Source organism: Apodemus sylvaticus, chromosome 7 (genome assembly GCF_947179515.1).
Source record: "Apodemus sylvaticus chromosome 7, mApoSyl1.1, whole genome shotgun sequence".
Taxonomy (NCBI): domain Eukaryota; kingdom Metazoa; phylum Chordata; class Mammalia; order Rodentia; family Muridae; genus Apodemus; species Apodemus sylvaticus.
Genome location: NC_067478.1, coordinates 9814300 through 9885971, shown reverse-complemented (window position 1 = coordinate 9885971; position 71672 = coordinate 9814300). Strand labels below are relative to the sequence as shown.

Genomic DNA, 71672 nt, shown 5'->3' with positions numbered 1-71672 from the left:
CATCCAGGACCTGGGGACCCAGGTTCTCCGGACCGATGTCACCAGCCTTGCCCTGCCCTGCTCTGCCCTGCCCTGGCCGGCCTCATGCGACCCGACCCTGCCCTGCCCCGCCCCGCCCAGCATCTTCCTGCCTCTTCTCTGCACCCTCCCCTAGGCGCCCAGCATCTTCGCTGCCCCGCGGGCGCGGGCCCCAGACTCACCATGGCCGCGAGCGCGCCCACAGCCTGAAGTCACACCGCGCCGGCGACGCCCGTTGTCCTGGTGACGCCAGCTCGGCGCCCCGCCCCGGCCTCAAGGTGGGCTCGGAGACGGCCATTGGCCCGCATCGGCCACGTGACCCGCAGGCGCGCCCTTCGGCCCGCCCACCTCTCCGAGGGCCCTGGGGCTCCACACCTGGCCCCTTCTCATCACCACAGCATCACCGGACGTCCTTGCAACCGACAGGTGTCCCAGATATGCACTGGCCTGAGCAAGATACCTTTGTGGAGTCTCTCTATTAAAAAACAAACAAACAAACAAACAAGGGGCTGGAGAGATGGCTCAGCGGTTAAGAGCACTGACTGCTCCTCCAGAAGTCCTGGGTTCAATTCCCAGCAACCACATGGTGGCTCACAACCATCTGTAACTGGATCTGGTACCCTCTTCTGGAGTGTCTAAAGAGAAGGACAGTGTACTCATATACATAAAATAGATAATCCTTTAAATATCAAACAAACAACAACAAAACCCTAAGTTGTTGGAGCTGGGATGTGACTTAGTTGGTAGCCTGTTCGCCTAGGGTGAATGAAGCCCTGGGTTCCATCCCCAGTGCCACGGAAACCTAGCATGATGGTGCACACCTGTGACCTCAGCACGGGGAGGTGAAACCTGGAGGACCAGAAAGGTCATCCTCAGCTACCTAGCAAGCTCGAAATCAGCCTGGGCTATAAAAGACCTTGTCTTGAAAAAAAACCAAAAACAAATACCAATCACCCAAGATGGCACTCAATTGATGAGTCCATTTTACATGACCCAGTGAATATGATCACAGCAAATACCAGCACCTGAAATGGTCATGGCTGGTGTTCTAATCTATTTGCTTGCATGCTTCCAATCGAATGTGTACTGAAGCATGCATTTATTCTATAAGCTACTTCCTTCGATTAAAAATTATTACCATTAAGCTGGTGCAAAGTGGCTAAGGTGGAATCCCAAGTACTTGGGAGACTGAGGCAGGAGGATTCCCTTGAGTCAGGAATTCAAATCAAGACTGACTAATCTAGAGAGACCCCACGTCAAACACATAAACACATTTACGTGTGTAGTCTTTGTAGAGCGTTCACTGATGGAGCTGAATCAGCATAGCTTCTAATTTAGTAAATCAAATGGCAATTTGTTGTTGTTGTTTTTTAATGTGGTTTAATAACATTTGGATACTCAGATCCAGCCTGTCAACCTGACAGAGAAGAAATACTTAGTATGGTAATGAGGCTCAGCTGGAAGAACGTTTGCCTAGCGTGCAGGAGACCTGGGTCTACAACACTGCAGAAACCTTGTCTGGTTGATGTCTCAGTTAGGGTTTTACTGCTGTGAACAGGCACCATGACCAAGGCAACTCTTATAAAGGCAAACACTTAACTAGAGCTGGCTTACAGGTTCAGAGGTTCAGTCCATTATCATCATGGCAGGAAGCACGGCAGCATCCAGGCAGGAGCAGAGAGTTCTATATCTTGACCCAAAGTCAGCAGAATAAGATCATATCTTCCAGCCTCAAGATCTGAGTCAAAGACATGCTGTTTTCCTACCTCAAGATCTGGATCAAAGGCCAGGCAAAGGTAGCACATGCCTTTAATCCCAGCACTTGGGAGGCAGAGGCAGGCAGATTTTGATGCCAGCCGGGTCTACAGAGTGAGTTCCAGGACAACCAGGGCTATATAGGAAATATCTGTCTCGAAAACAAAGAAACAAAAAGGATTCAGATCACAGGTGTGATCTCAGCCAGGTGGTGGTGGCGCACGCCTGTAATCCTAGCACTCTGGGAGGTAGAGGCAGGTGGATTTCTGAGTTCGAGGCCAGCCTGGTCTATAGAGTGAGTTCCAGGACAGACAGGGCTACACAGAGAAACCCTGTCTTGAAAAAACCAAGTCCAAAAAAACAAAACAAAACAAAACAAAACAAAAAAACAGGTGTGATCTCTCCATTTCTGGATTAAGATTCATTCCAGATATAGTCAGATTGACGGCCAAGAACAGCCCTCGCAAATGCTTGTGAACAATAGGCTGGAGAGCCAGAGGTTCAAGGTTATCCTTGCTACACAGGAAGTCTAAAGCCCGTGTAGGCTCCATGAGATCCTGTCTTAAAAATAACTAACTAGGGCTGGAGAGATGGCTCAGCGGGTAAGAGCACCGACTGCTCTTCCAGAGGTCCTGAGTTCAAATGCTCTTCTGGTGTGTCTGAAGACAGCTACAATGTACTTACTCAGGACCTTCCGAAGAGCAGTCGGTGCTTTTAATCGCTGAGCCATCTCTCCAGCCCAGATTTCTACTTATAAATGATCCAGTCTGTGGTATTTTGTCCCAGCAGCAAGAGCAAACTAGCACACTGTCCACCTGTCTCCCCTCTGGTCTGCCCCCAATGGTAGGGTTTCAGTGGCTTCTCTGGCATTTAGGACATACGTGCAAACCCATCCAATGGTCTCCGGACAGTTGCTCACCCCTCGCTATAATAGAAGACCCCAGTGAAATCACCTTAAGGAAGGAGGGGCTGTATTGGCTGACAGTTTGAGGGTACCATTCATCTCAACAGGGAAGGCGTGGCAGCAGGAGCATGGGGCACATTGTCACCTCGCACCCACAGTGGGGAAGCAGTGGGGTGTCTGACCCTCAGTTTGCTCTTTCAGTCAGGGACCCCAGTTTATGTGTGGTCACTCGAATTTAGGATGAATCTTCCCACCTCAAGTAACCTAATCCAGAAACCCCCTCTAGAGCCAGTCAAACGGATGACCAGTATTAGCTATCACAATCAATAAACCCTTACCTGTGGGGGGCGGGGGTGGGGACGGAGCTCACACATTCCACTGATGGCAACTGCTGTTTCCATGAGCTGTAACAGAGGCTTCAGAGCTGCTAAAGCTAAAGTCAAGGATGTTCACCCGACTGAGCTGCAAACGTCTGTAGACGTGGGACGGGTAAACGCAGTGGCAAGGCTTGGCCGCCGGGTCCGTTTGTCGTCGACTCTACTCTGTGTCTCCCTCTTCCAGTCACCTTGGATTGCAGGAACAGCATGTCTGGTAGACAACCGTCCTGTAATCCTGGTGCACAAAGGCCCCACGGGAGAAGGTAAGTCACCTGACCGCTGGTTTAAGCGCTCTTTAATCATGTGTGGCTTTGCTTCCTATAGAATCTTGAACAAGATCTCTGCAGTCTGCTGAGGACAACGTTGAAGATGTCTTTCTGTTTGCTCTGCTTGGGGTGAGTGTCTGGGCCTGAGTGGTTGAGACCTTCCAGAGTCAGGCCTCTGGCACAGGACCCAATAACACCCTACCCTAGCTCACATTATTTCCTAAGGAGTCTTAAACCTGCTAACCTCTAGTAACCAGCCTCTGCTTGCCTACCTTATACAGTCTCTAACTATGTAGCCCAGGCTGGCTTTGAACTCATGGTAACTCTTCCAACTCAGTTCCCCGATATACCCGGCTCACTGCTTATATCTTGACACATGCAGCTAAAGGCCCTAATGGTTGATAGTCTGTGGACTTTCTGGATGTCCATCCTGGCCCTTCCTGATCTGAGGGGATAATTTGTGAGCTTAATGTGGACTTGGGGGTTGGAGGGATGGCTCAACAAAGAGCACTGAAGTCAGTGAAGAGCATTGACTGCTCTTCCCCAGGTCCTGAGTTCGATTCCCAGCACCCACATGGTGGCTCACAACCATCGGTAATGGGATCTGACGCCCTCTTTTGGTGTGTCTGAAGACAGCTGTAGTGTACTCATGTACATGCTAGGAGGAATTCTCATGGAGGTTTGAGACCATGCAGAATATCAAATTCTTTTTTTTGTTTGTCTTTTATTTATTTATTTATTTATTTATTTATTTATTTTTATTTTCTATATCATTTGTTTACATTCTAAAAGCTTTCCCCTTTCCCAGTCCCCCCCATATGTCCCATAAGTCCTCTTCTCTCCATCCATTCTCCTATCATTCCCCCTCCCTTTTCTCTGTCCTGGTACTCCCCTACAATGCTGGATCAAGCCTTTCCAGAATTAGGGCCCTCTTCTTCCTTCTTCATGGGAATCATTTGATATGTTAATTGTATCTTCAGTGTTCAGAGCTTCAGGGCTAATTAATATCCACTTATCAATGATTGCATTTCATGTGTATTCTTTTGTGATTGCGTTACCTCGCTTAGGATGATATTTTCCAGTTCCATCCATTTGCCTAAAAAATTCATGAATTCATTGTTTTTAATTGCTGAATAGTACACCATTGTATATATGTACCACATTTTCTGTATCCATTCCTCCACTGAGGGATATATGGGTTCTTTCCAGCTTCTGGCTATTATAAATAAGGCTGCTACCATCAGATTCTATGTATAGTGTGTTTTGTTTTGTTTTGTTTTGTTTTGTTTCTTTTTGATTTGGTTTTTTCAAGACAGGGTTTCTCTGTATAGCCCTGGCTGTCGTGGAACTCACTCTGTAGACCAGGCTGGCCTCGAACTCAGAAATCCTCCTGCCTCTGCCTCCCAGAGTGCTGAGATTACAGGCGTGCGCCACCATAGCCCGGCTGTGTAGTGTTTTTTAACACTGATTTACTTAGTGGGGGTGTGTCAGTGCCACGGTGCAGGTGTGTGTGAAGCTCAGAGGACATCTTATGTCAGTCAGTTCTCTTCTTCCCCTTTCTGAGGTAGGAGCTCTCTTCTTTCTGCTGCTCTGTAGATCTCAGACTTACTATCTGTCTTAGTCAGTGTCCTATTGCCGTGAAGAGCAATGACCATGACCATGACCATGACCGTGACAACTCTTTGTTGTTTTGTTTTATGTGGTTTTGGTTTTTGATACAGGATTTTTCTGTGTAGCTCTGGCTGTCCTGGAATTCTGTTGACCAGGCTGGCTTCAAACGCAGAGAACTGTCTGCCTCTGCATCTGAGTGCTGGGATTAAAGGGGTAGGCTACCATCATCTGGCTGACCTCGGCAACTCCTATAAGAGAAAACATTTCATTGGGGCTGGCTTATACTTTCAGAAGTTTAATTCACGATCTCATGGCAGGGAACATGGTGGCAGACAGACGTGGTGGCAGGCAGACGTGGTGGCAGGCAGACGTGGTGCTGGAGGAGGAACTAAAAGTTCTACAACCTGATTGGCAGGCAGCAGGAAGAGAGAGGCATTGGGATTGGCTTGAGCTTTTGAAACCTCAAAGCCTACCCCTATTGTCACACTTCCTCCGACAAGGCCACACCCCCTAGTCCTTCTCAAGTAGTTCCACTCTCAGATGACTAAGCATCCAAATATATAAGACTATGGGAACCATTCTTACTCACACCACCACAGTAGGCCAAATGATTCTGTGCCATCTGTCTTTGGCTTGTGTCCTGCTATAGGAATGCTGGGATTGCAGACACAAGCCCCTGCATCTGTCCTTACATGGCTTCCAGGGCCCAGCCTCATGTCACCAGACTTGTCAACCCTGGTGAAATTATTTTTTAATCAATAGCGTTTCTTTTTCAGAATATACATGGTATCAAGGCTTATAGCAACCATTGGACCAGGTGCAGGTTAGAGACTTCCCCAATTTTTAGTGTGTTTGTGTGTGTATTCAAATGAAGTGTATGTGGGCATGCATGGCACAGTGCTTAGGAAGAATTCAGAGGACAATTTTGTGGAGTTGGTCCTTTCCTTCCACCATTTTGTTGGCTTCAGACATCAGAGGTTTGCACGGCCTCAAAAGAGCTGTTTGGGAAGGATTAGGGGGCGTGGTCTTGTTGGAGGAGGTATATCACTGGGGTGGGCTTTGAGGTTTAGAAAGACCATGCCAATCCCAGTTAGCTCTCTCTGCCTTATTTGTGGGTCAGGATGGAAGCACTCAGCTATGGCTTCAGGGCTGTGTCTGTTTGTCTGTCTGTCTGCCTGTCTGCCTGTCTGCCTGTCTGTCGCTGTGCTCCCACTATGATAGTCATGGACACTAACCCTCTGGAACTGTAAACACCTATAAACTCTTCTATAAGTTGCCTTGGTCGTGGTGTCTTACCACAGCAATAGAAAAGAAACTAAGGACTGGAGAGATGGCTCAGCAGTTAAGAGCCCTGACTGCTCTTCCAAAGGTCCTGAGTTCAAATCCCAGCAACCACATGGTGGCTCACAACCATCTGTAATAAAATCTGACACCCTCTGCTGGAGTGTGTAAAGACAGCTACAGTGTACTTACAGATAATAAATAATTAAATCTTTAAAAAAAAAAAGGAAAAGAAAAGAAAAGCAAAGAAAAGAAAAGAAAAGAAAAGAAACCAAGACACATACATTCTTAAAGTATCCCAGACTGGCTACATATTATGGCTTTTTTCCACATCATTTTAAGTTATAGACCTTGCATTTCTTAAGAATTGTGTCTTATTTTTGCTTAGAGAACCCATGAATATACATGAAGTCAACCACATTCTTCTCAAGATTCCATCAAAGAATAATTTTTGTACATACATAAAAGAGCAAGATGTTAGGGGGTTGGGGCTGGAGACATGGCTCAGGGGTTAGGAGTGCTTACAGCTCTTACAGAGGTCCTGGGTTCAGCTCCCAGAGCCACATCAGGTAGCTCATAGCCACTTTAAACTCTAGTTCCAGCGTACTCAGCACTCTCTGGCCTCCAAGAGCTACTACATGTATGTGGTACTTGTCAATTCATGCAGATGCATGTTGGCAGGAGCAGATGCATATATATATATATATATATATATATATATATATATCACAGATATACATATACATGTATGTATATATGGATATAGATATATGATATAGATATAAATGTAGATATAGATGATTTAGATATAGATGATATAGATATAGATGATTTAGATATGGATATAGATGATATAGATAATATATATAGATATGGATGATTTAGATATAGATAATATATATAGATATAGATGATTTAGATATGGATATAGATGATTTAGACATAGATATAGATGATTTGGATATAGATACTGATATATAGATAGATAAATTGATATAGAGGTAGGACAATCAGGAGTTCAAGGCCTCTTATGACTACATATGGAATTCAAGGACAGTCTGAGCTATTGAGTGAGACCCTGTCTCAAACCAAACAAGAGTGAGGTACTGTGTTCACATTTGCGATGCTAGCACTTGGGAGGCTGAGGGAAGAGGGTTGCTCCAAGTCTGAGACCAGCCTGGGCTACAGAGTGAGACTCTGCCTCAAAAAAATAAAGGTGGGGGCCACGGAGAGGGCCTGCTGACATCAGCCGGTCTCTTCTTTGATGACCTCTGAGCTTGGGCGTGTTCCTCTGTTTCGCTTCACAGCCTTTTCCTCCTAATTTCCACAACAGATGACTTCCTAAACAAACTATACTCACTCAACCCAAAAATAACCTCCCTGCCACACACGTCTGGCGTTGGGTAGCAGGGTGGGGTGGGGAGCAGGCTCTAGGTGCTCCCTCTGCATTAGCTGTCCTTCCCGGGGTTTCACAGAATCAGTACAGCAGCCGCTGCAGAGGCAACACGAGATTCTCTGTCTGCAGTGCAAGCGCGGATGCTGGATGACTACACAGTTTGTGTGGGAGGCTCTGATCCGCCCACACACTAGCTTGGATAGGAAGGAGCATGGTGAAGGGCTGATGGTTACCTGGCTGGTGGCTTGGTGGTTGGCACTTGGTGGGTTCCTGATTTGTCGACAACAAGAAGGTCCCAAGGAGTGGGCAGGGAGAAAAACCGCTAGGAGACAGCCTGAAGACTGGGCTGACTCCCGGATACAGGCCCTGCGGCGGAAGCAGCAGAAGCCGGGGCACTGTACTGAGAATCCTCAGAACCCGCAAAGCGCAGCACTCCTACGGTGAGATGGGAGACCCCTGAACTCTGTGGCCGGGTAGCCTGGGCTATGCAAAGGAGAACAGTAGGACACGCTGCCTCAAAGCAGGGGAGGGCAAGGACTGACACCTGATGTCATCCTCTGACCTGTGGCGCACACACCTGGGCACTCACACAAATATGCATACATAAACATATACACAGAAACACACATTATATACACATAATACACAAATAAAGAAGTCAAAAGACCGGGTCTCAAGTAGTCCAGGCTGTCCTTGAACTCACAGGACGTAGCTGAGGATGGCCTTGAAGTTCTGACTCTGCTTTTTTAATTTTTTTTTATTTCTTTCTTTTTCTTTCTTTCTTTCTTCCTTTTTTTTTTTTTTGTTTGTTTTTTTGTTTGGAGTTACAGGTTGAATGATAACCGAGACGGTTGCTGGGAACCATACTTGGGTCCTCTGAAAGAGCAGGACATCACGCCCTTAACCCCTGAATCCTTTCCCCATCTCTTTCTGTTTATCCCATTTGGCTTTGGGTCTTTTAGATCTGTGAGACTGTGTCTTTCAGCAACCGAAGAAAATTCTCAGTGATAAATCTTCATGCCCGTTCTTCCTCACCCTCCCTCACTTAGATTCAATAAATTTCTTTGTTTTTTCCAATCATATGTCTAAAACATTCCATTAACATTAAATTAAAATATATAAACCTATCCTGTTTTCTGACATAGGGTCTTGGGTAGCCCTGGCTGGCCTTGAACTCTGTAAGGACTTGAAGATGACCTTGAAATCCGATCTTCCTACGAGCTGGAGTCACCAGTTTACAAGCCTAAGGCACTATGACCAATTTAGTCTTTTAAAAATTTTACACACCAACTCATAATGATATAGGCTTCCGATATTGCATCTTTTACAAGATAAATGAATTAATCTTAACTTGCATAATTAAGAACTTGAATGAGTCAGCATTATAAGTGGGGCAAAGACATTTGGGGATTGGAGCAGAGGCCTTTGGGGGCAGACAGTATCGTTTCTCCAGACAGCTTCTAACATCTGGAGATTTTTTTTTCTTAATTATTTTGAGTGGTTTGTTTGGTGTTTTGTCTTTTGGGACAGGGTGTCATCAGAGTCCCCTCGGGCCTATAGTTTATCATCCTCTCATCTCAGCTGCAAGAATTGTGATTGTCTCTCCTAAGCCCTATTTTCTATACTTCTAAATGGGAATAATTTGTATGCATGAATGTTTATGGGGAGAGGGGACGGTACGTGTGTGTGTGTGTGTGTGTGTGTGTGAGAGAGAGAGAGAGAGAGAGAGAGAGAGAGAGAGATGCCTGAGTGGAGGCCAGAGGACAGCCTTGAGTGTCATTAATGGGTTTATTTTGGTTTTGAGATATGTCTCTCCTTGGCCCAGAATTTGCCTAGTGAGTAAGTTGGCTGTTTGGCCAGTGAGCCTCAAGGAGCTATTTGTCTTGATTTCTCTAGCCCTAGGCCCAGGTTAAAGATTTATTTATTTCAGGTATGTGAGCACACTGTAGCTGTCTTGAAGACACAACAGAAGATGACATCAGATCCCATTACGGATGTTTATGAGCCACCATGTGGTTGCTGGGAATTGAACTCAAGACCTTTGGAAGAGCAGTCAGTGCTCTTAACCACTGAGCCATCTCTCCAGCCCTAAGTCCAGGTTTATTTATGTACTTATTTATTTTACTACATGTGCATGTGTGGGTACGTGTGAGTGCAGGCGTCCTGGACGCCAGAGGTGTTGGAGCCCCTGGAGCTGGAGTACAGGAGCCTCTGAGCTGCCTGGCATGGGTGCTGGGAACCATACTTGGGTTTTTTGGGACAGCAGTCCAGTGCTAACTTCTGAACCATCCCTCCAGGCCCAGGCCCACTTTTTATGCGGATGCTGGCACCAGACTCAGTCTTCATGTTTCCCCAGTAACCACTTGCCAACTAAGCCATCCCCCAGCTCGGGGGGGGGGGGGGGGGAGGAGGGGGGGGAGTTACTTTAAATTCTCTGTTGATACTATTCCCCCTATAGCACTGCAAACGCCCTCTTACTGGCCCGCTTCCCCCAGTGTTCTGTCCACACCAGCACTAAGTAGTCTCGATTGTGGTGTTCTCTGCAGCAGGGAGCTTTCCCACCGATAATGGGGTCCTTCCTGCCACCCCTTCCTCTCTGCTCCCAGTGGCACACGCTGCACATTTGTGTGGGATGTGGAGTTAGAATTTGTTTTGTTTGTGGGGTTTTTTTCCGTGCAAATGAAGATAAAGTTCCAAAGCTGTCCACGCAGCGACACGGCAACGCTTTCAGTTGCTCATTCGCACTGGCAGAGCCTGGCAGGGCCTGGCAGGGCAGCCTTAAGTCAGTCCACAGGAGAGGATGTAGCGTTGAATCACAACGGTACGAAAACCAGTGGGCTTCGAATCCTTCTCCCAAGGCTATTCCCACCTCTTCCAATAAACAAATACCAGCTTGGCCACCTTTTTAATGGGCAGCATGGAAGTAAACCGGAGGTGGGGGGCGATGCAGGGGGTAACAGACGCCAGGCGTGCCTAGCCTAGCGGTCTGAGAGGTAGCCAATACCGGCGATTTCCTCTGCAGGGCTGGATCAGGCTTTGGTCAAGCGCCCGGAGGGGTCCACAGAGCCTGTGGCTTTACCCGGTGCTCTGCGGCCCTTCCTAGATTCCAACCACGACTCAACCCTAAAGCTGGGCTGCCAATCAGATTGCACCATGTGAGCCTTCCATCTTCTGCCACGTGTGTCCGGCGTGCACGCACGCACGCACGTACGCACCAAGTCCCAAGCCCCTTGTTCCCGGCCAGAGGCCTTCCCGATGTCTAGGTTCATTGCTGGTCCTACCAGCTCTCTGCAGATCACAGTAAAGGGAAAACAGAAGATTTCTCTTGCTTCCAGGGCCTGACAGGTTAAAGTCAGTTTTACATCACTGTTGTTCAGAAGTTTCCTCTGAGTGAAAATCTCCCTCCAGGAGGGATGAGGAGGAGGCGCAGCAGCCTCAGTGAGTAGACAGAGCTCAAGGGTCTGGGAGAAAAGAACAGAAACTTGGACTTTTTTGTTTTATTTTATTTTTTTCAACATACAGTTTTACTCTGTAGCCCAGGATGTCCCAAAACTCACTCTGTAGATCAGGTTAGCCTCAAACTTGACGCTGCCTTCCAATGCACCGATTACTTGGCTAAATGTGGACTATTATTGAGGATCCCTCCCCAGCACTGTAAACATGGAATCAACCACCTGGCAAGGAGACTCTGAGTAGCAGACAGCAGAGGTGAGAGCGGCCGTTTGGACTGCTGTGTGTTTGCAGCTGTGCAGAGCCCTGGCATACCCTTCCCCCAGCCTTGAGCGGACTAATCAGATCTTGTTTGCCGCAGTTGCCTAGCCCACCCCGGGGTGGAGTCTTCCAACGAGGTGGAAGTCTCCTGTTTACCACATCCACAGTATTCCTGCAAAAACAGGACTTCCGGCTGAAGCTTGAAACAAGAACCCAGCTGAACCTAAGGATGGGCCTTTACCTATATAAACGCAGAACTGACAATTAAACTTTGAGCCTTGAGCAGAACTTTTGCCTTGGCTCCATTTTCTCTCACCCCCCGCCCCAGCCTCCCTTTCAGGGAAACCCAGTTTGCTCGTGGCTGCTGGACTGTTACAGGTGGCGCCCCGCAGGGATGCTGTCTTAGGTGGAGCTCCACAGAAAACAAAAGAAAAGTGAAAGTATCCAAGAAGCGCCTTAAGCAACATACAGACAGAAACAGTTGCAGTAAAAAGGTCCATTCAGAGGGATACAGGCTTGGTTGAGAGGTGCTGGCCCTACACCGACTTCACCTAGGTGTGGCACCGTAATGGAGCAGGGGAATTGTCTGCAGCCAAGAGCTGCATCAGGGGAGAGGAGTAGGGGTTAAAAGAAAATAAAGAGTAAAAAACAAAAAAAACAACAAAAATAAAACATTTATGTTGTCCTTAATTCCCAGAAGTAGGAATGGGACCATTGTGCTTTTCCTTCTTTGGCAGAATTCCCAGCAGAAGAAGGAGATGGAAGAGTTAGACCTTGAACGAGAGAGAGAGAGACAGAGAGAGACAGAGAGACAGAGAGAGACCGAGAATAGGTTTCAGAAAAGCAGTTCCCTGTCAGGGACATTTTAACAAAAGAGAAGGAAAACAGATATAAGCCGTCTCAGAGCTCTCCTAGAGACAGGAGGAGGTCGGGAGACATCCTGCCTTCTCTGTCTCCTACTAGAGGAATGCTTGGTCCTGGGTCCCTTACGTTGGATATCTGGGTCCCTTATGGACCTCTAATTCTCTATTTTCTGTCTTTGGCGTGCCAATCTGTCCATGTCTGTCAAAACTGACTGTTTTATGTTAAGTCTGTGTTTTCCATTTTGTGGTTTGATTGAATGTTCTATGTTTCATGTTGAAAAAAAATGGTAAAAACTTTTATCTGCTGGTTGTTCATTCTTTGACTTAGTTTTAACTCGTTTCAAAAAAGGAGAAAACAAAGAAAGAATAGATAGGCAGGTAGATAGACAGACAGACAGACAGTCTCAATCGGCCTTTGGAGCCCGGCACCTGTAGGTAGGAGTCTGGCACAGCTGAGGGGCCCTGCCAGGAGCTTCTCTGTACAATTAGATCTTAAAGGGACCAGAAGGTTCTCGGCTTCTATGGTATGGGAGATGGTGGCTGTTTTTCCTTCAGAAATCTCTGTGACTGTGATTATTGGGTTCAGCAGGTAGCAAGGAGCTCCTCTCTTGAAATTACAGTTAGAAAAAGTAAAAATTTTGTTTGCGCTAAATTTATAAGATTCGTGTAGCCGCTTCATTTTCTTTCTGACTGGTCTTAAAGGTTTAAATATGTCCTGCATGTCTTAGTTATAAAATATTGGCTTATAATTTATTGGGTATGATTGAAAAAGTATAACATTGGTTAAAAAAAAGGTTAGCTTAAAACTGGTAACTCAAGGTTGGAGTCACTTTAAACAACAACATGTGACATGAACTGTCCCAGGAAAACAGGATACTTCTAAATTGGCATAATAGTTTATGTAATTCTTATCCTAGAAATTAGATTTATAAGGGTTAAGTTTCAAAACAATGTCTCTTTAGTGGGGTATTAAAAGTTGCACTGTTGTGCATTCATACATAAGAACTGGTAGCAAAATTTGGTAACGTGTGCCGGGCAGTGGTGGTGCATGCCGTTAATCCCAGCACTTGGGAGGCAGAGGCAGGCAGATTTCTGAGTTCAAGGCCAGCCTGGTCTACAGAGTGAGTTCCAGGACAGCCAGGGCTATACAGAGAAACTCTGTATCGAAAACAAAAAACAACAACAACAACAACAAAAACAAATTGGTAACGTGAAAATAGTGCTTTTGGTATTGATTTTTAAAGAGAATGGATTGTTTCAAATTGGGTTTTGTTTTCCAAGGTTGTGGTTATGCTCTAGTCTTGCAAAGGGAACTTAATTATGGCTGAACTGCAGTGTTCCACTGACTGCAGTTTGTAGTTTGATCCTAGCCTCATGATTCCTAACTCACCCATAGTTTCTAATTAGGATGATTTCAAGAGTGAAAAAAGTTAAAACCGGCTGTGGCCAGTATGGGCCCACCTGCTGCCCCCTTCACACAAGCTTTATTGGATACTGTGATGGAAACAAATTTAACTCAAGACTGGAAAACTATATGTAAGGCTACTTTTCCAGGAGGAGATTATTTACTTTGGAGTTCTGAATGGCGTGAAGCTAGTAAAAGAACTGCTATGATGAAGGATCAGGCAGGTAATGCTCAGTGGGATGTTAATACACTGTTAGGAGAAGGTCAGTATGAAGGTAATGCTAATCAGATTGGCTGTCTGCAGGTGTGCATGCACAGACAGCAATGGCTGCTCGGCATGCAATCTGGCTGGACGGTTACCAACTGAAGGGGATCTCAGAGGACACGTATCTGGTATCAAGCAAGACCCGATGAGCCACTTCAGGGATTTGTGGATAGACTATTAAAAGCAGCTGGTAGAATTTTTGGAGACGCTCAGGCAGGAGTTCCTTTTGTTACACAATTGGCTTATGAGAATGCTAATGCAGCAGTTGTGCCACTATTAGGCCATACAAGCAAGGACAGACTTATCTGGATGCATTGGTCTTTGTGCAGAAAGTGGACCTTCATACAATCAGGGTCTAGCTACAGTCCTAAGGAAGTGGTGACTAGACAAATGCTAAGGCAGGGATTTTCACCTGGTCAAGGGCTGGGAAAAGGTGGACAAGGCATCAAGACATTTAAAAGGCCTAAGTCTCACTCTACGTTGCCTAATCCTTTTTTATTCCAAAATGTATTATTGTTGTTGTTCGTGTGTGTGTGTGTGTGTGTGTGAGTGAGAGAGAGAGAGAGAGAGAGAGAGAGAGAGAGAGAGAGAGAGAGTTGAAGTGTCCTCGGGTCAGAAGGAGGTGTTGGGATTTACAGGCAGTTGGGAGCAACCTGAATGCAGGCCTGGGAATTGAACTTGGGTCCTGTTCAAGAGCAGCGCATGCTCTTAAGCACTGAGCTAGCCAGGCGGTGGTGGTGCACGCCTGTAATCCCAGCACTCTGGGAGGCAGAGGCAGGCAGATTCTGGAGTTTGAGGCCAGCCTGGTCTGCAGAATGAGCTCCAGGACAGCCAGGGCTATACAGAGAAAACCTGTCTCAAAAATAACCAAATCCAAAAAACCAAACCAAAACAAAACAAAACAAAAAAAGCACCGAGCTGCCTCTCCAGAGCCACTTCTATACTTAGACAGGTATACCTATTTTGTTATTTTTAGATGATTAAGCTAATTGTTATTGATTTGTTATCTTGGTAGTAAGTGGCTTTAGCCTCTTGTATATGATGTTAAAAAATAGAAACATATTCTGTTTCATATACAAAAAACAATAAGCTGAGGTTCCAAATGAATTCACACATGTTTCAAACATACAAGTTGATCCAGACATGGTAACACACACCTAAACTTTTAGCATTTAATAAGGTAGGACAGAGATTGCCACAAATTCTGGGTCAGCCTGGGCTACATCATTAGTTCAAGGCAAGCCTTGACTATACAGCAATTTAGAGCGGACATGGCTTCCATAGCTAGATCCTGTTTTAAAACAAAATAAGTCAAAGCTGCCAAGGATTGAATGTGGTTGTGTACAACTATAATCCTAGTAAGAGAGTCTAGGATTTGTCATGAGTTTGAGACCAGCCTTGGGTACATAGCCAATACAAGCCGGCCACCGCTACACATCATGGTCCTATGTTAAAAAACCAGAAAAATAGGAACTAATGCTGAACAACAGTGATCTGTGGACTATATAAAGTAGGTGCTCACCTTCAGATTGCCCTATTCTTTTGAGCTATTTCTTTTTTTTATTTATATATTTATATGCATATTGAATACATGGTTGCTGTCCTCAGACACACCAAAAGAGGGCATCAGATCCCATTACAGATGGGTGTGAGCTACCGTGTGGTTGCTGGGAATTGAACTCGGGACCTCTGGAAGAGCAGTGAGTGAGCCATCTGCTAAGCCATCTCTCCAGCCCTGAGCTATTTCTTGATGTTTTTGTATGCAGTTACCCATGTAGGCCAGAAGAGGGCATGAGATTCCAGTGATTGTGAGTGCTGTGAGTGCTGGAAACCAAACTCAGGTCCTCTGCAGGTGCAGCCAGTGCCCTTACCCACAGAGGAGCCATCTCTCTAGCTCTCCTTTGAACTATTTAATGCAGGAAATTCTTGAGCTCCTCTGACCTTCAGTACATCCTGCGGTTTTTGGTTGTACTATTCTTGGTTTTTTTTACTTTTTTCCCCACTTTAGGTGTTTGTTTTTGTCGTGCCAGGACTGCAAAACCTTCACATGCTAAGCGAGGCCCCACCACTAAGCTTCAGGGCCATTTCTCAGGGTGTGGAGAGGTGGAAGACTCGCTGTGTAACCCAGGCAGCCTTGACCTTTCTGCCTTACTAGTTTTCATTGCAAACACAGTTCTGGTTCAGAAACTGACACTATGCCAGGCGTGGTGGCACACGCCTTTAATCCCAGCACTTGGGAGGCAGAGGCAGGTGGATTTCTGAGTTTGAGGCCAGCCTGGTCTACAGAGTGAGTTCCAGGACAGCCAAGCTACACAGAGAAACCCTGTCTCGAAAAAACCAAAAACCAACCAACCAAACAAACAAAACAACGCCCCCAAAAAAAACAAAAACAAAAACAAAATACACAACATGCTTCAGGCTAGGGCTTCTGTGCTGGGGAGGGCTTCCATGTCCCTCAAGGTTACTCTTCTGTTTTGAAATTCCTCGCATCCGAACCGCTGATGCAAACCTTAGTCCTCTTCCTGATAAGCATCTTTGCCCGTCCAGAAGGCCTCCTGAGACAAGGCCAAGATAACCTCGAGTCACCTCCCTCTCTAGGATGTCACTGGTTTGGGTCCAGGCTCTGACAGATTTAACAGTGTAAGATGGTGAGATGGCTCAGTGGTTAAGAGCACCGACGGCTCTTCCAAAGGTCTTGAGTTCAAATCCCAGCAACCACATGGAGGCTCACAACCATCTATAATGAGATCTAACGCCCTCTTCTGGTGTGTCTAACGACAGCTACAATGTTCTTAATTATAATAATAATAAATTAATTTAAAAAACCAACCATCCCCCCTCAAAAAAAAAACAAAAAAAAAAAATCAAACAAACAAAAACAGCATGAGATGGTAGTTACCACTGCTGTGGTAAAAGCACAAGAGAGAAAGGCTTGCTTTGGCTCTCTGCTCTGGAGATTTCCGTCTACCTAGGCAGTGAGGGCAGGCTAGCCCACTGCATAGCGGAATGCAGGCGTATGTCATAGCAAACCAGGAAGCAGAGGGCAGGGAGAAACCAGGGGCAGGTGTGACCTGTCCCTAAACAGATCCTCCCAGCTGCTCCCTACCTCCCAAAGGTCCAGAGCGTCCCAAAATAGGCCCTGGGGACAAGCATTCGAAATATGAGTCTGGGTGTAGAAGGGAGGGGATATTTCAGATTCGAACTGTAACGTGGGGTTCGCGAGGTTCCAATCTGTCCAATAGGAGGCGCTCTAGATTCAGGAAAGAGCTGTATGTGAGGGAAGAGACCCGTGCCCCCAACAGGGGTAAGGAGCATCTCCTTAGAAGTCACCCCCGCCTTCACTAGGCTTTGTGCAGCAGAACCAGAAACAGCACACAAAGAAATGATTGATCCTCGATAAGTTGGTGGCGTGCATTCAGTCCTGGCCGATCTTGAAGATCTTGAAGATATCAACCACATCTTATCAAAGGAATGAGAAGGACGCTGTGCCAGTGATGGAGGTGGACTCCAGGGTGGCTCTGTTCACCTAACACGTGTCCTGGGTTCAAGTTCAGCACTTGGCCAGCCAACGGGGGTGGGGGCATGGGAACAGGGGACTGGAAGGGAGAGGTGGAGGATTGAAGGAAGGAAAAAAATAAAGGCAGGAAAAACCCCTTTGCTGAGGCTTCACTATAAAGCCTGAATCAGCACAGACCTCGGATGAACGGTTTTGACCCTGCGGAGCTTTAGAGGAGGGTTGGCTGCGCTCCATATAAGGTCAACCATTCCTAGAAACAAAGATTTGGGCACAAAGACTGGCAAACACGTGTACCCACGGGCACAATGAGACCACTAATCCAGGGACTATCTGGGGTCAGTCTTGGATAGCTGTCGCTGTTACTGACCTTACAGAGGGGTCGACTCAGGTTTTTTTTTTTTAAGATTTATTTATTTTATGTATGTGAGTACACTGTAGCTGTACAGATGGTTGTGAGCCATCATGTGATTGCTGGGAATTGAACTCCGGACCTCTGCTTGCTGTGGCCAAAAGATTTATTATTATAAATAAGTACACTGTAGCTATCTTCAGACACACCAGAAGAGGGCATCAGATCTCATTACAGATAAGGTTGTGAGCCACCATGTGGTTGCTGGGAATTGAACTCAGGACCTCTAGAAGAGCAGTCGGTGCTCTTAACCACTGAGCCCTAGTTTAGTTGTTTCTCAAAGCAAGGATATGTCTCACTGGCTAACTTGTGGTTCTCTAAAGTCCTGCTGCTGCTGCTGCTGCTGTATATGTGAAGGATCAGAATAGGAGCCACAGACATCAGATCCCTTGAATTGGGATGTGGACTTAAAAGGTGAGAACTGAGCTCTGGTCCCCTGCAAAAGCCACACACACTTTTAACCGCCAAGCCATCTCTCCAGCCCGCAGGATCCTGCTTTTAAACAAACAAAACCTCTACCTAGGCGAGATTATGATGTGTGTTAGCGGAAAGCGACGACGAAGGTCCAGAAATGTGAAAGGAGGCACCAAGGAACCCGCGCATAAATCACAAAAGCCAGAATTAACCACGGGCTTTAAATACGCGATTTTACCAGCGCTGTCCCTCTCGGGACCATCTGCATTTCAACCAGAAAGGAAGAAGACGACAGGATGCCATCTGGAGCCTGCAGGGGCTTCCTGGGAGAGCAGGGACTTCCCAGGGTCCCTGAAATGCCAGCACAGAAGCAGCCGGGGACAAACCCACCCAGAAATAAGACTCCGGAGTGCGCCAGGCCTTCTCCTTGGCAGCCCTGAACTGCCTTCCTTCCAAGCCTAGGCTTCCTTAAGGGTCCCGGGTTTTGTTTTTTGGTTTTTTAGCACCGCTCTCTCAGGACTCATCCCTGCCCCGTGCTCTAAGGGGCGCACTAACGCTGTGTGTAAACAAGTCTCCTGCCATCCGCGGCCTGCAGGCTCCCGGCTTCTCCCTGGACGGTGTCTTTTCGTTATTTTTTAAAAGAGGCGGGGGGGGGGCACATTGAGGGTTGGGAGGCGGGGAGCAGTCTTGGCAGTGACTTGGGTCCAGCTGCAAATCGGCTTCAGACCCCGGAGCAACTTGAAAGAAGCTCAGTGCCCACAATGGTTCTTCAGTGCAGCCTGTGTTTACCCGGGACCCAGCCCACAGCCTCCGGGGCCTCCGAGGCAGCCCGCGAGTAAATGCCACATTGTGCTCTGGGTTTTTCTAGTGCCTTCGGTGGCTGCAGGCTGGTAGCAAGATGATTTGTAGGGCTGCCGCACATCAAACGGGTTTGAAATTCTATATTGGCTGCTATAATGCCGTTGTGCACGCACGGGGCGTCCTTCCACTTAGCGAAGCCTGAGGAGTGTGCAAGATGTGCCCCGTACTGCGGTAGCCACAGAGGCGGGGAAAACTCCACTACAGGGCTGTCGTCCTCTAGAACAGATCTGGGGAGACAGTTCAGTTGGTAAAGTGCCAGGCAGGTCGGAAGGACCTGAGTTCAGGTTCTTGTCACCCATGTGAAAAGCCGGCCGTGGGGACACCATGCAAGCAATTCCAGTTCTGGGGAGGTAGAAACGGGAGGATCCCGGGGTTGGCTGGCCAGCCTGTCTAGCTAACTGGTGGGCTATGGTTCAATGAGAGACCCCGTCTCAAAATATAAGGTGGACAACTACTGAGAAAGACACTGGATTCACAGATATGTGTATATATATGTGTGTGTGTTGTTTGCATTTGTATGTTGTCCTGTGTGCCCACATGTATGCATGTGGATGCTGGGTGTCTCCCTCCAGGGTCTCTCACTGAGCCTCGAGTGCACTGGTTCAGCCAGGCCAGCTGGCCAGTGAACTCCGGAGATCTTCCTGTCTCTGTACCCAGGGATGAGATTAGAGATGGCACCACCCCCGGCTTTTTACGTAGCGCCCAACTCCTCATGGTTGCCCATCTTTCGGTCCAAGACCTCAGCCACAGAATACTGCTACCCACTGTTAGCCACGGAATACTGCTACCCGCAGTAAGGATGGCGCTTTAGGTAACCTAACCTCACGATTCTCTCTTCCAGAGATTTGTTTTCAAGGTGAATCTAGATCGTATGATGTGAGCAATGGATTCAGCCATTAATTTCACACTGGAATTTTACTCATCTACAAAGAATGGAATGATGGTCCTGGAGAGAGAGCCAGAGCCACTTGATGTGCTCTTTTAGAGAAACTGAGTTTGGTTCCCAACGCTCAAATCCCGCAGCTCAGAACCACCCGTGACTACAGCTCCAGAGGACCTGCTGCCCTCTTGTGGCCTCCTTGGGCAACTGCATGCATGTGGAACACAAAAATAAATATTTTTTCCTTTGGATTTGGTTTTTTCTCGAGACAGGGTTTCTCTGTGTAGCCCTGGCTGTCATGGAAATCACTCTGTAGACCAGGCTGGCCTCGAACTCAGAAATGCTCCTGCCTCTGCCTCCCAGAGTGCTGGGATTACAGGCGTGCGCCACAACCGCCTAGCTTTTTTTTTAATTTTTAAAAAAGATTTATTTATTATATGTAAGTACACTGTAGCTGCATGTATAAATATGTGTTGAGAAATATTCTTCAGTGTTGTGGAAATTCAGATACCCCATAAGAGGGCGTGAGATCTCTTTATGAATGGTTGTAAACTCAGGGGATTTGAACTCAGGACCTGCGGAAGAGCAGTCAGTGCTCTTAACTGCTGAGCCATCTCTCCAGCCCCCCAAATAAATATTTTAATAAACAAATCTGATGGTGCTGTGTGCCAGAAGATAGATCAAACCAGAGACCGTCACATTAAACGCAGTAAGCCAGGTTTAGACAAATCCTCATTTGTGGGTCATAGAATTCTTTATAGCTGTGTAAAACCATATCTACACATCTATATTTAAACATGCATATATGATATGAAGGGGGAGGGGAGGGGCAGGGAGGAGTAACAAGGGAGGCAGAAGGGAGAAGATAAGGAAAGGCCAGGAGTGAGGAGATGGTCAAAGGACCTGACAGGCCAGAGAGGGAGCTGATGTGTGACCCCTGAGGCCATGCGCAAGGGGAATGAAAGAAAAACGATGTCCTCCTTCCTGTGACTTAGACAAAAGCAAGCAATCCAGGAAGGATGTGCTCTCCGTCCTCAAGAGCATCCGGAGCAGCGAGCCAGGTGAGACAAGATGGATCTGTGGCCTAATCGTCCTATCCGGAGCCAAGTTACTGAACTCCACAGCTGCCGGGCGGGCGAGGTGTGAGACGGGGTCACCTGTGAGGCAGAGGGCTTAGTTACCAGGAGGGCTGCTCGGTGGAGGCGATGCAGACGCTGAGTTCTGAAATGGCGGAGTGTACAACCAGAAGGATTGTGGGAGAGAAATCATCTTCAGTGTTGTGGAAGTTACCTCCCTTGTTTAGCAAACCTTCACCAACGCGTACACATCAGGCACCAGGATAGGAGCAGTGTAGACCGTCCGAACGACAGGGAGATTGTAAGACCCCATCCCCACGGTGTGGGAAGTGACCTGTAAGCATAGTCACGGTGGCCCAGCTGCACAGGCACAAGGTGGCCCTGGTGGCTTCTTTCTATAGACACTGAGGCGAACAGGCTGTCTGTCCTTCCTGTGATTTAGTTACCTTTCTCTCCTCCCTCTTGCCCTTTCTCTTTCCCTTCCTCCCTGTTTAAATTTTTTTTAATTTACTTTTGTTTGTATTTCTGCACATGTGTGAGTATGATAACCCCGTGTGTTTGGGTGATCACGGGGGTCAGGAAAGAACATCCGCTTTCCCGGGGCTGGAATTATAGGCAGTTGTGAGCTGCCCAACCTGGGTGCTGAGCACTGAACTCTGGAAGAGCTGCAGGCACGCGAGCTGCGGGGTGGGCGTCTCTCCAGCCCCCTCTCCCCTTCTGTTGCACTGCGGATTGAAAGCGAGCTCTCCTGAAACCGTAGGCAGGCCAGGCGCTCCGCCACGGAATCACTCAGTTCTGCCCGCCTCTCTTTCATGCTTGACTTTGAGATAGTCTTACTAATTCCTGTAAGCCGGCCTCGAACTCATAATTCTCCTGATTTACCAGTGCCTGAGTTGTTGGATTACAGCCACGCACCGCTATGCCCAGTTCAAAGCACAGTCTTCTGAATGTAAACAATGGGACGGCTTCCTTCCACAGCAAGGTCTAGACATCCCTCCTCCTGTGATCCCAAAGTGTGGTTCTACCAAAGCCACTCTTGGGAAGCAACCAGGGGTGAGGGTCACAGGCCGGAGCATAGGCGGCCTTAGCTGGGCCGCACTGGAGGGTCTGCACTCTGCTGATGGCTCTTCTACAAGAGGAGTGGGTGGCGCTCCTTCCGGCATCCTTCCCCACCCACCTCCTCTAGCCCCGCCCAGAAATCCTGGATTGTGCGCAGTTAAAGCAGAACTGCACGCTGCTGGTTGGGCGGGGTGGCTGGACACTCGAGTGAGGGTCCCGGGTCCCACGACACTCCGTGTCCTCTCCTTCCAGGAGGGAAGGACGACAAACCCAGCTGGGATCTTGGGGGATCCGGCCCGGGTGATCCTGAGGATGGCGGTGGTTTCCGCTCTGAGGATGACAGTATGACAGGGTCTGATCACATTTTAGTCCTCATCGGTGGGTGTAACATCTGGGGGTGTTTATCCTTGCTGGGCACATGCAGAGTTATGGCGGGAAGCCAAGGGGAACCTAAAACGGAGGAAGCATTTGATGATGAGATTGAGGACAGGAGCCAGGAAAGGAGAAAACGCAGGGAGATGGTAAGCAATACAAAACAAAACCACTAAACAAACCACAACAATTAAAAAAAAAAAAGGTAAATTCGGAGCCAGGGGAATCCATGGCTTGGCGGGTAAGAAAGCCTGATGTTCTAGCTTGGTGTCACTTTATACAAACCCAATGTCATGTCGGAAGAGGGCATCTCGACTGAGGAACTGCGTCCATCACACTGGCCGGTAGCCATGTTTGTGGGGCATTTTTTTATTGTTAATTGATAGAGGAGGGCCCAGCCCATTGTGGGCAGTGCCATCCCTAGGCCGGGGCATGGGCTGTATAGGAAAGCAAGCGGAGGAGCTTCGGGATGCAGGATGCAGAAGCCTTTAAGAGCGCTGGCTTGGTTAGCTTCTGTTCTCCACACCCACAAGGAAGCTCACGCCCATCTATGACTCCATTCCCAGGGAATCTGTCGCCCTCTTCTGGCAATTTTGGGCACTGCACACAGGCCGGCAAAACACGCGTATAAGGAAAATGAAAGAAAGCAAAATTTAAAAGAAAAAGAAGAAATGTAAGTGGATGTGAGCCTGGGAGCAAGGCAGCAAGCAGTGTCGTCCCCCCAGGATGTGTGCTGCAGACTCCAGCCCTGAGCTCCTGCCCTGGCTTCCCCACGTGCGGACTTCCACCTTTCCACCAGGAGCTGCTAAAGGTCGTGGTGTTTATCACAACAAAAGCAAAGCAAACAGCCAAGACCTGGATTCAGCCCGAAGATTCCACCAACCAGCCTCTAAAGTTGTCTCTCGCGTTCACTGTGAGCCTCCCCACCCCCCCCCATGAAATATTAATAGCAGCAAGGAGGAGAATAAAATAAATTAAAACAAAAAAATGAAGCCAGGCTGTAGTGGAGCACACCTTTAATCCCAGCACTCAAGAGGCAGAGGCAGGAGGATCGCTGTGAGTTTGAGGCCAACCTGTTTTGCAAACCCAGTCTGGTTCTCCGCGCAGGTAGGCTTGGTGACCTCGTCCGCACGCCCACGCTTTCTTTCTGGGTGTGAGGTGGGGGTCAAGGCCCTGGGCCTTCCGCCTTGCTTGGCACCAGCTTCTGGCCTGTGTCTTTCTGACCTGCCTCTTGGGAGGGGTGGCTTTTGGTGCTGGGGGTGGGGGAGGGGAGCAGGGATGGGTGGGGTGGGGGGTCGGGGGTGTGAGGCTCTGAGGATGGCAGGGCACTAAATAGCCTGTAGCTCATTAGGTGGAGGCCTCACACTGTGCTGACCACCTGCAGCCAGCCCTCAGCTACTGACTGTGGTAAGTGAGGACAGGCCGTTAGAGGCAGGCTTTGTGGTAATGGGAGGGTGGGGTGATGCCTGGTAGCACTGACAGGGAGTGGTTGGCTTGTTTGAATAATGTCCCAGGCTGGCAGAAAACTGAAGCTTGCTTCTCCGGGATAAACAGGAACTCTGCTGCTCTCCCCGAGAGGGCGAGGGCGGGTATTTGGCTGGGAAACCTCATCCTTGGAAGTTCAGTGGAACAGAGCATCTGAGGCAAGGCCCCTCTCGGGCAGGCACTTCTGTTTCAGCAGATGTCTCGACTCCGAGAAAACTGTTTAGGCATTACATCTCCCGTCTTGTGCGTTAAGGAGGGAGATGATGATGGAGAAGATGGTGGTGGTGATGATGATGGGGGTGGGGATGACGGGGGTGGGGATGATGATGGGGGTGGGGATGACGGGGGTGGGGATGATGATGGGGGTGGGGATGACAGGGGTGGGGATGATGATGGGGGTAGGGGTGAGGGTGGGGATGATGATGGGGGTGGGGGTGAGGGTGGGGGTGGGGATGATAATACAAAATCCATAGAGTTCTTGCTGTGACCAAGAATTTCTGGAAAGTAGCTATCTGCAAAGACTCAGTGGTTGGTTAATACCGCAGCAATGGCCAGGTATGGTGTCACACACCTTTAGTCCCAGCACTCAGGAGGCAGAGGCAGGTGCATCTCTGTGAGTTGGAAGCCAGCCTGGTCTACAAAGGGAGTTCCGGGATAGCCAGGGCAATGCAGAGAAAGCCTGACATAAACAAGCAAACAAATCCCAAATCAGCCCACCAACCAAGAAACCTACAGTGGTGTGGAGAGGTTGGAATGTTACAGGTCCCCAAGCTAAGAATGTCACCAGATAGTATCTGAGGCCCGTAGCAAAGTGTCTACACCATAACCAAGGAAACCTATAAAAGAAGCATTTGATCTGAGGCCCACAGCTTCAGAGGATAGTAGAACCAACATGGTGGGATGTGGTCCTCCCCTGGCAGGATATAGTCCTCCCTTCTCCAGGGTCAATGAAGGGAGCAGAGTATGGGACCCGTGAGCACAGTGGGGAGGACAGCCTTATCTCTGGGATCAGCTTTAGAGAGGCAGCTCAGTTTCATTCAGAGTGAACAGTGCTTGTATAAAACTTTGGGGAGGGGGCAGGAAGACCCAAGGTGGACACAAGTCACCGGGTTAAGGCTAAGGTGCTGAGATACCTCGTCAGCATGAGGAGGGAGTCTGGGAATCTCAGGTACTTGCTGAATGGGTTAGACCTGTAATTTGTCTAAGGGCTACACGATGTTCCTCAGATCCTGGGGGTCCCGGATCCCGAAGGTAGAGAGGAGGAAGCCCCGCTGACAAAGGGAGTCCGCCATTTTGCACCAAGCTCAGGGCTTTCTGGTAATGTCAGACTCTGTCTGACCTTAGCAGCCGGGCTTCCTACCAGTGGAAACAAGGCAGCAGGAAGGCAGGAAGGCAGACACTGCAGCCATAGCGAGAACTTATCTATTATCCGTAAACAGGAGGCAGAACACTAACTGGGAGTGGTGTGGGCTCTTGAAACCTCAGAGCCACCCCCAGTGCCACACCTCCTCTCACAAGGCCACACCTCCTCTCACAAGGCCACACCTCCTCTCACAAGGCCACACCTCCTCTCACAAGGCCACACCTTCTCTCACAAGGCCACACCTCCCAATCCTTTCCAAACAGTTCCACCAACTAGGGACCAAGCACTCAGACATAGGAGCCTATGGGAGACATTCTCATTCAAACCACCACACCGATGGACTCTGTAATGTATTTTAAACGTGCCTTGATTTACAATGTTCTTTGTTCTGTAAAACGATAGAACTGATTCTACATTGAAACATGGAATTTGGGGTAACCTAAGTCTGAGGTCCTCAGCCATGTCCATTCAAACGGCTCCAGAACAGACAGTCTCTTGTTCCCTTTAGGGTGAGAGCGGTATTGCTGCGATTAAATGAGAAGTCTCAGGGCACTGCAAACACGGCAGAGATCATCTGTTAAGCTCCAGAACTGTAATTCCTTCTCTGCATCACTTCTGGGACACACTGGTAAAAGAGTGATTCACTGAACCCTCGTGGTAAACGCGTTGATGGCCATAGTGAAGAAGTAATGCGGGGAACTCCCTTGGCAAAAGGACGATGACACACCTTCTGGCGGTGACAGAGGGCTTAGCCTGTGTCTTAGTTAGGGTTTTACTGCTGTGAACAGGTACCATGACCAAGGCAACTCTCGTAAGGACAACATTTAATTGGGGCTGGCTTACAGGTTCAGAGGTTCAGTCCATCATCATCAACGCAAGAACATGGCAGCATCCAGGCAGGCATGGTGCAGGCAGAGCTGGGAGTTCTACATCTTCATCTGAAGGCTGCTAGTGGAAGACTGACTTCCAGGCAGCTAGGAGGAGGGTCTTAAAGCCCACACTCCTTCCACACACAAAACTTCATGTAAGTTTTTAAAACATCTGTGTTTAAAATGGAGAGCTCTCAGGATTTGAGTGGTGGTTAGTGCTGTTGTACCCAGACACATCCCTCAGTGGCCTCATGAGTCCTGGCCTGGTGGCATACACCTTAAATCCCAGGACTCTAGAAGCAGGAGGATGTCTGTGAGTTTGGGGCCAGCCTGGTCTACATTGTGAGCTCTGAGACAGCCACTGCCACATAGTGAGACCCTGTCTTAAAAAAAAATAATCCCCCTAGGGCTGGAGAGATGGCTCAGCGATTAAGAGAACTGACTGCTCTTCCAGAGGTCCTGAGTTCAAATCCCAGCAACTACATGGTGGCTCACAACCATCTGTGATGGGATCAGATGCCCTCTTCTGGTGTGTCTGAAGACAGTTACAGTGTACTCATAAAATAAATAAATAAATCTTTAACTCCCCCCCCCCCGCCCCCAACTAACCCTACTGGTCTCGTGGAGCTATGGCGACGTATTCAGGAACATGGGATAGAGCATTAAGTAGGGCCTATGGACCTGCCTTATTGGAGACAGAGGGAGGAGGATCCCTTGAACCCAAGGGTTCCAGAGAAGCCAGCTTCATCTTTAAAAAGAATAAAGAACAACAGTGAGGCTCTAAGAAATAGAACAGGAAAGGGTACTGTCAGAACAAAAGAAAACGGAGCTCGGGGGGAGCTGCCGGTGACATACGACGGTGACAGTGAGGTGACATACGACAGTGACAGTGACGTATACCTCGAACGCTGGCACTGGGAGGCTGAGGCTCAGGCACATCGAGGTTGTGGCTATCCTGGGTTACAGAATGAGAACTCATGTCTTAAAACAAAGCACACGTGAAGGAGGAAACGGAGTACAAAAATGGCTCCCCTGGAAACCAAGACATCCTGGAGCAAGGGCTCCAGATGGTGAGTTGAGGCTCTGGTTTCCTGGAGAGACGGACAGAAGATAGAAACGGAAGGCGGTGGCGGCGGGAGTTCCGGGCGACACCTTCTGGTGAAGGATAGAAGCTGGGAGCTAGTCTGGATTGTGCTAATTATACAATTATACCGTCCATGTGTATGTTTTACTTTTTTTTTTTTTTTAACATTTTACGGTTTTTGTTACTGTTGTTTTTGTTAGTTTTATTTTCCATAAAGTGTCGCCTTGACCCTCTGGCTGCGCTGGAATCTCTATGTAGACCAGGCTAGCCTTGAACTCACAGAGCTCCACCTGCCTCTACCTTCAGAGTGATAGGGTTCGGGTTCAAGGTGTATATCACCACACCAGACATCTTAACATTCTTAATTAGGGGTGTGTGTGTGTGTGTTTGCGCACACGCATGGGCATCACCTGAGACTTGAACTCAGGTCGTCAGGCTTGGTGGCAAGCAACCCTAGCTGAGGAGCCATCCCACCAGCCACAGGAAGTCCTCAGAGTAATGAAAACACTGGCCCAGTAGCAGACTGGACAGGATACTGAGAGCCCGTGCGTAGCTAAGAGACACGAGCCGGGACATCGGCTCCTTCACAGCATTCCTTCCTGTTTACCAGAGCAAAAGCCAGAAGCGTATGGAAAAATATGAGTTACTTATATTCAAACACGTCCCGCATCCTATTCCGAATGACGAATGATGCTACTGTCCTGGGTGTCGCTGTCTTTGCTGGGAGAAGTCATCGCACTCTCTGGTGCCCACGGTGTGGCTGTGAACCCAGGTAAGCAGCTCATTCCCCGGTCCTCGGAAGAGCTTGCCTACAGCTGACACACTGATTGTCTCCGGGAGTCTGCGACTGTAGCTAGAGGCAGGTGTCAATCACACAGCTGCTGATGTCACCGTCAGTGGAAGGGGTACCCACTGCTCCAGGAATGTTCCAGAAAGGAGTTAGCAGCACGGACCCCAGGCCATGCGCAAGCAGCTATCTCCTGCCGGTGGCTTCCTGACCGCTTCAGACTGTGATCATGACACAACCTAGAATCCCTTAGGGAGACATTGTCCTCAGCAGGGAGGCGTGTGGGCGTGTCTTAAGTAAGCCGTTGGGTGGGGCCAGACAGTAAGCATCCCCACCAGAGTCTTCTCTCCAGTAGCAACTGCTTGCCGCTTACAGCACCTTGGAGCAGGACCCTGGAACTTTTGCGAGTTCCCCAGTTAGTGTAAGTTCCTGAAGCTTGGGGCCCCTAAGTCCTTGAGTCTTAGGTTCCTTCCTCCCTCTGGAGGGGATGGGTCCATTGCAGGAAGGTGCTTACCCGGCACAACAGGCCTTCTCACCTCTGATTTCTTCTTCCTTAAAAAAAAAAAAAAAAAAAAAAAATGTATGGGAGCTGGAGAGATGGCTCAGCGGTTAAGAGCACTGACTGCTCTGCTCTTCTGAAAGTCCTGAGTTCAAATCCCAGCAGCCACATGGTGGATCACAATCATCTGTAATGAGATCTGACGCCCTCTTCTGGGGTATCTGAAGACACCTACAGAGTACTCACGTAAAATAAATTAAGTAATCTTTAAAATAATGTATGTATGTATCTATGTATGTGTGTGTGTGTGTGTATATATATGTGTGTGTGTGTACATATGTATGTATTTTTGAGATTGGGTCCCACTATGTAGCCATGGCTATCCTGGAGCTCACTATGTAGACCAGGCTGGCTTTGAACCCGTAAGAGCTCCTCCTGTCTCTGCCCCCAAACACCCGTATTAAAGCTGACCTACACCATACCTGGCTGGGTTTTTTTTTTCCCCACTTTTTGAATCAAATCTCATATCAGTTAATTCATATGGACAACCCTTTTTGCATTTGACTTCTTTTTCTAGGTGTCTGGTTTTATTTATTTATTTTGGGGTGTGTGTGTGTATGTTTAACATTGATTTATTTGTGGATGTGTGGATGTGTTCGCCCCAATTTGAATGTGGAGGTCAGAGTGCCACCCACGGCAGTTGGCTCTCTCCTTCCACTGTGTGCGCCGCAGGGATTGCATCAGATCAGTGCCTTCTGGGCAAATTCCTTCTGCGTTTGGGACTTCTTGCTGGCCTGCTTTTATGATATTTTTTGTAGGCTCAGGCTGCGCTTGATATAGCTAAGAATGACCTTGAACTTCTGGCCCTTGAACCCCCTGCCTCTGCATCTGAAGATGCTGGGATTGAAAGCGTGTACCCACAGCCCGCAGATGACCACATGCAGTTTCATGTATGCTGGGCACGTGTCCAGTGATCTTCTATACCACTAGGACACGTCACCATGTGTCACGCTGTTCATCCACTGATGATGTCCAAGCTGCCCCTGACTGGTGCAAATGAGGGAGCTGTGAGCGGCTCGGAACAGATCTTTCTGTGCATGTCCGTTTTCGTTTCTTCTGCATAGACGCCACAGTGCTTTCTGGGACAGGAGGCAAGCACACATTCATGAGAGACAGCCGGACAGTTTTCCCCGGTGCTTGCACAAATTATACCTCTAGAACATACCATTTCCCCGGAGGAGGACAGGCCAAGACAGACCTGAGCAAAGATAATGTTTAAAATGCCATCAGGGTTAGGTAGTGAGTTTCAAAATGACTTCTGTGATGTTAGCCGTCAGATGGGTCTCTCCGTGTTCTAGCACGTGTTCTCAGTGTCTCCTCTGGCCCAGACGTGTGAACTCTCACCCCCCTAGGTTGTCTTGCCAACAGCTAAACTGAAAGTAGCTAGGTAAATTCATTTATACTTACACGGGAATGATGATCAGCCCTCTCTCCATTAACACCCTCCAATACCTGTGATTTTAAACGGGAAACTTAACCACCTAAAGGAATGAGTCCATCTTTGTGGCTTTGGAGGAGCGTAGTTGCTGTCGTTTTAGTGTAATCTGAAAGTTACGTGGGGGCTAGCAAGATGGTTTGGGTTGTTAAAGGCACTTGCCTTCTAATCCTATGACCTGAGTTTGACATACACACACACCACACACACACCACACACACACACACACCACACACACACACACACACACACTAATGAAAGTTGTGTGAAGTCCTGGGCTACAGTAGCACTCACTATCTGTGGGGGTATACGTGGGAGGGATGTGAGTTTGAGGTTAACCTGGGCTAAATAGTGAGTTGCAGACTTGCTTTGGCTCATGTAAATAATGTGAGCTGAAAAACCGATGCCTGTCTTACGCCTGGTGTGGTCCAAATCCCAGACCATACTGTAAAAAGGAAACAAATTCTTCCCGATGTCTGCATCCTGGTTCAGTAAATGCAGACAGTTACTTGTGGTTTAGCACCAAACTCTTGCTCACCCTTGAGCTTCTGGCTTGCCTAAACAGGGCTTTCCAAAAGGACAAACTATGGCTTCGTTATCATCTAGCAAATGGGCAGCCACACTATGGGCACGTGATACCCATTTACTGACTGCGCGCACGTTAATACGGAGGGGATTCACAAGCCGCACAGAACCATGGCTGTACTAATCTTAACAGTGCTATTATTCTTTTCTGACTGGGTGGTTGAGACAGCATCTTGCTATGTAGACCATGCTGGCCTGCAACTGGCAGCAATTCCCCTGCCTCACCCCCCCCCCAACATGCCAAGATTACAGAGACATTGGCCACCAGGCCAGGCAAGAGAGCTGGATTTATGTGCTCTCAGTGAGCTGATGCTGGAGAGGCAGGACACTGTGAAGAACTGGAGGGATCTTCTGTCCCAGGTGGGGCCAACCTTGGGGGCTGATGTAGGTCTCAGGTCACCTGCTCTCCAAACCTGGGAATGCCTTGTGCTCTAGAGGTCACCAAGATCTGAGTGGTAATGATGTTTGGGAATGCTAGAGAGCTGTAGGAAATGCCTTTGAAGGAAATTCTTAAATTAGATGTTCTCCCTCTACCTCTGCCATCCTCCTAGTGTGCTGAGATTATCAGCGGTTGCCACCACGCCCGTTTCTGTGCGGTGCTGGGGAACAGAACTCAGGCTGCGTGCCTGCCAGGCAAGCCCTCTGCCAACAGCCACATCCCCAACCCCAAGACGGCCTTTTCCTAATAGGACAGAGGAGCTCGCTGCCCTGCGGACCAAGGCTAGCAAATCAGCAGCATCCCTTCTTCATTTAAAAAACAGTTCGTTTAAAGAAGGTTCTGTCTATAAGCCTGCGCCCAGTCAACCCAGCGTGGCGACCGTCCTCCCCTCGGAGGTACCCACTGCCCGCCCTCCGGGCCGCGGGCGCAGCCCCTTTTGGCACCGCAGCTCCCAGGTGCCCGGCGCGAAGGCGGAGCCGGATTGCAGCCGCCTGGGTGGCGCCACCGAGACCCCCGGGAGTTCGCGGGTCCCAGTGCTCCTGCTGCGACTCCCGCAGCATCCGCGGCCGCAGTACCAGCATCGCCCCGGACCTCTCTGGACGCGCGCAGTCGGCGGACGCTCTCACCATGAGCGCGGGGCCGCGATGGCCGGCGCCCGGCAGCCTGCCTGCGCTCTGCGCCGCGCTGCTCCTGCTGGCTCTGCTGCCGCTCCCCGTGCGCGCCGAGGGTGAGTGTCCGCAGCCCGGAGGCCAGTCGGGCGGAGATGGCGCCTGGGACTGGCCACCCTGCGCCCCAGCATCACCGGCCCCGGCCCTTCCCCGCGCTCCCGTCACCTCCTGCTCCCGAGAGAGCTCTAGAGTCACTTCTAGGCTGCCCTCGAACTTCCCCTGCTGGGACTGATTTTTCATCGTCCTACGTTTCTCAGCGCCTATTAAGCGGGTGCCCCTCCCCGAGGCTGAGGTTAGAAAATCTGCGAGTTGTCCGGGAAGATCTTGAGTGGGGATCAATGCCCGGACCAAGAGGGAAGCAGGGTATCCCGGGGAGAGGACACAGTTCCAGCCGAGGCGCTTGGGGAGGTTGGAAGACATGGGACCCACGATTTAAAAACAACCAGCAGGGCAGGAGCCGGGCTGCCAGGTAGGGGTGGCTGCCCTGGGACAGGAGATGGAAAACCAGGTAGCAGCCAGACGACGTTGACCCACATTGTCTTACTGATCCCGAATTCAGCTTTAACATTTTTAAACATTTAGTATTTATCCTGTGTTTGTGTTTTACTTTGTTGTTTTTTTTAAATCCGAATTCAGTTTTATTTTTACAAATTCGGGGAGGAGTGTTTACACGCATGCTTGTCACGGTATGAGTGTGGAAGTCCGAAGACACTTTGGATTCACCCCTTCCCGATGCACTATGTAGGCCCTGGGGTGGGATTTGGGTCCCCAGGCTTGGCAGCAAGCACCCTTAGCACTGAGCCATCTCGCTGGCCCTTGAATTCGGCTTTTGATACTTGCCTTAAACTGGTGGCGTTAGAGCCCTGTGTCAATACAGTTTCCGTTTGAAAAGCTAATTCAGCTGTGTTTAGATGTGGAAACAAAACCCCTCAGACGGAGGATGTGAGGAGGATGTGAAGGGAGCCCGCTGTCCTCAGCCTCAGAGGGTTTCTAGAAAGTCCACCCACCCTTAGGCCAACCTCAGCCAATAGGGGAGAAAAGCTGTTGGCCGATTTAATAAGCTTTGTGAAGACTGGAATATAGTTATTTTAATTTGGTAAAGCTTAAGAGATGAAGGTGAGGATGAGGGAAAGAGACCTCTGGAGCCTGAGGAAACGGTGAGAGGACACTGTCGCTCCTCAGTACTGGATGTGTCATCCTCTAAAGAAGAGCTTGGGCGCCCTGGCCATGTCTTTAAGCGTTCAGAGAGAACATTTTTCACTCTAAAGGTTGTTAATGACTCCTAATTAGTGACCAATTAATTTATGTGGCAGTGCTGTAGAAATATCCCACCACTGAGCAATAGCCTCAGCCCGATTTTTTTCTAATAAAAAAAAAAGTTAAAGATTGTTTTTAGAAATCTAGATATGCCTCATAAAAATTACCATTTAAAAATGTAGAACTGCGGTTTTATTCTGTCGTACAATGTTTGCACATCTAATTCTAGAACATTCCATTACCGCCACGCGGAACCCCTTTGCAACATGGCCATTGGTAATGTCCTGGGATTTCCGGCCCGATGTTGAGTTATGAAAATTCAACTGATTTTAAAGAATGCGCGTAGAAGGGTTGGGGTTAGTACTAATTTTTGAACAATGTCTACTTTTGTTCCAATTTTAATTCCTTCAACCAAAATCTCTTTCCACGATGTTTTATCGAGTTTCACCCTGTTATGAATACTTAATCGGAATGCCACATGGATAAAGACCAAGGTTGTGTGTCTAGCCCTAGCGTGTGTGTGTCTGTATGTGTGTGTGTGTGTGTGTGTGTGTGTGTGTGTGTTTGACCGTGTTGGAAATGCTTCCTGTTCCCTGCCCCCCCCCACACACACACACCTTCCTTTTTTCTTCTCTCCACTTGGCCTATGGAGAATTATGAGCACACTTCATTTTAAGTAAACTCCACATGCTAAGCTCTCCATTGTGTAGCGGAGTCATGGAAGTGACGCCTATTTCCTCCCCTGGTCTGTGCTGACCCTCCCCCCAACACACCTATTTATCTGAGTCTGTGCGGGGAGGAGGGGGGTTGACTGTTTAGCTGAGAATCATTAGTATAGATATTTGAAGAGATTTGGACAAAAAAATAACAGTCTCTTAAAAAATTAAAATTTAGGGGCTGGAGAGATGGCTCAGTGGTTAAAGCACTGACTGCTCTTCAAAGGGTACTGGGTTCAAATCCCAGTAACCACATAGTAGCTCACAACCATCTGTAGTGGGATCTGATGCCCTCCTCTGGTGTATCTGAAGACAGTGACAGTGTGTTCACATACATAAAATAAATTTTAAAATAATTAAAATTGAAACAAAAACATTTAGTAAATGTGTGACTAATTTAATAGAGTAGAGGGACCACCGTACTTCTGCATTCTACTATGTTTTTCATGTGTGTGTGTATGGGTTGCACGTAAATGCTTCTTGTGGAGTCCAGCGCCAAGCGTCTTCCTTAATCCCTTCTAGTTTTCCAGGGTTTTAAAAAATTTTTTATTTTTTATTATTTGTAATTGTAGTGTGTGTGTGTGTATAAGAGAGAGAGAGAGAGAGACGTGCACGCACGCACGCACACACACATGCACACCTGCTTGAATACATATGAGTGTAGGTGCCTTCTGAGACCGGGGTGTGGGACTCCCCAGGAGTGGAGTTCCAAGGGTGGTAAGTCACCCTGTATGGGTGCTGGAACCCAAACTCTTTTCCTCTGCAAGAGCAGTTCATGCTCTTAACCACTGAGCAGTTCTGACATCCCCACCTTGGTTTTTGAGACAGGGTCTCTCAATGAACCTGGAGCACACTTGTCATCAAGTCCCAGGCATTCTCCTGCCTCTACCTCCCCAGTGCTGAGATTATAGGCATGAGTAGCCATACTTAGAGTTTATGTTATTGGGGGTGGGGCACCTGCCACATTCACAGTGGAGGTCAAAGACAACTTTTGGGAGTCTTTCTGCTCTTTCTACATTGACTTGGGTTCAAGGATCAAACTCAGGTTGTCAAGTTCACGAGGCAAGCTCTCCCTTCCTCCTGAGCCATTTTGCCTGTCTGTGTGGGAGCTGGGATTGAACTGAAGTCCTCAGGTTAGAACAGCAAGCGCTGAACCCGACCGAGTTATTTCCTAAAAACCTTACTTTTTGATTTTTGATATGGGGGGAAAAGCCCTTCATTTTAACTAAAAGCAAATGAACCGTGTGGTTAATGAAAAAGACTAATGCAGTTCAAGTCAACAGAGTAACTACTGCATACCACATAGCGTCCTTGCTGACAAAGGCAGAACGATGAAGAGAAATGGGTCCTTCTATCAGGGAACCTTAAAAAATGCCCAGAGGTAGCCAGGTGTGGTGGTGCACGCCTGTAATCTCAGCACTGAGGAGGCAGAGGCAGGTGGATCTCTGAGTTTGAGACCAGCCTGGTCTAGAGTGAGTTCCAGGGCAGCTGGGGCTATACAGAGAAACCTTGGCTGGAAAAAATAGAACCAAACTAAACCAACCAAACAAAACACCAAGGAGAGCTGCAGTCAGCTTCAGTCACTGAGGAAATTTGAAAATAGAGATGCTCGGAGAGGCGGGACACTGGAATTTCATGCCAGGCATCATCATCAGGGCCTGTTTCCTCCTTCACGGGTGGGAAGGTGGCTTCCTTCTCTCTCACCTAAAAGGATTTGGGGCTCTGTAAAAATATGTTTTTATTTTCTTGTTTGTTTGCTTTGGTAGTGAAATCTTTGGGTTTGAGTTTTTCTTGTGGGGAGATTCGAAATAATGTTTTTGAAATGTTATTACATTCTTTTTGTTTTGTCTTATTTATTTTATTTATTATATGTGAGTACACTGTAGCTGCCTTCAGACACTCCAGAAGAGAGGTCAGATCTTGTTACAGATGGTTGTGAGCCACCATGTGGGTGCTGGGATTTGAACTCACGACCGATGGAAGAGCAGTCTATGCTCTTAACCGCTGAGCCATCTCTCCAGCCCCGTTATTACATTCTTGAATCTCATTTTGTGTGGCGGGACCATGAAAACACACGGAGGACCTGGGGCAGCGGTGGGAGCTGACTCTCTCTGCCAACCAAGTGGGTTTAGGGGATTAGAAGTCAGGTCATTGGGGTCAGCAGCCTGGAATCATGTGATGAGCCCCAAAGTGATTTAATGTCTTGGGGAAATAAAGGAACATTCAAAACTGGGTCAATTTTGCAACGATTTTGGTTGTCCTTTTGGCTTTTCTTCTTTCTTTCTTTTTTGGTTTTTGTTTTGTTTCTTCACTTACTTTTCAAGACAGGATTTCGCTATGTAACTCTGGATGTCCTGGAACTCACTCTTTAGACCAGGCTGGCCTCAAACGCAGAGATCCACCTGTCTCTGCCTCCCAAGTCCTGGGATTAAAAGCATGCACCACTACTGCCTCGATGGGTTTTTTGTTTGTTTGTTTTTTGTTTTTTGTTTTGTTTTAAAGAAAAATGCTTATTAAGGCTCCGGGCTCTCTGTGGAAGACAAGGCAGACAAGACTGCAAGAGGTAAGGGCCGACTTCAAGGCAACGGTGTTTTCCAAATACAACAGATCTGATACACATGGACTCACAGCAGTTCCGATGGCACGTACAAGGTCAATACAAGCTCACGTCAGATAAAACCTCAGCTTGGAGAGAGGATGTAGACACATAATGTCATTTGACTGTTGCTAGGAGGAGAAAGTCAGTTTCTTCAAGGAAGTGACACCTGGCACAACAGCCAGGTCAGGCCCTTTGCCAGTCAGCCAATACAAATGGGGACTCAGAGTGCAGAGAGACAGGAAGTTGATTGGGCAGATGTAGGGGAGGAGCTGGGAGGAGCTGTGGGGGTGGGGAAGGGGATGGCTACCATCAAACTATGTTGTATGAAAATCAGAGCATTAATGAAAACATCATGGGGGAAAAAAAGACCCCATTGCATCTAATCAGTGTTTCTCAACCTTCCCGATGCTGCGCCCCTTTAATACAGTTCCTCATGTTGTGGTAACCCCAACCATAATATTATTTTCATTGCTACTTCATAACTGTCATATTGCTGCTGTTGTGAATCATAGCATAAATCTCTGCGTTTTCCAGTGGTCTCAGTCGACCTCTGTGGAAGGGCCATTCTGCCTAAGGTGGTCAAGACCCACAGGCTGAGAACTAATCAGTCAGTCAGCACCACAGTCTGGAACTGAGTAGGGCTTCCCAGGCATGCCTCTGTCCCTCTGCACGTGGCAGCCGCTGCTAAGCCATGGTCTGTCACCCCCCCCCCCAAGCTCTTCACCTCTCCCTCTATTCATGGTCTCTCTCTCTCTCTCTCTCTATTTCTCTCTCTCACTCTCTCTCTCTCTCTCTCTCTCACACACACACACACAATGTACCCCAAGCTCTTTAGTGGCCACACACCCATAGACAGACAGGCTTCAGAGAGTCCGGGTGTAATAGGCGATGTCCTTGCCTTTCGCAGCAGGACAGACAGAAGCTAGCAGACATGAGTGATTTGGTTGTGGGGAGTCCCTGTAATGTCCTAAGACAAGGGACAAGGAGAAGTAAAGTACCCTACTATGTCAGGGACACCCCAGGGCAAGGGAGGGAGGCAGAAGGGAGCAGTGAGGACAGCCTCAGAATCCTGGGCACCAAGACACCCACACGAGGGACCAAGGGTGCTGAGCCTTGGTGTATCTTCTTGGAGGAAGGATTTAATGAAGTATAGCCACACCCATACCTCTCCACAGGCACACCACACATATATACAAAAACACACATATACATACACACATAGAGACACAGACACACAACACGCATATACACACACAACATAGCACACATGTTCATACACACATACATACACAGATATAGATACAGACACAACACACACAACATAACATAAACACACATATATACATATTACACACATAGTTACAGACACATAACGCACATATACATACATGCACAACATAACACACACACATATACAGATACACACATTACACACACACATATATACAGACACACATAGATATAGACATACAACACACATATACACACAGATAAAGACACGCACAGATACAGACACATATACAACACACACTACATACATACTACACACATACACACTACACACATACATATATACAGACACACAACACACATATACATACACGCACAACATACACACACATATATACAGATACACACAGAGATACAGGCACATACACAACACACACAACACCACACACACACACACATACACACACATATATATACAGACACACAGATACAGATAGACACATACACAGCATGCACAACACAACATACATATACACACACATATATGCAGACACACACAGATACAGATACAGACACATATACAACACACCCAACACACACACACACAATATAACACACATACACACCATCAGGGTCTCATTGTAGACCAGGCTGACCTGTAGAACTCAGAGATCAGCCTGCTTTGTCTTTCCCAGTACTAGAATTAAAGATGTGTCACCACGGCCGGCCGTGCGGTAGTGGCGCACGCCTGTAATCCCAGCACTCTGGGAGGCAGAGGCAGGCAGATTTCTGAGTTCGAGACCAGCCTGGTCTACAGAATGAGTTCCAGGACAGCCAAGGCTACACAGAGAAACCCTGTCTCGAAAAAGACAAATCAAAAAAAAAAAAAAAAAAACAAAAAAAACAAAAAACCAACCAAATACAAACAAACAAAAAAACAAAGATGTGTCACCACACCTGGCTAATTCAAATTCATGCCAGACCATCTCATGTGTGTGTGTGTGTGTGTGTGTGTGTGTGTGGTGAGAGAGAGAGAGAGAGAGAGAGAGAGAGAGAGAGAGAGAAACAGACACACAGACACACAGACAGAGACACACAGAGAGAATGTACGTATGGAAGCGGAGAGAACTTCAGCGGTTGTCCTTGGAGGCCACCGGCCTTGTACCCTTGAGACAGAGGTCTGTCACCCGCCTGAAATTCCTCAGGTAGGCCAGGCTGGCTGGCCAGTGAGCCCACAAGCTACCTGTGTCCACCCCTTCAAGGCTGGAATTGCAAGCCAACACCACCCTGGCCTTATTTGTATGTGGCTTCCTCAGATCGGACTTGGGGCCCTTAAGCCCCCAAGGCAAACACCTAACCAACCAGTCTATCTCTGCACCCCAGTTACAGTTTTGTTTGTTGTTTACAGTGGACTAGAACCGGTGAGGCTCGATACTTGGTGTCCCCCTCTTGTTCTAGGCAGACAGGAAGACAAGGCGGGAGGGTGATTTGAGCTCGTGGGTTTGAAGCCCTCCTGGGCAGCAGCTCCCAGGGCCGGTGTGCGCCCACCGACAACCATCGCGCTTCCTTCACAGCGCCTCAGACCTCACTGCCCACCTATCGCTCTCGTCCTGCACAGGGAAGCTCTTCGTGCTGGACTCTCAGAATGGCTCTCGGGGCCTGGACCTGGAGGCCGCTCGGCTCTCTTGCAAGAGCAGGGGTGCCCACCTGGCATCTGCTGGGGAGCTGAAGAGGGTGGTCCAGGACTGCGCCGCCGCAGTGTGCACGACGGGATGGCTGGCGGATGGCACCCTCGGGTAAGTCTCCAACCACCTCCGCTGCCCTACCTAAGTGTACACGGGGCTCAGCAGTCGGCCTGCAGGGATGGCAGGGCCGGCTATGTGAAATGGACTGTGGATTCTAGCATGTTCGATTTACTATTTATCTGTGTGCATGTGTGCATGTGCCTATCAGCTTTTGGATCTCTGTCTCTCTGTCTCTCTGTCTCTGTCTCTGTCTCTCTCTCTGTCTCTGTCTCTCTCTCTCTCTCACACACACACACACACATGGAAATCAGAGGTCTAATATTCTTTTCTTTCTTTTTTATCTTTCTCTTTTGTTGTCATTGTTTTTGCTTTTTTTTCCGAGACAGGGTTTCTCCATGTGCAGCCCTGGCTGCCCTGTAACTTGCTCCGTAGACCACGGTGGCCTCAAACTCTTCCTGACTCTGCCTCCCAAGCTCTGGTACTAAAGGCGTGTGCCAAACACTGCCCAGCTCAGAGAACAACTTTTCAAAGCCAGTTCTCCCCTCAGCCTTGTCACACCGGGGTCTATCTTGTTTCTGCTCCTCCGTGTCCCCCAGGCTAGCTGGCCATTCAGCCTCCAGTCAGTTCTCCCGTCTCCGCTCCCATCTTGCCCGGCCCTTCCAGCAGGTTCTGGCGTCTGGAGTCATTCACCTTTGTAGCTTTATAATTGCTTGGAGGTAACTATCCTTTGATCTGAATCATCCCCCATGAGCTCTTGTTTTGAATGCTTGTCCCCAGACTGGAGGTACTATCTGCGGGGAGGTCGCGTGGACCATTTACGATGTGGGGTCAAGCTGATCACCGGGGTCACCAGGGGCCTGGCCTTTGACTTTACTTGCACAGTCTGATTCCTGTCACCTTCTGTATCCTGGTCTTCAGTCATGTGATCAGCCTCTGGCACCAAGACTAGGTAGACTGAAATCTCTGAAACCATGGGACCAAATGAACTCCCTGGAGTTTTTTCTCTTGGGTGTTTTGCCTACAGTCGTACAAAAGTTACAGATACAGATGAGATGCCTACGCTCAGGAAGGCTAGAGCCAACCAGTCTAACCAGTCCTAGGCAACACGCAATGCTAACTGTCAAAAGAATGAGTGAGAAGACCCAGCTGCTTCCAGCCCCCAGCTGCTGAGTTATCTTCAGCCTAAGAATCATCCCAGCTCAGGGTCCAGATCGGTGGTTCTCTACCTCTGTCTCAAGCCTCTGGAAAGGTCGTTAGACCAGAGTAAGACCATCGGAAAACACAGATATTTACATTGCAATTTACAAATAGCAAAATGACAGTTATGAAGTAGCAACGAAATTAATTTTATGGTTGGGGTCACCACAACATGAAGAACTGTATTAAAGGGTCGCAGCACTGGGAAGGTTGAGAACCCCTGCTCTAGACATTATAGAGCAGACAGTCAGCCCCACTGTCTGCTGAGTTCCTAACCCATGGAATGCCTTAGAGAAGTAAGTCTTACGATTAACTGGGGAAATGAACCAATAGTGTTTACATCCGTTCTTTAGATTTCAAAGATGATAATGGCGCTTTAGGCTTCTAAGCGTCTGGAAGAATCTAAAACTTTACTTTTAGGGAAGACAGTTCTACTCTAGGTCTTGATTTGTTTCAACAAACAGTTTTTGTTAGCATAGTATTTTTCACACAATATGAAAGAACCAGTCACACTAGGACACTAAGAATAAGTAAAATTCAGGAGACACAAAATTCTTTATCTCAGCATTAGTAGATAACAACTTTCAGATGACAATCCTTAGGGCTGGAGAAATGTCACAGCCATTTAGAGCTCTGGCTACTTCTGTAGAGGACCTGGGTTTGATTCCAGCATGCACATAGCAGCTCACAACCATCCGTAACTTCAGATTCCAGGGGATCCTGTGTGCTGTTTTGACCTCCTTAGGCACCGGGCACACACGGTGCACAGGCACACATACATACAGGCAAAACACCCGTACACATAAAACAAAAAGGAATATTTTTTTAAAAAAATAAAATTACAATATTTAAAATTTTCAAAGATATAAAAGACAAGGAAGATTTTTAACAGCCTCAGAAACTATAAAAAGAGTCAAATGGAAATACTTCATAGATAAAAATATACCTAAAATTAATGGATGGATCAAACAGCTGATTGAAAAGAACTAAAGAGAAAATTAATAAAGTGGAATCTCTCTCAGAGGGAGATATGCAGAATAAGTGAAAGAGGAAGAGAGAATAAAAACATTGTAAAGAAATTGGTGAAGGAGGTAAAATTGTATGTGCAATTAGAATTTTAAAAGAAGCCGGTTGGTGGTGGCGCACGCCTTTAATCCCAGCACTTGGGAGGCAGAGGCAGGCGGATTTCTGAGTTCAAGGCCAGCCTGGTCTACAGAGTGAGTTCCAGGACAGCCAGGGCTACACAGAGAAACCCTGTCTTGGAAAAAAAAAAACATAAAAAAAAAAAAAATAAGTAAAAGAAAAGAAAGCAGGACTGCAGAGATGGTTTGGCAGTTCTGAGGCCTCATGTAGTGATTACCACTCCTTTAGCACCCACTCAGAGGGTCTGTGGTGGAGACCACCTCCATGTGGTATCCATCCTGAGGGGCGCTGGTTTTGTGTCTCTATACAGATGCCTGAGCAATGCAGAGGTCATACCCACTGTGAACCCTCTGTGTTGGCAGATGCTCCCAGCCCAGCCAGATTATGCAGCTTGCCTGCTCCAGCTTGGTGGACTCAGTGGCCCCATTTTGTTCTGGTGCATCACACATGCCAAACCCAGACTTATCACTGAGCTGCCCTCTCAGCCGTAGCACCTCCATCTTACAAGTTAGCCTGAGACCTGGAAGGATCTGAGTAGCTTGCCTAAGAATGCCAGACTGCTCCCTTCTCTGCTAGTCCGCCCTCTGGTGGCTCGACATTTTGCTCCATTCCCTCTCTCTGGGAGGCAGCTCAGATGCCCTCCTCCTCTAGGTGCCACCTCAGTGTCTGTCTTACCTCAGTTTCCTCCTAGGCTCACGGTGGCAGGCACCAGGGTCCTGGTTTTGCCATGGCTTTCTATAGACCTCTGAGGCATGTCGGACAAGGTGATCTAGCAGAGTGAGTGCAGCTCCTCCTTCCACCCATAAGGCACTCCTCCCAGCTCTCCTCCCAGCCAGTCCTCCCTCATGTCTTCTGGCTCCTGAGTCTGGACCTAAAGCCCATACAAGGCTTTAGAAAGAGATTCCAAGCTTCGAAACTTTGTCAAGGATCAATGGTTCTTGGAGAGGCTTCGTGAATGAAAAGAACCGCACGCCAGTGATGTGCCTCACTCTGATGTTTGCACTCTGAATTTCCAAAGGAAGGGAAAGCCCCAAGAGCAGGTGTCACTCGGAAGACCTCCCCCTTCTCCAGAACACTGAGGTCCCTCCAGCAGGTGGTCAGAGAAGCAAGAGGCTGAGCAAAAGAAGCAAGAGGCTGAGCGAGAGAACAGGGCTGACCCTTGCTATTCAAAGAGATTTGATCCTGTTGAAGCTGAGCTTTCTGTGCCAGGGGAGTCCTAGGTGTCTTTCCCAAGGTTAAAAGTCACCCAACCTGTCCAAGAATGAAATCTCTGAGGAGAAGCTCCCTCAAAAAAGTCCCCACAGAAGAACACCCTAGAAAAAAGCCTCCACAGGAGAACCCCTGGAAAGAAGCCCCCCTCAGAAGGATGCCAACATAGAAATCCACCCCAGCCTACTTAGAGAATCAGCACTCTAGAACATTCTAGAACTTACTAGGGAAGATGGCGGTAACTGCCCGCGAGCCCGTGCACGCGGGTCCCAGTGAGGCATATTAGATCGTTAGCACTGTGTGACATTGTTGGCTATGGTACAGAGGAGCGTTATGGAGAGCACAGCCTTCCCTTGCTTAGACGAGGACTTCCTGACGTGTGGAGTGGTTCCCTCAAGAGGCACGCGGTGAATGTTGCTTCCTTCGAGGTTGGGTATAGCCAGATCTTGAAGACATGCCTAGGGAAGGCGGCAGTGAAGTAGGCCATTTACGGTGACTTCTAAGCCCTCCAGAATGTTTGTGTCATGCCCCTTGTCTAAGACATCTCCCACCCAACCTGACCCCCAACCAGAAGACCACCGCCTAGAGAATGCTACTGTGCCTATGAAGCGTCTCACCAAAGAAGCCATTGGGCTAGGACATCCAGCCTGGAGAAGTCAGATATTCTTCTGGGGAAGATGCCATGGTTACCATGGTGCTGGCGTATTTTATGTAAATAGAGCATTTGACTCTCAGCAGTCAGGGCAGTGTGGGGATCATTATCACTAGAGTGGCCACCTGTCTTTTAGAGGAGGTGGGAGAGGAGGGCACCATGTTGCCCAGGCTGGTCTCAAACTCTTTGTTTCAAGGAATCCTCCTGCCTCAGCTTCCCAAGCAGTTGGCACTCCAGTTGTGTACCATTATGCAAGATCCGTCATCTTATGCCTTTTGTTCTGAAATAATTTGTTGATTTTTAAGTGTTGTGGTTGTAATTGCTTCCCTAGAGTGATAGACTTTCTAGATGTAAGTTCTACTTTTCAAGTTAAAAGGGGGGGGGGGGGGTTACATCATTTTACTGGATTTTTTTAATGTTTAGGATATCCTGAAACTGGAGTTACAGGAGGTAGTGAGCCGCCACGCGTGGGTGCTGGGAACCCAACCCAGCTCCTCTGCACTCAACTGCCGAGCCTTCTCTCTAGCCCAAATATGAAACCTTTTCAATAATCAAATAAGGCCCAGAGAGAAGGCTCAGCAGGTAACGGCGCTTACTGCCAGACCTGAGTACCAGGAACCTGCATGGTAGAAGGTGAGACCTGGTCAGTGCCGTCCTCTGAGCTGCAGACTCTCACGCCCATGAAATAATTATGTAGAATATAAAGATAAACTCCAGTGATTCCTTTGATGAATTTTTCCACAATAAAGAAAAAAATAAAACCATCTGCGGAAGGGATCAAAAGGTATTGTCTCTGAGAGCTGAGCTGTGCCTTCGAGTTAACCCCAGCGTCAGCATCTCCCAAAACGTGACCTTTGTCTGTGGAGAATGTTTCGTTTTGGATGCTCTTGCCAAAGGTCATGATTCACCCAAATATCTGCTGACTCAGCTGACAGAAGAAGATAATTCTTTTCCACCCAAGGGTGTTCTCCTAACCCAGGCTCCTTCTTTGTCGGTTTCAGGACAACCGTGTGTAGCAGAGGGAGTGGTGAACACCCAGTCTCCAGAGCTGTTGGTGTGACAATTGACAGCCACCCGGTTCCCGGTGCCAAGAACAGTGCTCTCTGTATTAAGGACGAAGGTCAGTGTCTGCAAGGGTCCCAGAGGCTGCGAGTGGCAGCTGCTATCATGGGTAGGCTGTCTAGACAAACACGCTGAGGCGACACATCCCCAACACGTGTTAGTGAATCTTCCCAGGGCTGGTAGAGGGCTGGCTCAGCCGCTAAGACCTCTTACTTCTCTTCCAAGAGACCTTTGGTTCCCAGCACCCATGTTGGGCAGCTGACAACCTCCTGTAACATCCAATAACCTCGTGTGGATTTTGTGGGCACTAGCATTCTCCTGTGCACATACACACACATAATTTTTAAAAAATAAAATAAATAAGCCGGTAGCATACATCTTTAATCCCAGCTCGTAGGTGGCAGAAGCAGACAGATCTCTGTGACTTTGAGTGAGTCCCAGGATAGCCAAGGCTTGAAAAAAATAAAATAAAATAAAATAAATAATAAAAGTTAATAAATAAAATATAAAAGTTTAGAAGGACACTAATTAGGAACACAGATAGGGCAGTGGGGACACAGACAGCAAAGTGTCGTCGGTGGCCAGGCGCTGGTGCAGTATTAAGCAGAGTTCACAGAGGTGTGTCACAGAGCTGTGTTTCAGAGCGCCTCTGGAACCGGTGTGCATGTATCAGCTACTGACTCATTGTTATGACAAAAGGTGACAGACAGGAGTAGATGTTTCCTCAGGCTCACAGTTGGGGAGAGTCCACCATGCTCTGGCTGCAGGAGCTTAAGACTACCGTGGGCATTGGGTCCACACCTGGGATTCCGAGGGACGAATGCTGTTGTCCATCAGAGGCTTCTTTCCCCAGAGGTCGTGGGGTGGCACCACCCACACTGAGGACGTGTTAAACAGTCCTTGTAAACACCTTCACAGACACACCTGGAGCTGTATCTCCTACATTATAAATTCGACTAAGCTGATAACAAAAACTAGTCCTCACAGTGCAGAATTGTAATTTTTCCTGACTGGGGTGAGGGGCCTGGGCAGATACACCATGATAGCTGTCAATCGTTGGTCAAGGGATGTGTCAGGAAATGTGACTTCTGGGTTTCTGTTTGTGTGAGTACAATGTCACCCTCCTACAAAGGTGCCCATCAGGAGCCCTGTGCCTGGAAAGGTCCAGGTTTCTAGGGAATGAGGGCAGAGCTCTGGGTGTGTCTGCTACAGGTCCTTATGGGCCACTGTTTAAGCCCCTGTCTCTCTTCCTAGTGAGGGCAAACCTTAGCATAACCCCATTTCCGAGCTGGAGAATTGGCTCAGAGGTTAAGAGCACTTGCTCTCGAAGAGGATTCAGCACCCACAGGAAGGCTTATGACAAGGTGCCTATACAGACATGCATGCATGCATACATACATGCAGGCAAAACACTCAAACACATAAAATAATTAAATACATCTCTTAAAATGTTTATGTCTTATTTCTTATTCTTATGTGCATTTTATTGGTGGTGTTTGCCAGAATGTATGCTCCTCCTGGAGCAGGAGTTACAGAGAGTTGAGAGCTGTCACATGGGGGCTGGGAACTGAACCCAGCTCCTCTGGAAGAGCAGCAGCCAATGCTCCTGACTGCTGAGCCATCTCTCCAACCCTACAAACAAGTCTTTAAAAATCCCTCTTCTGGAAAAAAGAAATGTATGGGATGTAGGGAACTGCCTGTGGGAGAGGAAAAACTCAACTTCCTGTCGGAAAAATCAGTCAAGTGGGGTGGGGAAAAGCAGCGGGAAGTTTCTCGGCAGCTATGGTGCACTGCGGTGGGTGTGTCTTCATGACTAGAGACTCTTGCAGCTGAGTGGGGCTGTTCGTGTGATGGGGAAATGGCAGGCCCACTAGTTGGTCTTGGAAACAAGTTTTGCCTGGCTCCTCACTGAGAAGTGTTAAAAATACTGCTCCATGGGTGCCAAGCCCGAAGGATTTCATCAGAATGTTCTGGGCCTTGAGGGTGTTTGTTTTGAGACAGGGTCTCATGTAGTGCAGGCTAGACTAGAAATCACCATGTAGCCAAGAGTGACATCTGATCTTCCTGCCTCTCCCTCCCAAGTGTGGGATACAAGGATGAGCTCCAGGCCCCACCGATGTTTTAAAAACCTCCCTAGTGAGTTTTCTATGCAGTCTTAGGTTGGGAGGTACTTTTCAAACTCATGGCTTCCCAGACTGTTCTTAAAAAGTTTTTCTTTTGTTTGTATGTGTACATACCTAGGAGCATGTGTGTTACTGTGTGTGTGTGTGTGTGTGTCAGAGCTCATGCAATTCAGAGTTCTCTTCTGCCATGTGGCTCCTGGATATCAAACTCAGGTCTCCGGGCTTACCAGCAAGTGCTCTTGCCCACTGAACCATCTCCCCCAGCCCCAGATTTCCCCCAACATAGAAACACCAGACCACGTTATTAAAAGCTCAAATCCTTGGCTGCCTCTCGGTGCAGCAAATCATTGTGTCCAGGGAAGATGTCAGAAGAATCAGTAACTGTGAACACCGTTGTGAGTACTGGTAGATGCTTGCTGCACGTTCACAGGGGCAGCCTGTCTTCCAGTATGAGATCTCTTTCTAGGAAAGGGTCTCCATTTGCTGGGTTCTATGGAAGGTTGTCAGAACCATCTCTCCATCAGTCCAATCAAAGAACCAAGAGATGTGACCTTGTTTTTGAAAATATCTAGAGAAAGCAAGATCTGTCTGTGTCTGCCTCTCTGTCTGCCTGCCTGCTTGCCTGTCTGTCTGTCTATCTATCTACCTATCTATCTACCTATCTCTCTGACAGCCCTATAAACGAATTCAAATGGCCGTTTGGATCCCAGACACTGGCAGTGTTGACCCCTGAGGGAAACAGAACAGAACCTGGTTCTTCTAGTGATCTCAAGGAATCAGATCCTCTGTAGTTTTTATAATGTTAAGTGCCACTCCAGAGTAGAATGACAACTTGGTAGCCCTACCATTTTTGTGGCCCCTGTGCTAATCCTAGCTAGACCCATTTATAAATCCACGGCCTGCTTGTGGTTTAGAGGTTGCCTTGTTCCTAAGGTGCTCACTAGCTGCCATTCCAGATGCAATGGTGAGATATGGGTTCAAAGGAAAACCGAACCTGGAGGGAGTAAGGCCAGCAGTAATGGAGTGGGACACCCGGCATTCTCCTTAGGACTCCACAAAAGCGTGTGCAGGCAGATACCCAGAGACACACACAGATACCCCCACACCCAACACTACACACACAGTACAAACAGACACTACATACACACATATATCACATACAGACCTTCCATCACATACAGACACTACACACACATACACATCTACACACACACATCACACAGATACCCACATTACAGATACTACACACACGTACACATAGCACCACACACATACATCACACAGACACCCCACATACATCACACACAGACACTATACACACACACATACACACACACCCTCATTAAAATAAATTACAATGCAGAGAATTGAAAAAACAGAGGCAGCCTAAGCAGCTGTCCTAGATTAAAATAGGAAAAGAGACTTGGTAATGAAATGCAATCTGGGATCGTATCATGGCCTAGAAATAAGACAACTATATTTGACGATATTTGAATATGGCTTGTGAATTGATCAGCGTGGCATTAATGTTCGATGCCCTGATTTTGATAAGTACTGCTGCTGCCGTAGAGAAACATCCTTGCTCATAGGAAATGCACTGCAAAGTCTCATAGGGGTGAAGGGCGCCATGTCTACAACCTCCTCTCAAATGGAGCCAGGGAGAATTTACAAATGGTTGTGTGTGTCCTCTCATGTAGTGACTTTCTCCTAGTGAGATGTGAAGAGACATCTCACCTCAGAGAGGACCCCAGTGACAGGGCATGAAATGACTCCACTCAAGTCAAGCCTAGTGGTCAGTTTATAGGGGTGACTCTCAGGCGCTTGACTGACAGGGTAGAAAGCCCACCCAGCCCGAGTGTCTGCTGAGGAATACTGCCATCTCCCACCGTAACCTGTCCCTATGTCCTGCGGTCCTGCTATAAATGAACCATAGAAGCCATTCCTCACAGCCCTCCAAGCATGGCGATGGAGAGGCTCTTCCCTTTTGTTTTGTTTTGTTGTTTTTTTGTGTGTTTTTTTTGAGACAGGGTTTCTCTGTATAGCCTTGGCTGTCCTGAAACTCACTCTGTAGACCAGGCTGGCCTCAAACTCAGAAATCCACCTGCCTCTGCCTCCCAAGTGCTGGGATTACAGGTGTGCACCACCACTACCCAGCGGAGAGGCTCTTCCCTTATAGGGACTTGATAGACCTCAGAGTTGACAAGGGGCATAGGTTACAGAGGGAAGGACCACCTCCTCGGCCAAAGCAAGCACTGGCTGGCCAGGGGAATTCCTACACACTGTCAAGTGCTGCTCTGTGGTGAGCTCTCCTGGGGTTTCTTAGTGCTTGCAGAGTTAATAAAGCTCAGCGGAGAGGACCAGGGATCGGGGAGGGGTGGGGCAGGGTAGGCCTAGCTCAGAGGATTTGAGGTTCCTACTTCGCATAGGTGAGGCTCAACTGGGTGCCCACAGCATACTCTCTTTCTTACCCGCTCTCTGGGCAAGCATCGTGGCCGAGTCCCTGTAATGCTGCTCCCCTCTGGCAGGCCAGGAGAAGGAAGGAGACAGCATTTGCTAAAATGCCCAGAGAGAAGAAGGGGCGTGGCTCGCATGCGCACAGCCCCTCCCACGCTTCTTTAAAGCGAGCTCGTCACCCAAAGTGTAAATGCGGCCTTTTCCTCCTGGTGTTCTTTCAAACGGAGAATTTCCAGTCCCGTTGTGATCTCACTTAGACTAATAAGTGCAGTTATTTTTAACTGACGGGATGCTGATGAAATACGCCTCTTCCATTTGGGTCATCCCGTTCACATCCTCCCTCCCGTCGTCTTGTGTCCCCTCCCCCCACCCCACCCCCCACCCCACCCCCTCCCTGCCCCACCTTTGCTTTGGGAGCTTCTCCCTTGGGGGGCAGCCTGGGGGGTGGAGGCTTCCGGCTTCCCCTCCACTCTGTCTGCACACTCCAAGCCAACACTTTCTGTTTCTGCCCCTGAAACAGAGCCGGCCTCACCTCCTTTTCTTAGAGCCCTTGTCACCCCATACATGACAGTCACCTTTACTGCCCCTAAAGACAGGGATGGGCAGTTCTGTTATGCCTTCAAGAAAAGCTGGATCTTCACTGTCCCAGAGACAAGACAGATGGGAAGTTTTGAAAGGAACCAATTCTCAGGTCTGCCTGGAGGAGTCCCCCTGCCTCACACATGACTTTGGGAAGTTTCCCCAACTGAGGCATCTCTTTAACCCCTCCTCAGCCTATCTTTTAACCTCTATCTCCATGGGTGTTTTAGGGGCTATGGTCAGGACTGTCCTCCTTCAAGATGTTGAGTGGTATGTATTCAAATTTAGGCTCAGATATAGTCTAGTGACTCCATGTCCCAGAAGCAAGCCAAATACAGGTGGGTCTTCCCAACTCTTTCCCTTCACCAAGTCAAGGTCTCTCTCTCTCTCTCTCTCTCTCTCTGTGTGTGTGTGTGTGTGTGTGTACTGTTCCTTGTCTCTTGTGGGGTTTCTAGTCTTCTGGCCTTTGTGGATGGTGCAATGGTTCTCAACCTTCCCAAACCTTTAATACCTCATGTTGTGGTGACCAACCCCAACCATAAAATGGTTTTTGCTGCTACTTCATAACTGTAGTTTTGCTACTCTTCTGAATTGTCCTGCAATCATCTGCACTTTCTGACGGTCTTAGGCGACCCCAGTGAAAGGGTCATTCACCTCTAAAGGGGTCATGACTCACACGACCTGAGAACCACTGGCTTAGAGGACTCCCAGCTGGGGAGTCTTGTTGAACAACAGCAAGGAAGATCTTGGTGTGTCTGAGAACTGTCCCCAGCAGGAGGAATAATCTGAGACAAGGCTGGAGACTGAGAAGTGTTATCTGCAGAGGAAGAAAACCATACTGGATTTTAAGGAGTAGTGGGGAAGCCATTGTCAGGCTCTTGCCTAGGATGTAGGCTTTGAGCATCTTGTGGCTGTTCTAGTCGCTGAACTTGCTCCCCGCGTGGAGACCCAGGTTAAGCTAAGAGAGCACTGGTTGCTTAGCTCGATGCTAGCAGCTTGCCTCACCTGTGTGAGGCCCTGGTTCAGTTCCCTGTAACTCAGACAAATAAACAAACAACATGGAAAGCAAAACAAACTGTTAAGCCAAGAGGTCCTGGATTTTTCTATTGAGATAACGCACTCTGTCTATGGCCGTACCACCCCGAACATGCGAGAGCTCGTCTGATTTCAGAAGTGAAGCAGGGTTGGGCCTGGTTAGTACTTAGATGGGAAATAAAGCACTCTGACCAAAAGCAACTGGAGGAGGAAAGGGATTATTTTGCTTACACTTCCTGGTCACAGGCCGTCATTGAGGGAAGTCAAGGCAGGAGCTCAAGCAGGAACTGAAGCAGAAACCGTGGAGAAAAGCTACTTACTGGCTCAGTCACTGGCTCTGGCTTAGCTAGCTTTCTTATATAGCTCAATCCACCTGCATAGGGAATGGTACTGCCCAGAGTGGTCTAGCCCCACCCCATCATCCAGTAACAAGACAAGTCTCTCATAGGCACGCCCACAGACATGTCTGATCACAGTAACTGAGGTCCCCTCTTCCCAGATGACTCAGGTTGAGTCAATTTGACAATAAACTCTAATCAGGCCTGTGACACCAATGCTTTTACCCACATGGACAAATGCACACACACACACACACACACACACACACACACAGAGAGAGAGAGAGAGAGAGAGAGAGAGAGAGAGAGAGAGAGAGAGAGAGAGAGAGAGAGGTGAAAAGCACACCTACTGCTCTTGTGGAGGACAAGATTTTGAATCCCAGTAGCCACATTGCATTGGGTGGCTCGTGGCCATCTCTAACTCCAGACCCAGGGGCGCTGACATTCTCTTTTGGGCTCCATGGACACTCACACCTACACACATGTGCACGCACACACATCCATACACAAATCATAAAATAAATAGTTTTTGAAAGAAATGAAACCAACTAGGTGTGGTAGCCTTTGCTTTTAAATGCCAGCACTCAGGAGACAGGCAGGCAGATCTCTATGAGTTCAAGGCCAGCCTTGCATACAGGGTAAGTTTCAAGGCAGCCAGACCTGCACAGTGAGAGTTCCCCTGCCCTGATCAAAAAAAGAAAAGAAAAGAAAAGAAACAACAGAGAAAAGAAATGGGAAAAGGAGACCCAGTACAGATCTCACAGATATAAAGGAACCATAAACATCAGTAAGTAACTAGGGCTGGGGCCTGGCTCAGCAGGTAGGACAGCTGCTGCTCTGGCAGAGGAGGCAGTTTCCGACCTCAGCACCTGTATCAGGCGGCTCACGAGTCTAGCAGTCAGTTTGGTTCCCCAGCTCTCAGGCTGGGTGGATCCAACCATCTGTAACTCCAGCTCCAAAGCATCTGGTGCCCTTTTCCATCCTCTGCACTTATGTGTACAAACCCAAACCCCAGACACATAAATACATATGATTAAATATTAAAAAAAAAAGATCTAAGTAGCTTGCAAAGAGAGTTTCAGGGAGGCATTATTAACATTGGGCTGCCTGCAGTCATGGCTGTCGAAGTTGTCTTAAACTAATTGATGCGGGAAGACACAGCCCACTGCGGGCGGCACCATTCCCAGGCAAGCGAGTCCGGAATGGATAAGTCCTGAATGGATAAGTCCTGAATGGATAAGCTGAGCTTATAATGGAGACACTGAGCCGAGCACTAGCAAGAAGGTGAGCTAGTGAGAACCAACGGGAGAAACGAACATGTCTGCGGGAGACGAGGATTGCCATGTGAAACAGACCAAGAACTCTCAAAGCTCAGCAGTAATAAAAAAAAAAATCACCTGTCTTAAAAATGGACAATCTTAAAATGAAAAAAATGGGGGGGGGGGGGTCGCGGCTGGAGCAATGGCTCAGCAGCTAAGAGCACTCACTAACTGCTCTTCTGAAGGTCCTGAGTTCAATTCCCAGCTCACAACCATCTGTAATGAGATCTGATGCCCTCTTCTGGTGTGTCTCCAGTGTACTTAACATATAATACTAAATAATTCTTCAAATTAAAAAAATGGACAAAAGACCTGAGCAAATACCTCACCAAAGAAATAGATAGGTAGTAAACAAGTGTAGGAAGAGATGGTCACTGCCCTGCGTCCTTAGGGAATTACACATGAGAACACAGACCATCACTGGTCTGTCTTCAGTTCTGTTGCTGTGATATATACCCTGGTGAAAATCAAATCAGGGCCGGGCGGTGGTGGCTCACACCACTTTAATCCCAGCACTTGGGAGGCAGAGGCAAGCGGATTTCTGAGTTCGAGGCCAGCCTGGTCTATGGAGTGAGTTCCAGGGCAGCCAGAGCTATACAGAGAAACCCTGTCTCAAAACACCAGAGAGAGAGGGGGGGGAGAGGGAGAGAGAGAAAGAGAGGGAATGCATACAGCCCACCTGATTGCTTGTGTTTCTCTGTGCATCTCACTTTCTTATATAATTCAGAAGCCCTGCCTAGGGAATGATACCGCCGACGGGGGACTGGGTCTTCCCCCACCAATTAACTCAATTAAGAAAGTCCCCACAGACAAGTCCACAGGCCAACCCAATTCAGGCAGTCCCTCAGGGAGACTTTCCTCCCAGATGAGTCTGCTTGTGTCAAGCAGACAATTTAAAATGATCATCACAACTTCATTTCTATCAAAACAGCCAAGATCCGAAACTCTGGCACCTTTCAAGTCCCTGCAAGAGTGTTAACCACCATGTTCCCATTAGGAACGAAAATGGCTCTTCTACATTGACAGTTGATCTTACTTAGTTAATCTTATTAAGATGATCTTACTAAATTGATATTGTTTAGCGTGGGAGTGGGTTTATATGTGCACTTTTGTGTGCGAAGGAAGACCAGGAGGGTAACCTCAGGTGTTGCTGACATTTTTGATGCAGGGACTCTCTCTCTCTCTCTCTCTCTCTAGAACTCACCAAGCCAGCTTGCTGGCCAGGGAACCCCGACCCCCCATCCTGAGTGTCTGTCTGTCCCTGCCTCCCCAGAGTGGGGATTGCAAGAATGAACCACCCTACCCAGCTTTTTTTTGTGACTTTGTAAGGAATGAACTTGGGTTCTTCCTAATCTACTGAGGCATCACCCAGACCCCATGTTGTTGCTCCAGTCACATGATCAAGTGGTTGCCCATGTTGGGGAGGAAGGACATGTGCACCATTGAGGCTTTTTAGACCAGAAAGTACTCTCTAGGATATTCTAACGGAGGACACGTGTCATGTAACACTTGTCCAAACCCACAGGATTTACAGTCCCGAGAGTTAACTGTGAGGCATAGTGGACTTTGGGGGGCAATGCTTCTGTGTGAGGAATGTCTGAGGAAGGACACAGCCTGAGGTGGGAGGGAAGTATGTACCTTCCTCTCAATTTTGTGCAAATCTAAAATATCTTTTTACAAATGTGTTAACTAAAAAACAAAACAAAACCAAGTTCTCAGTAATAGGCACAATTGAATTCCATTTGGGTTAAAAATATACAGATGTTGGGCCAGTGAGAGGGCTCAGCAGGTGAAGGAGCTTGCCACCAAGCTTGACAACCTGAGTTTGATTCCTGAGACCCACAGGGCAGAAGGAGAAAATACTCTGCTCCAAACTCCTCGCTTCCACTCCATGGTAGGCGCCCACACGCGTGCACATGCACAGACACACAAAACAAATGTAATTTCAATCTCTTAAGAAACAAGCAGATGTTTTATATGCATTTTATGTCATTTCGAATCTCAGCTTCACATATGACACAAAAACAAGTGGCATTTGTCTTTCAGAGTCTGTTTTCTTTTGCTTAACATGATGACTTCCAGTTGTGCCCACCATCCTGAAAATGCCATGGGCTCTCTTTCCTCTCTGGCTACGTAAAATTTCCTTTATGGGAAATGCCTTGGATGCTTGCCACGTGAGCATGAGGGCCAGAGTTCAAATCCCCAGAGTCCACATCAATGCCGGGTGGGCGTGGTGGCCTGCAGGATGGGCGTGGTGGACTCCCAAGTGGACGTGGTGGACTCCAGGTGGACGTGGTGGGCTCCAGGTGGACGTGGGGGCATGCCTTCAGTTCCAGCCCCAGAAGGCAGAGACAGGGAATCGCCAGATCGAGCTAGCTAGTGAGATAGCCAGAAGGGAGAGCAATGGATCTGACTCAGTGAGGTGGGAGAGAGGAGAGAATGTCCTAATGCACACATGTCCATGCAAACATGCATGCACACCACACGCACACATGAAAAGGTAAATTAAAATTTCATCCTGCATATGCTCCGATTTTTTTATCCTTCCAACTCTTGCATATATGGACCTTCATGTATGTGCATTGACATATTATAGAATGAATATTTCCACCTGTATGTACATACATTATGGGTGTGGCTGCACTTGCAGCCATGTTACCATTAGCTACCACACAGATGCTGTATCTGTGTTTGTGTGAGCATACACCTAACAAGCACTTCTGCATGGAGGTTGTCTCTTGACCACACACTGGTTCCTTCATTCAAACAAGGCCAAAGGACCAGCTGTGAGACTTGTACGTCTGAGTCATGAAGGAGACCTCAGAGGGGTCTCGGTATCTGGCAGTTTTAAAGTACAAACTGTAACCACAATGAGTCACTCAACAAGATTTTTTTTTTTTTTTTTTTTTTTTTTGTGCCATGAGTTGTCCCTGGCATCCTGGTTTGGGTATAGGGGGCACTCAGGGGACAGGGTGTCGAGGTAGGTGGATTCACTCTGCAGGTTCTTTTTTCTGGGAAAGTTCTGTATCACATGTGTAGCCACTACTCGACCTGACGCTGGGTGGGATACCGGGTTTCCTTTGGCTCTCAGTCTGAGGGTGCAGTGCGTACACGGTGAAGAAGGCTGGAGGCTCCTGCAGCCCAGTCAGGTCTCCTCTGTCTGTCTCTCAGTCTCCGTCTCTGTCTATCTCTCCATGCGTTTCTCTCCATCTCAGTGTGTTTCTGTGTCTATCTCTGTGTCTCTTGGTCTCTGTCTCTATCTCTGTGTGTCTCTATATTTATCTGTGTCTCTGTGTCTGTCTCTCTGTCGCTGTCTCTCTGTCTGTCTCTGTCTCTTTTTTCTCTCTTTTGCACTCCTATCTTGGAACTTGCTATGCAGATAAGACTCGCCTCAAACTCACAGAGATTCTCCTGCCTCTGCCTCCCAAGTGCTGGAATTAAAGGTGTGCCCCACCATGCCCCACTAAATTCTGCTCTGTCTTCAGTCCTGGACCAGAGCTCATGAAATGGTGCCCCTTCAACCTCAGTTAACCCACTCCAGGAAACCCCGTAGATGTCCCATATAGACACGCGCAGAGATGCATTTCCAGTGTGATTCTAATTCTGTCAGGTTGACAGGGGAGATTAACCATCACACTCTGGAGACTGACTGTTGCTGCTTCTCCTCAGAGAGACCATGTGGAGACCCACCGTCCTTCCCACACACCATCCTCCAGGGGCGCACTGGCTTGGAGATGGGGGACGAGCTACTGTACGTGTGTGCGCCAGGGTCCGTCCCAGGCCATCGGGAAACGGCCTTCACCTTGCTATGCAACAGCTGCGGGGAATGGTACGGACTGGTGCAAGCCTGTGGGAAAGGTAAGCGCCATTTGCCTACCTGCCGGGCTCCGGCTCGCAGCAGGCAGCTGCGATTCCGCCTCTTTCCACCCCCAGGCATCTAAAGCCTCCATACCTGGGAGTCCACGTGCCTTGCAAATGTGATATGAGAACAACTGCCCTCTTCATCTGCCTGCTGGAGGGGAAGGGTTAACAAGCCCTCCCCCCTCTTCTCTAAGACTTGATCTCAAGTTAATGTGCTTTTTTTCTTTTTTCTTTTCTTTATTTTTTGTTTATTGTTGTTATTTTTAAAGATTTATTTATTTATTTTATGTATGTGAGTACACTGTAGCTGTCTTCAGACATCCAGAAGAGGCCTTCGGATCCCATTACAGATGGTTGTGAGCCACCATGTGGTTGCTGGGAATTGAACTCAGGACTAGAAGAGCAGTTGGTGCTCTTAGCCACTGAACGATCTCACTGAGCGATCTCTCCAGCATTATTATTATTATTATTATTATTATTATTATTATTTTATTATGCTTTGTTGCTTTTCAAGGCAGGGTTTCTCTGTGTAGCCCTGGCTGCCTTGGAACTCACTCTGTAGACCAGGCTGGCCTCAAACACAAGAGATCTGCCTGCCTCTGCCTCCCAAGTGCTGGGATCAAAGGTGTGGACCACCACTGCCTGGGTCTAAGTCACTTTTTAAATAATTTGTATTATCTTATTTCATGTGTTGTGGGTGCTTTGCCTGCACGTATATCTATCAACCCAGAGCTTGCCAATATAAGCAGAGATGGTCTTGTTAGACAGCTTGCTCTAGCTCCGCCTTCTGAACCTTAAATTAAGTTAGAGACAGACCACCTGCCTACCCAGCATTCGCAGGCATTCCTGGGGATCCTGACTCTGCTCCTCACACTTGTACAGGAAACACTCTAACCACTGAGACATGTCCTCAGCCTTGCTACAGCATTGTAGTTAGGACAGTGTGTCCTCAGATGTCCTGTAGGTCATGAGGGGGTATGGCAGTCACTACAACACTTTTTAGACCCTGTGATCCGCCCACCACGTCTGAAGCTTTGGTTTGTTGTATGTCTGCACTGTTAATGACTACTCACAGTGTGATACAGCCCCGTACCAGGCTACCAGAGGGGACGTTTGGCTGGTTTTCATTTTGTGGCTGTCAGGAGCTGTGCCCATGAGCTGTCCTCTGTGACGCTGGGTTCTCAGGCTGTGTCTGTCACTGGCTCCTGTGAGTGGGATTCGGCCACACTGTGTGCCTGTGCAGTGTCCGAGGTTGATTCCCAGGTATTTTGTAGACAGTCTGATCAGTCAACCCCCTGGTGTTTTGTGATTTTTTTTTCCTCATTATTGTGACCAAATCTCTGACAAGGAGAAATCTAAGGGAGGAGCACTTTCGCCACTGAGCCATTTCCCTGCCAGGTTCCTTCTGTTTTCTTTCTTTTTTGTTTATTTTTTTCTGTACAGTGTTTCTCCGTGTAGCCCTGGCTGTTCTGGAACTCATTATGTAGACCAGGCTGGCCTCAAACTCACAGGGATCCATTTGCTTCCAGAGTGCTGGGTTTAAAGGTGTGCACCACCGTGCCCAGCCCTTAATTTCTTTTTTCTTGAGACGTACTCTTGGTTCAGTCAATGGGTCATGATCCGGTTCCTTCTCTGCCAGTTAAAGAATTTAAAGACAGGACTTTATCCAGGGCTGGGGATAGAACCCGGGGCCTCGTGAATGCTCAGCAAGCATTCTACGAAGTGAGCTCCATCCCAGCCCTTAGACAGAACTGTCCAAAAATTCTGTCCCAGTGTGTAGCGTAATTGTGTCTCAGTTCAGAACGTGTTTTCATGAATGTGTTTTTGTTACTCTTTAAATTTATTTTATAACTTTTCAGAGGGTGACTTAGCCATAGACCATCTGCAAATTCTATGAGCTATTACAAACTTTTGGTATTAGATAGATAGACAGACAGACAGACAGATACATAGGACAGATAAAAACAAATGAAGTAAAATAATAAAACCGATTTGCATTATAAATGCAGTATTTTTTAGCATGGATTTTAAAGTTCCCTGTAAAATTATTACAGATGTGCTGGGGGCCACTGTTTCTCCTTGTTAGTTCCTAGTAACTAGAGTTACAGCAGCAGACAGGTGCTGGAGGGCAGAGGGTGTGGCCCAGCCTCACCCAGACTCTTAATATTTTCCAGAGGCAAAGCTGCACCTTCCTGCGAGCCACACCCATCTATCAAATGGGTGGTTTACTGGCCCAGGGAGGTCGGGAACTAAATGCAGGTTTTGTGCGTTCTGGAAGGTGTTTATTTTCTCACTGCAGTGAGGAGTCAGAGAGGATTCTGGCTTCTACACTTGACTGGGTGGACAGGCCGTTACTGTTTCCCTAACTCTCATAAAGACTTAGCATTTACAGTATCTGTGTCTGAGTAAGAAGTGTGTGTGTGTGTGTGTGTGTGTGTGTGTGTGTGTGGTGTCTGCAGAAAACTTTCACCTAGGTCATGGCAGTGCATACCTGTAGCCCCAGCCCTTGGGAGCTGGAGACTAGAAGAGCAGGAAGTGAAGGCCATTCTTGACTGAATAACAAGTTCAAGGCCAGCCTGGGGCACATGAAAATATGTCTGAAAAAGATACAGAAAAAGACTGTGGGGTGTCACTCAACTGGCAGCGTGTTTTCCAGGCACGTGTGAGGCCATGGGTTGGCTCCTCAGTGTCACACCTACTGTGTGTGGTGACACACACCTGTAGTCTCAGCAGGTGGGAGTGAGGTGGGAGTCCAAGGCTGTTCTTGCCTGCATAGTGAATTCTGGGCTAGCCTGGGCAACATGAGATATAGACTGTGCGATATAGCATACACGGCCCACCCCAGCACCTGGGAAACAGAAACAGGAGGCTTCATCTTCATGGTCACCTCTGCTACCCAGCAAGTTGGAGGCTAGTCTGGGCCTCAAGAGAAAGTCTTAAAACAAGGACTCAACACACATATGGAACTTGGGGCAGAAGTTTCCAGTGGCCTTTTGGAGTCTTAGCACTTACCATGGAGATGAGGGCTAAAGGTTTTAATTCCTAGGTTTTCTGCTTCAGCCTTTCACATCAGCATCCTTTCCCGCTCTGGCCACACAGGATGCAAGATCTCTTCTGGAACCAGGGGCAGAGGCCACAGGACCTCTCATCCGAAGGATGGGTGACAGTAGAGGACACAAGACAAGAATGGAGAGGGGAGGGGCTGTGAGCCATGGGAACCACAGAAACACTTTAGGAGGCCACCTGACGTTTGCGTGACCAGAGGGGGGGAGGGGAACCAGTCTCACTGCGACAGTGGCCCAGCAAGGAAAATGGGCCCAAGGAAGGGCATGGCTTTGGCATAGTAAGAACCAGACACAGCAAGGACATCTGTGGAACCCCCGCTTATAGAGCGGAGCATCGAGGGTTTTCTGTAATTAGAGCAACAACCGGTTATAGCGAGATACTGAGCCCAGCAGAGAGGCAATGCCAGACAAGGCTGCCAACCTGGACATGGATGCCAGCATGTGTGGCTTTGGGCAGGAGAATGGAAGACTGAATCGCTTGGTCCAGACCAGGCCTCTAAAGCCAGTGCTACAAAATCCCAGCAACCGAGGGAGACCGCAGCAGGCCAGTTAGTTAGTGGTCAGGGCTTGCAGGACCCCAGGAGTGCCCGGGCTAAGCCTGGGAGATAAACAGTGCTCTTTCTTTCAGAACAGCAAATTAAGACTCTGGAAAGCTGAGAGGAGTCCTATAGTCAGCTCTCCTCAAACCCTTCCGTAATTTAAATATCTTAAGTAACCCTCTTTTAAAAAATAACAAGACCTAGGGCAGATGAACTGGCTCTTGGGGTACAACCACCAAGCCTGAAGACCCGAGTTCGATCCCCAGAACCCACATGGTAGAAGGACAGGACTGACACCCGCATGTCCTCTGACCTCCACTCAAGTGCTATTACCACCACCCACATACACACAAAATTAATTAATTAATTTTTTTTTTAATCGAGCAAGCAAAGCGAGCCCTCGCTCCTCGGACAGCCCTCTCGGTGTGCTGTGCCAGGGTCACCAGTCTGTCTTCCCTGGTTTTCATGAAGGTTAAAATGTGTCAGTGGGGGCATCAGAACTCAGGAGGCAGAGGTACCGGGATCCGGGGGTGGAAAGAATCTGCCCGTGGTGCCCTTCCTTGACCCTTTTTTAACCCCTGACCTGGTACATCCCCCACTCACCAAAGCCACTGAATACAAGGGCCACAGAGGCATCTCCCGTGAGCATGTTTCTCAGCTTTTACTTCCTTGATTTCTACAGCCATTAAACCCACTGAGCACTTCGGTGTACCCCCCCCCAAACCCTGGCTTCCTGCCTTCCCTGACACCCCGCATCCTCTGCCTCCTGGGTTCCATGAAGCAGTGACTGTAAATGGTTTGATTCAGTGTGTGTGTGTGTGTGTGTGTGTGTGTATCTGTGTGTGTGTATCCATGAGTGTGTGTGTGTGTATATCTGTGTGTGTATCCAAGAGTGTGTGTGTGTGTGTGTATCTGTGTGTGTGTATCCACGAGTGTGTGTGTGTATCCACGAGTGTGTGTGTGTGTGTGTTTATTTCTTTTGTTTAGGCTTTTTTTTGCACTTACTGCATTTATTACTTATTGATTTATTGATTTCACATGGGTGCCACGGTACCCTTGTGGAGGTCGGGGGACAGCTTGCAGGAGTGGATTGTGTGCCGCCCCATGTCGGACTCCCCAGGCCTGGCAGCAGGAACGTTCAGCCCACAAACCAGCTTGACTTCTCTCTGTCATGTTTCCTCAGGGATTGTTTGTTTCAAGGACGATCTCTCCTCTTGGGTAAACTGGCCTAGAACTCATTATGCAGCTGAGGAAGTCCTTGAACTCCAGATACTTCTGCCTGCACGCCTCACATTCCCAGGTTCCCAAAGTCTGCCGCCATGTCTGGATTTCCCCAGCCTTTCTTTTTAATCCCTCTGGTCTGACCAGCCATGGCCACAAGACACATCTCTGTAGGGCACTGAGAAAATAGCTGTCACCAAGCAGATCTCTGCGCCGTGCCATCTCTGTCCTGGTGATTGTGATGGCCTCTTTCCAATCCTTTGTTTAAAGCTTAACTTATTATAACAAGCCACCCTTTTAAAACACAAAATTATCTGTTATCCCAGGCAGACACACGTGTGAACACACTATGATAGTCAAATCACAAAACCAGAACACTATGAATGGAGGGGTTAGCTCGGTGGTTAATAGCACTGGATGCCCTTCCAGAGGATCCAGGTTCAATTTCCAGCACCCACACAGAGGCTCACAACTGTCTGTAAACTCCATCCATGCAGACAAGACACTCACAAACATAAAATAAAAATATTAAAAATCAGAGCAGCTCCATCACCGCAACTTGCCCACCACCCCAACTTGCCCGTGCACCGTTCCACAGAGGGCATTTTACATATTTCACCTCACTGTAAGTGTGAGTGTATTAATGGCTAGCTCCAGTTTGCAGAGGGGGAAACTGAGGCCCACAAAGCTTTCTTGACTTGCCTCTGTCACATAGACAGGAGGAAACCTCACAAAGCTTGGATTTAAAGGAGGCCTGTGACATTTCTGTGTCATCATCCATCGAAAGGGGTGCCTCTGACAGGAACCTCAAAACTCCTAGCAAGCAGGGTCAAAAGCTCACTCCCAAACTGTCTTCTCCTTGAGTCACTCTACCCTCCACCCTGCTCTTATTTCAAACCAAGTTCTTTTGGTTTCTTAAATCAACTTCAGTCTCTGTTTTTCTCTGCCATTTGGGCTTCGTTTTCCTCATTGACTCAAACATGAGTCCAAAGCTGCATTTAGAACTCCCTCGTCAATGTGACCATATTTGTTCAGAGGTTCATTGAGCCACTAGTTATTTCTGGCATGTCTGCATGCCTTATTTTTTTTTAAATGACTATTTTTAAAGGCTGTGTAACCAGGACACGAGGGCAAAGAGAACCTGTGCGTAGGTTTCCCAAAACGTGACAAGGATGGAGGGTTGGGGCAGGAGAACGCTGGAACACTGGGGCCTTCTGGACATCAGCCCCTGACCACCTCTCCACCAGTACTACAGACACACACAAGGTGGCTACTGGAGCTGAGGGGCGGGGTTCTGGTGAGGGAGAGAAGGAAGGGGGGATGGGCAGAGATACCAAGAACATATCTCACAGGCTGATTAAGCCGGGGTGTTATTTACTAGTCTTCTGTGTTTCTCTGTGTATGCATGTATATTTGTGTGTGGATAGAGATTGTGTGTGCATGGGGACCAGAGGGCAATTTAGTGCCATGCCTCATGTGCTATGTACTTTTTTTTTTTTTTTGGTTTTTTTCGAGACAGGTTTTCTCTGTATAGCCCTGGCTATCCTGGAACTCACTCTGTAGATCAGGCTGGCCTCTAACTCAGAAATCTGCCTGCCTCTGCCTCCCAGAGTGCTGGGACTACAGGCGTGTGCCACCACCACTGCCGCCCGGTGCTATCTACCATATTTTTAAAAAAATATGTATGAGTATATATTGATTTGTGCATGTCATATGTGTGGATGCCTGTAGAATCCAGAAGAGACATGTAGGAGCCTTTAGAGAGGGAGTTACAGGTGGTAGCTAGCCTCCTGATATGGGTGCTGGGAATTGAAGTTGTGTGCTCTTAAGAGTAACAAGACTTCTGAAGTCACCTTTAAAGTTTTGTTTGTTTGTTTGTTTGTTTGTTTGAAACTTGGAATTCACCAAGTAAGATAGGCTGGACGGTCCGTGAGCCCTAGGAATCCAGTACTCTTGGTCACTGTTCTGGTGCTGTGAAGAGATACCATGACCAGTGCAACTCTGAAAAAGGGAAGCATTTGACTGGGGCTGGCTCACAGTTTGAGAGGTTTAGTCTGTTGTCATCACAGTGGTGTGCACAGTGGCCAACAGGCAGACTTGGTGCTGGAGAAGGAAATGAAGAGTTCTACCTCCAGGTCCACAGGCAGCAGGGAGAGGGTGACACAGACCCTGGCTTGGACTCTGGAAGTCTCAAAGCCCATTCCTGGTGATGCACTTCCCCCAATAAGGCCACACCCACTCCAACAAGGCTCCACCTTCTAATCCCTTCCCTAGTAGTTCCTCTCCCCAGATGACTAAGCCTCTGACTTAGATATATGAGCCTGTGGAGACCATTGCTACTCAAACTCCACATTATTACCTCTACCTCCCCAGTGCTGAGGTTCTTTCTGAGAGCCCATGTCCCAGACCAGCTTTTTAAACTGAGTTCTGGGGACTGAGTTCAGATCCTTGCACTAACAAGGCACAAATCATCGCCCCAGTGTCACTGATTTAGGTTTAATCCCACCGGGCCAAAATAAGAACACTACCGTAATTTTTGAGTCAAATGTGAAGCAAGCTTTATTAAATACTGGCCGGGTTCATGGATACCCCATACACAGGACTCCCAGAGTATAACATCAGATTACATAAGGCGGGGCTTTATAAAGATTAAATCCCACAAGGCTACATGCTTCCCACCTTCCTCTGATCAGGGGCAGGGCAAGCATACATCCTGACATAATTCCTGCCTACGTGTGATCCAGCACATCCTGTACCAAGCCTGTTTACAGACGTGGAAATATAAGGTTTTCTATTTTCTAGTATGCTTCCTGAGTGGTTGGAGTTGCAGGCAGGAGACACTCGATGTGGACAGACTCATGTCCAATATACTTGAACTATGTGTGAAATTGGTGGTAAACAGCTTTCGTGTTTAGTGGGGATGCTTAGTGGTCATGCCTTGGCTAGGAGAAAAACAGGGAAGAAAATACTCTGTTCCTTAAGGATAGGAGAGCCATCTAGCTAGAAGTCCACTAAATAAGCGCAGGCTGTGGACTTTATAGGGTCCCTAGGTCCTCCCCTTTACCCTGCCGGTCCTGGTTAGGTCCCCACCCCAGTAAGCTCCTTTCACTTCAGTTGTCTATGGCCCTCTAACAACTTTAGTTTGTTTTTTTTTAGTTGCTCTTAGACAAAATAACACAGTGGGCATCTCTGGGGTGCTGGATACTAATTTCCTCCACTGTATCACAGTTACTCTCAAGACACCATTTCTCTGTGTAGCCTGGGCTGTCCTGGAATTTGCTCTGTAAACCAGGCTGGCCTTGAACTCAGAAATCTGCCTGCCTCTGCCTCCCAAGTGCTGGTATTAAAGATGTGTGCCACCTGTGCGCCACCACTGCCTGGCCTTGATGATGATTCTTATCATCATCATCACCACCACCACCACCACCACCACCACCACCACCATCACTATCATCATCATCATCTCATTAAAAGCAAACTGGCACTAAGTGAAAAAAGAAATCGAAGAAAAAGAACAGGACTTCTCCCTCCATATGGCGGAGGAGGTTTAGTGTAGATTATGCAGGAGAGAATAGCCAGAAGCAGGGACATCCAGGAGAGTGGAGGGTGGACATGAGCAGAGCCGTGTGAGGAGAGGGTTGAGAGGGGAGCCAGGGCCAGCAGCCAGGAATCCCAAAGATGCCAAGAGGGCAGGTAACCAGACCGGCTGGACTGCATAGGGAAGAGCAGCCCAGCTCCCTGGCCTGGAGAGAGCAGGGTAGAGGGCGGGGAGGGCCGGCCAGGGGGCCCTGTAACAGGTGCAGGAAGACCTACGGCCAGGTCTGCTTTGATATGTTGAGTTGGCATCTCAGCCATTTGTCCCAGGTTTGAAATATAACAGACATAGCATAAAATAACCCGTGGGGTTGTAAAGAACACCAAGTTCCTTTGCAATAAGATTTGATTTTGGTGTAAAATCTCCTCTCTGCCTTTTTCTGGTGACTCTGCCAGCAGTGGTCTCCTGGGGGCACTCTATGAAACTTGACACAATGAGGGGTGTGTGTGTGTGTGTGTGTGTGTGTACACTCAACAATGGCGTCTTTTCAGAGCACTTCTGACAAGCCGGTCCTGCCTCATCACTTGGCAGTGGGCCAGCGCCCCCTTGTGTTTGGGGGCTGTGCTTCTGGAAATAGGTCTTGTGTTCTGAGTGGTTCTGAAGCTGCTTTGGAGAGCAGTTTGGGCGTGAGCTACTTCAGACTTTTCCTCCTTCCCCATGCCAGAACAATTTACGCTTTCATTCCTTCAAAGATGCCTCTGTGAGCCAGACATGAGGATGAATATCTGTAATCCCAGCAACTTAGAAGAGTATGGATTATAGGCTAGCCTGGGCAACATAGCAAGACCTTGTCTCTTTAAAAACAACAACAACAACAACAACAACAACAAAAACCTGACAGTGGTGGCACACACCTTTAATCCCAGCACTTGGGAGGCAGAGGCCCGTGAATTTCTGAATTCGAGGCCAGCCTGGTCTATGGAGTAAGTTCCAGGACAGCCAGGGCTACACAGAGAAACCCTGTCTTGAAAAACAAAACAAAACAAAGCAACAACAACAACAACAAGTCAGGTATTTTTCAAATACTTGTGATGGGTGTTCTTACCCTACTTTAGAGACTCAAGGCCTGGATTCCTTCCTTTGAGCAACTCAAGGCCAGTGCTGCAGCTTTTTCTGCATAATAAACCATCCTCTCACCCAAACCTGAGTGGTTTAATCAATAATCAGGGAACTCAGTGGTTAAGAGCACTGACTGCTCTTCCAGAGGACCCAAGTTCAATTCCCAGGACCGACATGGAAGCTCACTACTATCTCTAACTCCAGTTCCAAAGGATCTGACACCCTCTTCTGGCTTCTGTAAGCAGTATACACATGATATGCACACATGCATAAACAATTTAGAGCTGGCCCAGGTGTCTAATGATATGACCTCAGCACACAAGGGGTGGAGGTTAAGAAGTTTTGGGGAGAAGTTTAAGGTCATCCTCAGCTACTTACTAAGTTTAAGACCACCCTGGGATATGTAGGATCATAGGTAGTTAGAAACAGTGGTTCTCAGAGTTTAAGGCCAGCCCAGACTACAGAGTTCCAACCAGAGCTACATAGAGACCCCATCTTAAAAGACAAAAGTAAGAGCTGAGAACATGTTCATCAGCAATCTCTCCATCATGACCCATCAGAAAATACCAATTCCGGCAAACCTAACCTCTTCACTCCTGACCCAAGACTTCACCTGATGCCTTTGAATATCTCCACCTGGATCCAGGACAACTGATCCATTTCACATAATGTTTACAGAAAGGTTTTGTCATCCGATCTTGTGTGTTGTGCTTTAAAGTACACTTTATAAATAAAAAACCAGCCGTTTATTCAGCAGGGTGAGTACGACCAACCTGTAGATTTCAGGACAACTGGTCAACCTCAGTGAAGTTCACTGAGTGAAGGAGTTGGACCACAGTAGGACCTAGAATGACATGACAAGGCATATCCTTGGGCCATGGTCCTTGCCTTTCACTTTGAAATAGGTCTCATTTTTCTACAATACATGAGACTTGCTGGTCTGTGAGCTTCTAGGGGAGTCCCCTGTCTCTCCCTTTGTAGGAGCATCACAGGCTTTTGATACCCACAGGGTTTTATGTGGGCTTGGGAGACTTGAACTCATGTCCTCATGCCTGAACGTGAGTGAGCACATTTGCCCACTGAACTATCCCATACCTCCTTCCACCTTGTTTTTTGTTTTGTTTTGAGACAGAGTCTTTTCCTGACTCTGAAGTCCTCTATTTTTTGTTAGTCTATCTGGACAGCAAGACTTGGGGAATCTCCCTGACCCCAGCTCCCAGCAATGGGGTTAGACATATATGGCTCTGACCCATTTTTTATTTTATTTATTCAATATTTTTACATTTTATTTAGTGTGTGTGTGTGTGTGTGTGTGTGACAGAGTTCCATATATCCCAGACTGGCCTCAAACTCTATATAGCAGAGGATGACCTTGAGTTTCTGATCCTCCTGTCTCCACCTCTTGAGTATTGGGATAACAGATGCGCATGTCTGGTTGACATGATGCTAGGCTCAAACCCAGAGCCTACTGGTTGCTGTTGGCTAGAATCACCTGGGAAGATGGAGTTGCCTTGACAGGTTGGCCTGTGGGTCATTGTCTTGACTGATCGCTATTTGGGAGAGCCTAGCACACCATGGACTTGTGCTTGCTAAGAAAGTTAGCTGATCTCAAAAGACAGGCAGGTAAATAGGAGTTTGAGGGAAGCCTAGTCTACATAGTGAGTTCCAGGTCAGCTGAGGCTACATAGTGATTGATACCCTGTCTCAGGAGTCAGAGTCAGGGAGATGGAGACGGAGGAGCTAGCTAAGCATGGCCCTGAGAACATGCTGGGAGGCAGTGTTCCTCCATGGTCTCTGCTTCAGCTCCTGCCTCCAGATTCCTGCCATGATTTCCCTCAGTGATGGATTGTGACCTGGAAGTGTGAGCTGACCAGAGTCACAGCATTGATCACCACGAACTAGGCTATGCATGCTAGCAATCCCCTGCTCTCCGACACTCATGCTTTTGAGACAGGGTCTCACTACATGGCTTAGGCTCGAACCCACAGCCCTCCTGCCTCATTATCAAATGTTGGAATTACTGGCATCTACTACCATACCTCATTTTCTTTGTTATTCTAAGTGGTATCCTTAAAACTGTTAGTTTTCTGAAAATCTTTTTTTGAAAGTTGTTTGCTTTTCTTTTTTTAATTGGACCACTGAGTTTATCAGAGTCATTTTTGGGAACATGAGTGATCTAAGAGCAGCTACATTACCATAAACCCCACCCCAGTGTGGGTGATGACTCATGAGGGTAAATTTCTTAATTTCCTGTATCTTATAATCTCCCTTTATTCTTTTTTTAAATTACTATTACCTTTTTTTCTTTTACAGTCCAGTCATTACCCTCCTCCTGATCCACCTTCCCACAGTTCCTCATCCCATCCTACCCCCATTTCCAAGAGGATGTCTCCCCTGCCCCATGCCCCAGGTCTCCCCACTCCTGGGGCCTCAAGTCTCTCAAGGGTTAGGCGAGTCTTTTCCCACTGAAGTGAAACCAGGCAGTCCTCTGCGGTATATGTGTTGGGGCTTTGGACCAGCTCATGTATGTTGCTTGGTTGGTGGAAAAAGTTGTTTTCTAGTATATAGAAATATACTTGGTTTTTACATATTTCAATACTTAAAATGCCTATGGTAAGCTCTTATTTTAGTTATAAAATCAGAGTATACATTCTTCAGGGGTGATTCCCAAGCGACAACAAAGAGGTCGTTAATTAAAGAAGTTGTTAATTCTCTTCCAGTCTCCGTGATCACCCTTCAGGTGTTCCACATTGACTCCATGTCTTTAGATCTAATGAAGTGTCTCCTCTTTCCCTTCAGATGAGGCCGAGGCTCACATTGACTATGAAGAAAACTTCCCCGATGACCGATCCGTGTCATTCAGGGAACTCATGGAAGACTCCCGGGCAGAGGGAGAAAAGGAAAAAGCTCAGGAAGACGCCTCTGACGAGACACCGAAACAAGATCGTCTGGTCTTCACTTCTGTCTCTAAAGAAAATACAGCCCAGGAAAAAGCCCTTGTGCCAACCACAGGCTCGCCAGGCGCTGGGAGCGGAGTCCGCACAGACTGGCCAAGGTCCCGCCTACACCGGAAGTACTCCCTCTGGTTTCCAGCTGAGACTTTCCACAAGCCAGAGCTGGACCGGGATGAGGGTGATGAGACCAAAGAGCCACTTGCTGCCGGAGACAATCACAGTGAAGAGAACCCGGCCCCAGAGGAGTCTGACACCAGGCTGGTCTACGCCACCACCTACAGCCCCTCGGAGCCATTTGTGGACAGGAATGACAGAAAGGCGGAGGACCCAGGGGTGAGCAGTAGCGATGATTCCTGGTTAGACGGCTACCCTGTGACCGATGGGGCTTGGAGGAAGGTAGAATCTGGGCAGGAGGACGATGAGGACAAGGGGGATGGGTCTGTGGGTCCGAACGAAGGTGTCCCCATGACTCCCGATCAACCTATTGGCAAAGTTCAGGAGCACGAGAATGTCACCGTCACACCGAGCGACTCCTTGATGCACAGTTCGATCGGTCCATCTCAAATGCTCGATGTAGAAGCTCTGGTTCCAGGAGCCATCAATGTATCTGAGACTGAGAATTCCCATACTAGGGACGTTGATTCAACCAATTATCAATCAGCTATACCTCGGAGAGTCACCACACAGCAGTCACCCACGGCCACCTTACCCTATGAACTGACCACCTCCTCCCAAGAGACAGTAACAGCAACCCTCCAGCCAACACACAAACGCATCCCTTCCACTGATGTAGAGGCCACCCAGCCTCCAGCAGAGGTCACAGCTCCCGAGGTTCAGGATAACTTCCCATACCTGCTGTCTGAGGACTTCTTGGGACAGGAGGGCCCTGGGCCTGGTGCGAGCGAGGAGAAGCGTCCTCCAACCTCGGCACCGTGTGTGGGGGATGAGTGTCCTAGCTTCAGGAAAGGCCCGGTGATCGCCACCATCATCACCGTCCTGTGTCTGCTGTTGCTCCTGGCAGTCGTGGGAGCCGTGTGGGGCTACCGCAGGTGCCAGCACAAAAGCTCTGTATACAAGCTGAATGTTGGACAGCGGCAGGCTAGACACTACCACCAGCAGATTGAGATGGAGAAGGTCTAGCCTCTGTCAGCACCGGCTCTTAAAGTTGCTTGGAGGAAGATTAACTGTGACTGGTCACGCTGATAATTCTCCGGATCTGAGGTGGAAGGGCTTCACCCTCTAGAGTTCAAGTCTTTCTTCTGTATGCTGAGAAGTGTCTCTGGGGGTGCCTAAAGGGCAGAAAGGGGTTGGTGACATCATCACACGTGTCAGGGTCTCCTCAACCAGCTGCCCTCAGAATTCATTGCTGGAACCCCAGACCTCTGCTTTGGCCCTATTCCAATAGAAGGTTGTGGTATAGCCGTTTTAAAATCACCTTTTGTTTCATCTTTAGAGAGGGAATCACAAACTCTACGCTCCAGGGCTGACAGCGCAACCCAGTTCTTGGTTTCTTCTCTCAGGGCTAACCGTTTCTCTGGACTCCAGGAAGAAGGAATGATTTGGAAGCAGGGAAATGTTTGAAGAAGTCCAAAGACTGCTTTGTCAAATATGGGTACTGCTTGGTGGAGAATGATTAAAAATGAACATGGTTGGCCCTGGCCTGATCCATTCCAGCCATTGCTTATTGGCGACCACTGAGTGGTGTCTCAACAGAAAGACATTCCTCCTACCAGGGGCACATCTCCTGGGGAGTTGTTGAAGATGCGTCTGGACCAGCTCTTCGGGTAGTTCTGATGTGCATTGATGTTAAGAACTGTTGGCTTCTGTCATCTGTGGTGATCTTGGAATCCAGGAAGGCCCAGAGCCAGGGAGGTGAGGACCACCTGTGCCCTGTCTCACCTGGCCTCAGCATCTCACAGAAACATGTAAAGTGTCACCTCTGGCTGTCACCAGGGTGTCAGCTCAGAAGGAAACACACCAGGGTTTTCTATCTGAATTACATTCTTGAAGGTGTGAAAACGACGACAGAGGCTGTACTTTTTTTTTTCTTCTGAGGCACCACGGGAGTGTCTGGTTTTGTATGGCACCAGAAACCCCGATCCATGTTTTTGTTGGTGGTAGTTTTACAGCTGAAACGCAGGTGGACAGTCTAGCAGGTATCAGTCCTGGCTTCAATCTCTGGGTGTGGTGTAACCCTAACCCTAAAACAAGAAAGTTGGTGATGGTCTTTCACCGAAGGAAGAAAATCTCACGGTGTATTTCCTGTGCTGTCACCTGCTTGATTGACGCTTTGGAAAGCCACAGGTTCAACAGCTACAGAACAGTGTAACACAATACTGCATCCTGCAGACCATAACTGGGTCATACGAAGGCCAAGGGACCAGTGAGGATACATCTGCTTCAGAGGGAACAGAGACACAGAAGAGGACACTTTCTAGATGTAGCCAAAGAAGAACTCGACGGAGTAAACCCAGAGACTGTACATTCTCAAATCAGACTCGAATCTCTTGTGAGATGGCTTTTCTATTTTTATGACTAGTTATGTAAAATAACCTTTGTCTCCACACGGGGCTGGTGTAAGTAACTAATGAAACCCGGAACACTGAATTTATACCAACATGTAAGTAGATGGTATTAATACAAATGTCTTAATAAGTTTATAAGTTATTAACACATGTCAATGCATCCTTCTGTAGACACAGACTGTAAAGTCGGCGCAGCGCACTAGCTCATGCATTTTACCAATTTGCAGTCATCTTCATTAATAAGAGAGAACATGAGTCTGCTCGTCGGAAGGGCATGGGTCGCCGGCTCAGCAGGGACCTAAGCTGTCACTGCAAAAGCTCTGAGAATGGTGATGTTTATGAAAGTGGAAGGGGAGGGGTTTCACTAATGCAAAGCTTCTGATATATCTAAAATAAAGTTATTTCCCCCAACACTTGATAAATGTATTGAATTTCTACCTTGTGTGTGCACACATGCGCTATGTGTGCATCTGCGACTGTG

At 48.1% G+C, this 71672-nt stretch overlaps 2 protein-coding genes across 2 annotated transcripts in view; one reads left to right on the top strand and one right to left on the bottom strand.

Moving 5' to 3' along the window:
• Fbxl2 (F-box and leucine rich repeat protein 2) overlaps window positions 1–278 on the bottom strand; it is a 42552-nt gene extending 42274 nt beyond the window's left edge. Inside the window, exon 1 of the mRNA XM_052189266.1 lies at window positions 201–278. Coding sequence (XP_052045226.1) covers window positions 201–203 — 3 coding nt within the window. The 5' untranslated portion in view covers window positions 204–278. The remainder of the gene's footprint in view (window positions 1–200) is intronic.
• A 31395-nt stretch (window positions 279–31673) lies between these two features.
• On the top strand, window positions 31674–70713 carry Susd5 (sushi domain containing 5). The gene is made up of 5 exons (XM_052189265.1): window positions 31674–31773; window positions 39135–39312; window positions 44464–44582; window positions 56042–56230; window positions 68512–70713. The coding sequence occupies exons 1-5, from the start codon at window positions 31674–31676 to the stop codon at window positions 69804–69806; spliced, it is 1881 nt and encodes a 626-aa protein (XP_052045225.1). The 3' UTR covers window positions 69807–70713.
• Window positions 70714–71672: the final 959 nt, after the last annotated feature.

What these genes read in the sequence shown, in the direction of transcription:
- Susd5 (XM_052189265.1), top strand. Translation starts at nt 31,674, where the DNA reads ATGAGCGCGGGGCCGCGATGGCCGGCGCCCGGCAGCCTGCCTGCGCTC. An exon ending in GCTCCCCGTGCGCGCCGAGG is followed by an intron (nt 31,774 to 39,134) that starts GTGAGTGTCCGC and finishes CGTCCTGCACAG; the next exon opens with GGAAGCTCTTCGTGCTGGAC. An exon ending in CTGGCGGATGGCACCCTCGG is followed by an intron (nt 39,313 to 44,463) that starts GTAAGTCTCCAA and finishes TGTCGGTTTCAG; the next exon opens with GACAACCGTGTGTAGCAGAG.